The following is a 72,089-nucleotide window of genomic DNA, read 5'->3' as shown; positions in this document are numbered from 1 at the left end:
TCCAAAAAATCTGGCTCCATCTGGTCAAAAAACTACACATATATAAGATCTCCATTTTTTAGTCCTCCAGCTTCTATTTTCTGTCAATTGCCTCCTAGGTAATCCTAGACCCCAGATTTTAGATTCCATCTGGACACTGGTGACTCTCAAATGTATATTTATAGTCTGGAAATTCCACTAAACATTCTACTAAACTTTATGCATGGATACCAAGCAACCAATTCAACATTTCAAATTTAATATCTCCAAAGCTAAACTTTTGATTTCATATCCAGCCCTAGTCCTCTGACAGTTTGCTCCATCATGGCAAGTAAGTGAAATTTTCAATTTTCAATATCTCAGGTCAAAAACTTTGGAATTATCAATAACTGATCTCTCTTTTATCCATCAATAATCCATCAATAGGCATCAATACATTCTGTCAGTTCTAGGGTCAAAATCCATCTTGAATCTTCTAATTCTTAGGCTTCTCTCCTACCACTATAATCAGACTTCCTTCAGTTAACACCTAGATTATTGAAATCACTTCCTGACTGATCCTTTTCCCTCCTCTCTTACCCAGAGTCAATTTTAAAGTTCAATTGTCAGAGCTATCCTCTCAAATCATAAATTAGATCATTCTGCACCTTGCTCTTGGCCTGTTAATAGTTTTCTGGCTTCCTTAGAGCACAATCCAAGCTCTTTACAATAGTCTACATGGTTTTACATGTCTTATTTATGCTCTTTGAGCCTGTATGTCTTTATCTTGTACCATATTTTCTGAACCTTCCTGTTGTTCCTTGAAAAATCCAGGTATCTTTGACCCAAGGCTCATACTATTTATTTTGCTTGGACATTCCTTCCTCCAGGAAAATTCATCTCTCAAAACCATGCTTTATCCTGGGTTCTGCTCAAATTCACATTATCAGAGAATTATCCCCATTGACATTTTTCTATAAGCTGGATAAAAATGTGCCCACCACTACCACTTTTACTAAAGGTTTCCCTTCCTTAACAAACTTTATTTTCTTTTTCTTTTTTTTTTTACAAACTTTATTTTCCCATGGAAATAATTCTTACCTGAAATTAGATATTTTTAAAAAATCTTTTCTTGAATCCCTCTACAAAATGCAAGTTCTATATGCACAAGTACTGAATTACATCCCCATTACGTTGTATCTAGAGTGTATTATGCATGTATATGTGTATGATTAATTAGGTTGTGGTATATTGAAAATGACAACTTAATGCAATATTATTCTAAGACTAACTGAACTTAGCTATATAAGGGCTTAGTGTGACATAATGAGAAGAAATAAACAGAGACCTGCTGAGCCTTCTATTTAATTTCAGCAAGACCTATTAAAGGACTCTATCCATGCTGTTAATTTTCAAATTATTTGACAAATATTAAAGTTTTATGCTTAGAAAATGGTCACTCTACTCTCTGACATTGGCTATTCATAAGTCAGTTGGTCTATACTATCTAGGAGTTTCCCTCACCATGAAACTAGATATATTTGTTCAAGGGGGGGAAAAAGTGTATCTTATAAACCATGTTAGTGTTCCTGAACTGTTGCTTTTGATAAATAAATAACTAGATAATAAATCTATTGATGTTAACTAATTTGGAATGATTCAGCAATCATTAGAACATCACACCTGGCTCTAGGCCTCAAGAATGAGTTAATAAAAGTCTTAGAAGCATGGAATCGTATCTAATTTTCAAAGTTTATCATTTTCCATAATGGAGAATTCCAGACTGCTGGTTATTTCCAGTTATAAAAAATAGCCTATTTTTACAAAGGTAAGTGTATTTCCAGAGATCTATTTTTTTTTTCAAAAGATAGCCAAAAGAAATTTTCAAAATGGGCTTAAATATTACTTTCCTTTAGTATTACCTTTCTCTCGGCATATGTAATACATCATACATTTTTATTTTACTTACATTTTGTAAGTAATATTTGTTATCTAAAGCTGGAATATGCCTTTTCCATGAATCACATTGTAAAGTCCTTAAATATAAATCCTGGTATTTGCTATAAAAAAAGAAACCCGTTACTGAAAAGAATATTTTAAATTTCTATGCTATTTCTGTATGTATATTATTTTTATTTTAATTCCATTTTAGTGATTAAAATAGGGTATCTACTAATATTTAAGATATTATGCTAATATGTATAACCTCTTTCCGAGATTACAATGGAGGAAATACTTCCTAATTCATTCTGAGATTAGCATTATCTAACACCAACACCAGACAAAGACATCATAAGAAAACTGCAGACCAATATCTCTCATCAACGAATAGCACTGGGATAACTGGACATCCACATAAAAAACAATAACAAAAAAAATAGATCTGACACAGACCTTACACCTTTCACAAAAATTAATTCAAAATGGATAATAGACCTAAAGCTTATATGGAAAACTGTGAAACTCCTAGAAGATAACATAGGAGAAAACCAAGATGACCTTGAATCTGACAATGGCTTTTTAGATACAGCACCGTGGTCATGGCCCATAAAAGCAATAATTGATAAGATGGACTTCAATAAAATGAAAAACTTCTGTTCTGGAAAGACAATGTGAATAAGAAGACAAGCCACAGAAAGAGCATAAATATTAAGAAAGGATATATGAGATAAAGGGTTATTATTCATAATATATAAAGTACTCTCAATTCAACAATAAAAAAACAATCTTATTAAAAATAGTCAAAAGACCTAAACAGATACCTCACTAAAGTTGATATACAGATGTCAGATAAATACATGAAAATATTTTCAGCATCATATATACTTAGGGAATTGCAAATTAAAAATTAAAATACGAATTTACTACATACCTATTAGAATGACAAAATAAAAAACACTGATGACATCAAATTCTGACAAAAGAGACATAGAACAACAGGAACTTTCATTCATTGCTGATTGGATTACATAATGGTAGTCACTTTGGAAGACAGTTTCACAATTTCTTACAAAAGTAAAGATACGGGCAGCCCGGGTGGCTCAGCGGTTTAGCACCGCCTTCAGACCAGGGCCTGATCCTGGAGACCCGGGATCGAGTCCCACGTCAGGCTCCCTGCATGGAGCCTGATTCTCCCTCTGCCTCTCTCTGTCTCTGTCTCTCTCCCCCCTGCCCCCGTGTCTCTCATGAATAAATAAATAAAATCTTTTTTTAAATCTTTTTTTTTAATATTTTATTTATTTATTCATAGAGACAGAGAGAGAGAGAGAGAGGCAGAGACACAGGCAGAGGGAGAGAGAGAGAGACAGAGACAGAGACAGAGAGAGGCAGAGACACAGGCAGAGGGAGAAGCAGGCTCCATGCAGAGAGCCCGACACGGGACTCGATCACGGGTCTCCAGATCACGCCCTGAGCTCCAGGCGGCGCTAAACCGATGCACCATCGGGGCTGCCCTAAATAAATAAAATCTTAAAAAAAAAAAAAAAGTATGGACACTCTCATCATAATATCCAGCAATCTGCCTCCTTGGTATTTACCCAAATGAATTAAAAACATGTCTACACAAAAACCTGCACATAGATTTTTTGGGGTTTTCTTTAAAACATTTTATTTATTTATTAGTGAGACACACAGGGAGAGGCAGAGACATACGCAGAGGGAGAAGCAGTTTCCCTGCATGGAGCCTGATGTAGGACTTGATCCCAGAACTCTGGGATCATGCCCTGAGCCAAAGACAGATGCTCAGCCACTGAGCCACCCAGATGTCCCTGAAAACAGATGTTTATAGCAATTTTATTCGTAATTACCAAAACTTAGAAGCAATCAAGATGTCCTTCAGTAAATGAAAGGATAAATAAGCTACAGTACATCCAGATGATGGAATATTATCAAGTGCTAAAAAGAAATAAGCTATCAAGCCATGAGGAAACAGAGGAAACTTAAATTAATATTGCTAAATGAAAGAAACCAATCTGAAAAGACTACATACATACTAAGTGATCTCAATTATAAAGCATTATAGAAAAAACTATGAAAACAGTAAAAAGATCAGTGACTGCCAGGGATTGGGTAGAGGGTGAAGGATGAATATAGCTGGAACACAGAGAGTTTAAAGGAGAAAAACTCTTATGTAGATAATATTTCAATGGTGGATACATGTCATTATATATTTGTCTAAACCTAAAGAATGTACACAACGTCAGCAGTGACTTCTAATGTAAACTATGGATTTTGGATGACAATAATGTGTCAATCTAGGTTGGTGTGGTATTATAAGAAACTTACCTTTCTGGTGCAGATGTTAATAGACAGGCTATATGTGTATGGAGGGGGTGGATGGGAAGTAGGACAAATATGGGAACTCTTTTTACATTCTGTTCTATTTTCTTGCGAACCTGAAATAGCTCTTAAAGTGTCTATTTAAAAGAGAAAGAGCAACATCAGAAGTGGAGATTCCCTGATGCCCAGTCACTTTCCATTCCTTTGTGCTAAACAACTTACTGTAAGGTTGGAGTTACTATTTCCTTTGTTAGTTTTGTTTTCATTTATGGATTTGGTCTGTTGCTTTCTATGACACTTATGGTGATGAAAAATGACTGTTTCTAATTTGCACATGGAAAGCTGTGTGTGGAACCTGAATGCTAGTATTATGAAAATTAGTGTATTCATTTTCTAGGGCTGCCACAATACATTAACACCAACCTGATAACTTAAAACAACAGAAATTTATTTTCACACAGTTCTGGAGACCAGAAGTCCAAAATCAAGGCATCAGCAGGGTTGATTCCTTCTGGAAGTGCTGAAGGAGAATTTGTTTTCTTGTCTCCCTCCTATCTTCTGGGAACTGTTAGCAATCTTGAGCATTCCTTAGTATGCAGATGCCTTGATCCCATCTCTGCCTTCAGCTTCACATGGCCTACTGTTCTGTCTCCAATTTTCTCCTCTTCTTTGATGGATACTTGCCATTTCATTCAGGGGCCACTCCATTGGTCCAGGATAATCTCATTTTGAGATCCTTAATTTAATTACATCTGCAAAGATTTTTTTCTTTTCAAATAAGGCCACATTCACAGTTACTAGGTGTTAGGACGTGAACGTATCTTTTTTAAGAAGTCACCACTCAAGCCATCACAATAGTATTAATATGTTGTACCAAAATTTGATGCCAACATAATATTGTTGCTGACTGCAACCAATCAGCTTGCTCATATATCCATACTTAACAAGTAGAAAAAAAATAGTCAAATTTAAATTTTTTTCAAGAGTTTTTCTTCCTGGCTTCCATCTCTTTCTTTTAAATTGAAAGAGTCCATATTTTATAAAAAGAAATATCTAACAACATATTTACATTTTTTAAAATAGACAAAAATATCCTAAAAATTCATATAGAATCTTAGATTTTTTTTTCTGTGCTATAGCCCAATGTATATAGTTTACCAAAGGTTGTAGAGCTTTTTAGGACTCTAAATTAACAGTATTTCAGGTTTATATCAATAATAAACTTTAGAACTAATCACTCAGAAAAGATCATCTACTTTTATTTACCTCTTTGTTTTGTCTTTTTATAGTTTATGCATTTTTAACAATTGTATTTTGGGGACCCTAATCCAATTATATCTAATTGTATTACACTAGAGTCCTAGGAGACTCCATAAAGGATTTCTGAAAAAATAATAATGAACAGAAAAATAAAAGGAAAGACTATCAAATATTCTTTGGTTCTAGTCGTGCTTTTAAAGGTTACATTGGTAGGTAAAGATTCCAGCACAGTTGTCATATAAGAAAGGGTTACAATGCGATTTTAAGTTTTAAAGATCCATTCCTATTTTTTTCTTTTTTTCACTTTTTTCTTATACTACTTTTCAGCACTGTCACCATAATATAGAGCAAGAAAAGTATTAAATTCACTGTAGGAAACAAGCCTTCATTTTTTTTTAAATAATGGGCTTATAACTATGCAGGACAAACCCTTCCTGACAGTGACAACTTTAAAGCATCTCCCTCTCCATCTTCAGCTGAAGGAAGTAAAAGCCATTGTTATTGATGTATGTGAAATTCTGGGAAAGAAGCAGAACTGGGGAAAACATGTATGTTCCCTAATCCCAGTTAGGGGACCAATTTGCAGTTTACCAATTTCCATACAGATGGTTGTATTCATTTCTCTGCTTTGATTATTTGCCCAGTTGCAAACCACCTTCCCTCCCCAAACACACACGTTGCTTGGATTTAGCTGATGATGAGGTCTGAATATTGCTGGAATGAAGAATAGAAGGGTGTTTGAATGTCATTATATTTGTCAGTGGGCTATTCAGGAGGACTAAGTTAGCAATGATTCCTCCTCCTTGTCATAAAAACAAACAAACAAACAAACAAACCCACTCTGAATATATTACCATGGGTGGATTGGGATACAAAATTAGAGAAGTTTTATTATTAGTGAATGAAAAATAATCTATTCCAAAAGAAGCAGCCACATGTTTTCATCTGTTTTAGAATATTTTCTGATAATGCTGTGGTTATTCTTTGCTTTTAAGGGTTTGGGGAAATCTAGAGGATCCAATAGAGAATGAGTCAGATTGAAGAAAGAGTATGATAGGGGCTATGGAAAAAAGAGGATTGAAATCCCAAACAGAATAACCTTAGACTAAGTTTAAGATGAATCTCTCATAGTAAATGCAGAGTTCTACAACTACATTTAATAAGACTTTCAAAACATATATAAGATACTTCCTCAAATTAAAAATGAATTACCTGGGACTTCTGTAGACTGGATCTAGGTCTAGTCTGTCATGACTCAAAAGTTTAGTCACTACAAAAATGTGAGCACAAGATCCTTGCTTGATAGTGATTGATTGTCTAATATATACACTAGCTAGTAGGACAAATACAGCCTTTATTTTATAATGTAGCAAGAAAAATATAAAAACCACAGTGCAGTCTTCTACATACTAAAATTTGTTTGTTTCAGTCCTTACATTATTCAGTCCTAAAAAAAAAATCTTTTTTCTTTCTTAAGGAGAAGTTCCCCTAACTTCTTTTCTGTGTGCATTAAATCAAGTCTCTGCTTTTATTATTATTATTATTATTCATCCAATAGACTATCTCATAGTTATAATGAAACATGGTTCTTTACTTGTCATTTTCCACTACTGACTTATAAGTTACTTTAGGATCAAGATTAGGTCCTAATATATCACTCCAAATCCAACACTTCCTCTGAACATAGGATACATATTAAAATGGATAGATAGATGATAGATAGATGATGATAGATAGATAGATAGATAGATAGATAGATAGATAGATGATAGATGACAGATAGATATGGTAGATGAAGGATGAGAGAAAGAGAAAGAGAAAGGAAGGTTTTGAAAGCCATTTTTTAAGAGAATAGTTGACAAACTAGAGAACATGCAGAAGAGAAGGACAGAGAGGGGTCTTGAGACCATATCTTACAGTAAAAACCATGCAAGGATGCTACAGAGTAGAGTAATGGGTTCCCTATTGGGTATTTTCAAGCAAAAGCTTAATAACTCTCTATCCAAAAAGCTGGAGTCTATAAATGTCTCATTTGGAAGGTGGACAGAAAACTTTCAAGATCCTTCTTACTTTCCGGGGCACCCGGGTGGCTCAGTTGGCTAAGTACCAGATTTTGGTTCAGGTCATAATCTCAGGGTCATGATGTCCAACACCACTCCCTGCTGCCAGGAGCCCCATGCTTAGTCCAGAGTCTGCTTGTCCCTCTCCCTTCCCTTGCTTGCTCCTTCTCTCTCTCTCTAAAATAAATATATAAAATCTTTTTTAAAATAGAAAGTTCCTTCTAACTTTCTAATTTATGAACTGTATATTCATATGTCAATTACCTTGTCTATCAAAACTTTTGTTTACTGACTTTCATTCCAAAGTAGGTGATTCAAAACAATTCATTGATTTGTTGATGTTAAGTTCTCCATGGTAAAAATTATCAGCTCTTGGAAAAATTTTTATAGTATCCAAAATATTAAAGATGAGGAATTTTGTTTTCATTATGTGTAACACTTGAATTATGAAAATTAGGAAAGACTAGAGATTACTTCAAGGTGGTAGGAAAAATAAGAGTAGAGTTGTAGTGTGGGGCATTAACATGAAAAGATTAGGATTTGACATTTATCTCTGTAAACTAAACTGGAAGACAATTCCCTTAAGAGTTTTTTTGGGGGAAAAGGGACCAGCAATTCTTTTGTGTGGCTAATTTACTCAAGGCTCCTTATATTTAAAATCTTCTAGGATACAGATAAGTGGATATGTCTTTAAGATTCACACATTCAGGGGTGCCTGGGTAGTGCAGGCTGTTAAGCAGTTGACTCCTGGTTTCTCTGAGGTTGTGATCTCAGTGTCTTTGGGATCAAGCCCCGCCATTGGACTTGTCCCTGAACGCAGAGTCTGCTTGAGATTCTCTCTCCCTGTCCCTCTGCTCCTCCTACTTATGCTCTCTCTCTCTAAAATAAATAAATAATTTTTTTAAAAAGACTCACACGTTTATCACATGATTTTTAAAATATTTCATCATAAATGATCCAGAATCCAAGGATCCAAATGACTCAGAATCAGGATAATAATAGAATCACTTTACATTTATTTTATTTACCATTATTTAAATATGACATGACATTAATATGAGCAATTTGTGTTGGGTTTTAATGAGAAGCAAACTGAAACAACTAAAACATACTTTCTTAAATACATAGACCTCTGCCCAACAGGTGAATCCCAGGTAAATTTGGAAGAAATTTAATGAACCCATTTTTGCAAAATTAGCAAATTCAACAACTCTTTAGACAAAACCTAACTAATTTATCTGAAATGTCTTTATAAACTGTTTCAAAAACTTGGGGGGAATGGGAAATGACATCAATCTGTTGCCCCTTAAAAAAATCACATATTTCTTATGAACCCAGTCAAGGATAAAGGTTTAAATCAGTCTCCCTTTTGTGTCATTTTCCCGAAAGTAGCAGGTCTTACATTTGGTATGTTTTGGGTGGTCAACACCCATTAATGGCCCAGTGTCCCATAATAAATTTAGTTCTCCATAGCCCTGTAGTCTCTTAGAGTCAATTCTATGAGGATGACATGGGATTTAACAACAGTTGGGAAATCCTCTCTGTGACTTAAAGTCTTCATTCTCTCCTAACTAGACACATGCCCCTAATGGGGACCTGGATGCTTCTCAAGGAAGAACAAATTGGGACTTTTTCCGATGTTTGAGTCACAAAGTCTTTGTCTAATGGGGTCACTTCTTCAGGAATATATATATATATATATTTCCATTCTTTTAAGATGAACAGATAATCATCTCTAAAAAGAGTGCATGTACAGATAAGTTGATTTAAAATTTTGATAGTATCTATCTGGGCTACCTCAACAGGGAGGTAAAATCAAATTAGGCTGTATGCATTTGTATAAAGGTCAGATGGTGAAAACAATGCTGAGAAATTATTAGGACAAATCTAGTTTCGTCAGGGCTGCATTTAATTGGGTAGCATTAATGGTATTATGTTTTTAAGCAAGGGCTAATGTGCAATTTTATTTTTTTAAATTACCTAGAGACATATTGTTTCTGGACTATTAACTTTTTTTTTCCTCAGTATTTAGATCACAACTCCTAAAGGCTTAGCTATATTTTGACAGGTACTGACAAAGAGTGCCATGGAATTGTGACTCGATTGTCACCTTCAGAGTGTTCGAGCTGAAAAACTCAGGATGAGTGCTAGCTACTAATTAGAACTGTTATATTAGGAAAGCAAATACAATGGTGTCTAACATTAAACAAAGCACAGTTCTCATCAAAAATGGTTTCTTTTGTGTGTGGGTTAGTCTATAAAACCATTTTGCATGTTAATGAAGCACAAACAATTATTGCCAGAGTAACTAGTTTCATGCAATTACAAAAATCACATAAAAGCCCTATTGTTTGTTGTCTTATGATTTTTTAATGCTAATTTTGCACTTGATAATTTCGGATTTCATTTGTACCACAGTGCACAATTAGGTTTTTATATCTGCGAAGGTGAAGGCTAGTAATGGGAGAAATAACTCCTCATGTAAAAAAGTAAAAGAAATAGTCATTTCCAGAATGAGGCGATCAGACACCCTGAAAACATGGAGAAAGGCGATGAGGCGAATTTCCATCAAGTGAAAAGGTGACATTTATGTAGCTGAAAGAAGAGGATAACCTAGACTCTTTCCTGTAGAATTTGGAGAGGGAGAGAGACAGAAACAGAGAGGGGGGAGGGAGGAAAAGATGGGTGAAAAAAGAGGAACAGAGAAACAGTGGAAGATAAGGTATGGGAAGGAAACCAGGATGAAGACATCGTTGTGATCGTTGCAGAACCGCCACGTGCTGCGTGGTAAACCATCGTTACAGCTGTTAAACTAGTGGGACTCAGTGGGATGGGTTTACAAATAAGAGTCTCTGGAGACCATTAAGTGCCAAAACTATTTAAGCAAAGAGATATCACTATCAGAAAGTCAGCGTGAACCCTAGCTGAAATTTTAGCAAAATCTGAATAATGGCTTCATTGATGAGGAATTCTTTGCCTTGGCATCAGGTGAAATGGCAGATTTGTCTCTTGCAAAACCAGACTTTCATTTTTGACCCAATGAGTACAAGGGAACTTACTCCTCAGGTTTCATCCTCAGATTACAATTTCATCTTTTACCCTAGTAATGCAGATATTAAAGTGATTAAACAGCTTTTCCCCAGGGGAAAAAATAATTTGGCATGGTGTATTTAATTCATTTATATTTTAAAAGAAATTTTTAAGAAACTACAAGCCATTTGGAATGACTCCAGTCACACTGTTTGCCTCCTGCAATGTACAGATCTCTGGATTTTCTGGTTGCTGTTACTTCCTAGACAGTGCAACAAATATCAGGTACAAGCTTAGATTTCACACTACCTTAGATGTCGTTGAACAGAGCACAATGTTTGAAAGGTCAGAATTCATTTTTCTGTTAGGATTCTGGTTCTTGTTTTTATTTACTGCAATTTAAAGCATGTAAAATGTGTGTAGCTCTCTTTCATTCTAATAAAATATTGGAAATATTCTTAAAATGAATATGCTTACGCTGTGAGAATAAAAGCTCCAAGATCCCAAACAGTTCACTTTTCATATAACTGGCTGAGTTTAACCTTCGTTCTTCTGCTTTTTTGCATCCCCATAGCCTCACTTTTTTTTTTCCTTCGGCCTACTATTAAAAGTATTCCTCAGAACATTGGCATTTTCCAAGGGTGAATTTTCCTATCGCTGATTTTACAGTTAATCTATATCCCTGTTACTCAATGACTATGACTGTGCCTGTATATACAAAATATATCTTAATATATGGAAATATTAACACAAACTTGCAACTATGTAGCATTTAGGAAATATTCACATTCCTGGGTAAATAATTGTTTTGTGGTCATCCCAGTTTGAAGGTGTTACTGTATATTCCTGTCTAACCTTTGTTGTCCATTACTACTATCTAGTTAATGGAAGGAAGGAAGGAAGGAAGGAAGGAAGGAAGGAAGGAAGGAAGGAAGAAAGAGATGGAGTAGGGAGGGAGGGAGGGAGACAGGGAGGGAAAGGAAGTCTGAGCAATGTCTAAATTGTGTATACTACTTAAAGCAAAGAAAATCGGGATCCCTGGGTGGCGCAGCGGTTTGGCGCCTGCCTTTGGCCCAGGGCGCGATCCTGGAGACTCGGGATCGAATCCCACATCAGGCTCCCGGTGCATGGAGCCTGCTTCTCCCTCTGCCTGTGTCTCTGCCTCTCTCTCTCTCTCTGTATGACTATCGTAAATAAATAAAAAAAAAATTAAAAAAAAAAGCAAAGAAAATCCCCAGAGTTTTTCTTTTAAATTTTGTTATCACTGTTGCCTACCTTTGTGCCAACATGATAATACATTTTCCTGAATGATGTGGAAGTCTATCACAAACATTTCGTGCATTAATCGTGTACATTTTCAACATAAGGAATTTTGAAACTCTCTATACAAATAATTAAATCTGTTTTATATACACGTTTCAGGCAAAAGTAAGAATACATGTGTGTGTTTAAATGCCTAGCAAAAGGCATTATGTAAAACGTAAATGTAAAATGTCTGTTAATGTAAAAAGTTAATGTAACTGTTAATGTAAAAAGTCATTTTTATATCAGAGAATAATTGGCGACCAGGTATAGCATGATAATCTTGAGTGTACGTTCATGACTTCTTTTGGTGTTTTATGGACCTGCAAAAAATATATTTTAAAAAATCTACCTCATGTCTATTCACCCTTGGATTCAAGTCTATATCCCAAAACCTTAGTTCCTAGATGTAAAGAAAACTTTACATCGTCCGAAATAATCATTCAGAACAGAGAACCCAGAAGTGGACCCTGAACTTTATGCTCAACTAATATACGATAAAGGAGGAAAGACGATCCACTAGAAGAAAGACAGTCTCTTCAATAAATGGTGCTGGGAAAATTGGACATCCACATGCAGAAGAATGAAACTGGACCACTCTCATGCACCATACACAAAGATAAACTCAAAATGGATGAAAGATCTAAATGTGAGACAAGATTCCATCAAAATCCCAGAGAAGAACTCAGGCAACACCCTTTTTTGAACTTGGCCACAGTAACCGGAGAAGGACAAACAGTGTATGTTCTCATTCATTTGGGGAATATGAATAATAGCGAAAGGGAATATAAGGGAAGGGAGAAGAAATATCTGAGAAATATCAGAAAGGGAGACAGAACATAAAGACTTCTAACTCTGGGAAATGAACTAGGGGTGGTGGAGGGGGAGGAGGGTGGGGGGTGGGGGTGAATGGGTGACGGGCACTGAGGGGTACACTTGACGGGATGAGCACTGGGTGTTATTCTGTATGTTGGTAAATTGAACACCAATAAAATTAATTTATAAAAAAAAATGAAATAATCATTCAGCAGATCAGCAGTGTTACTAACGAGTCTAAAATAGAACTGAGTATGAGGGGTTAATGGTTTAGGCCATCAATAGACATTCTGGAGAATGCATACTTTAATGGGCATTACATAAAATCATCATTCTCAAAAAGGATTAGATATATTAAGCACTTCAACATCATTTTTTCTTGTCAGTTAAAGCAGGTGATGCATTGTCTCCGTAACATTTCCTAAGCCTTTAGACAAAACAGAGGTGGTCCAAAGGGCCCCCGAACGAATTCTTATTTATTAGTCGTAAACCATAAAGTGACTCGGCTGTCTCACATCTTTAAAATGATCACATATCTGAAAGTAGAGATGCCACTTAATAAAAAGAATGCCGCCTGTGCTGTTTCCCCTCCAAACTTCCTCTCCTGCTTTTAAGTTGGTCATTTAATGTAGGCTAAGGAAGCCACTGGCAGCCTGGCCAGGAAAGGGGGACTGAGCATTGCCTCAGCATCTTGAGATCTCTGTGGCTAAGCCTTCCCTTCCCCTGTTGCTTCGCCTTCCTGAATAGGGGTGGTGGGGGGGGAGGGTGTTGGGGCAGGAAACTTCTTTCAAACAATACCTCAGTCACTAAGTTTCCAGGGAAGGAAATGCCACGTATAAGCTATCATCTCTCCTTCCTTCTGGGTTCCCTCCACCTCTTGTTCCTTCCCAGATGGGCAGTGACACCTCCAGTCTAGGCCAGCCCAGATCCTGGGAAGAAAAACTCCCTCTCCTTCACTGATGCCTTTTGGCGGCTTTCCGGATGCATCCATCCCACAGCTGGGATGACTGGCCCTACTGTTTTATTTATGATGCAATCAGCTGCTGTAAGAAGGTGAACAGTAACTGCTATTCCATTGCATAAAAAAGCCTTTTTAGCCCTATGTTATAAACATTTAAAAGTCTCTCTCTTACCCTTTTAGAAAAAGCACAGCAGGAGGTAGATAGAGGTCACTGGGAGTCTCTAATTCATCTACATTTATAGTAGGTGTTGCAAGCTCTATTAGCAGAAAATGTATGACAGTCAGACCTAAGTTTAATGTTTTACTTAAAATATCTGCCTCTCCAGCTAATGCCAGAAGCTGTGCCCATGATTGGTGGCATGTAGACACTTACTAGCAAAAGCTTCCCCTTTGGCAGAAACTATCAGTGGGAAAACTGCTGTTACGATAATATATTTGAGTATCATCCCAGAAAATCCTGCTTAAGAGAGATTCCCTACCCCCCCCCCACACACAAGCCAGCACTCACAGTACACAATGCTTTCTCCCAACACAGACATTGACGTGCACTAAAATATTGAATGGTAACCAGACGTGTGTATATTATCTTGCAGTTCACTGGTGGAAATTATTTTGAACTGGGAAAATAATGCTCTTTCTCATCGTACTAGCAAGAGTGTCCTAAAAGAGCTTCGGCACCAACACACCAACCTGGCTCCCTGGCTGACTTCACCCTGTAATTATAATGGCTTCCTTAGTGGGCCCATTTCTTCTTTGGACACTGCCATCTTGTGAGTACTAAATACATCATCAGTGAGGCTCGTTCTCATGTATTACACTAATACATCATTGGAATGACAACTGCTTCTGATGATCTATTAACGCAATACATCAGAGTGAGGTGTTTGAATGGGGTATTACTCAGAAACCAGTGCCGTCTTCATAAAGCCAGGTCCAAAATCCAATTCCATTTAATTACGCAGAATTCAGAGCATGCTAGCAGCGACGAATACTACCAAAATTCCAGCATCATCAAAGAAATTATTTGCATTCTCATTTAATTATCAACGAAATCTGTTCCTTTCCTGGAAACAGATCTGTCTGGTAAGTCGGTGATTCAGACTCCATGAGCTCACCATCCCCTACGACACACGAGAATCATTCTGCAATGGCCCATGAATAAAACAAATACTCTTTTCCCTATCCTTACTACTTCACATTCTACAGTCGTTAAAAAGAGCATCAGACTTTCCCATCTAAAACACAATTTCTTTGGTAAACACACACACTGCATTGAACACTCTTTGTTTGTAGTCACTAGACACCGTCTAAACATTTGTACTTCTGTACATATTATACAGAAAAAAGAAGAGACAAGAAAAAAGCAGCTGAATTTGCTTTAGAGTCAGTTACACTGCACTCTATGTATGTGTCATTTGTCACAAAGCTATCATAAAGCACACCCAATCCCTCTGTTCTTCATTTCTGTAGAGAACACATCTATTTGTGTTTGGATAGCTTACCGTGAAATTTAAATTGTGTCATCTATTGCTCTTTGGTGAGTGCTATGAAGATTTTTGAATTGTCTTTAATAATCAGATTTCAAAAACTGTGTCCAGCCATAATTAACATGAATTCCTTTCAGAAATTCGCAGTGTTACCTGCATTTTTTAATCCCTTGAGTGTTTTCCATTGTGTCTCATAACAATAATCCAGCATAATCTCCATGAATCAAGATTGTGCCGCATTAACCTGTGAATCTTACGTTGTTTTGCTCTCCATTAAAGTTAAGACCACAATAAAGTGCCACCACAGATTGGGGCCATCGTTTATGACAGAATTGAAGTCCAATTGTATAACACCCTCCTTCCTTTGTAACAGATTTTTCAAATAGACTATTTTGTTTAAAAAGCATTTATCTATCATTAATGTCTTTGGAGAATTCATCTTGGGGTTTATTCTGAAGATAAATGCAGGCGTGTGAAGGTTTATGAAAAATGCCTCTGCGAGTGACATGCAGCCTGATATGAGTTACCACAGTCCGTTTCACATGTGGGGCAATCCGCTACTTGCCTTGCATTCATTATGTTTGCTTGCCAGGTATTTTTTTCTTCCTGTTATTGAGATCTTTTGATATTATATACTCTTAACTCCAAAGTGCTGGCAGTAAATCTGCAAAGAATGATCTATATCTACATATCTCTCCCAATATATAATATCACGTTTTATATTACATATAATGCTATAAACCTAAAATAAAAGTCACCTCAGTATCAACTGCATTCCTTAATAGTGATTGCACACCTCAAATATGCATTCCATTTAAACTCAGGATAAGAACAACAACAAATCGTCATTAAAAACTACCTTAAAAAGAAAAGAAAGCTGCCTTAGATAGATGCTTCTTACTTTTGGGGCAGGAAAGCGCGTGTGTGTGTGTGTGTGTGTGTGTGTGTGTGTGTGACACAAGGAACAAGAACAATGGTAAATAGTGCATGTCTTCTGGAAATATAGATTAATCAATCTAGTTTGAATCTGTGATAAAGCTTCCTGTCACCCAAAAAAAAAATGAATATAGATGCTTTTAAACATGCGACTCCTTTATTGAGTTTATAATTCCTCAAAAGTTACAATCCTGCCCTCCGTTTCTTTTTCTCTCCTTACTTTGAGTAAAGTTTTCTGAATCTCGAGGTTTCCTTTATGCGTGTTTCTCGTAATCGTACCCACTATTAATTGTCAGCTTTCGCTGCTTAAAAGAATCACCTTGGGGCTTGAATGCACACAGTATGTGAATAGTATGTAGTTGTTAAAAAGAAGCATGCTCACGATGAGCTCAGTTATAGATCTTTTTGTTCTTCTTTCCTTTGCATGGTCTCCTAGGCCACTTGCTAATAATCTCCACTCTTGCACCTTTTAGGTTATCTGTCCTACAACTACCATCCCATACCGACTTAGGCAGTAGGGATGAAAAGCAGTGTCCCAGGCTGCTGACTGCACCAGGTTAAGGCAGGGAAAATGCCCTCTGTGCTCCAAAGCGACTCTGCAGAGAAGTTCATGGTGATAGAGTTACCCCCCTGCCCCCCAGTGTAGTTCAGGATGTCACGAGCAAGGGGAAAGATGGCCGGACTCCATCATTCTGGATGCACTCAGGGGCTTGAATGAATTTGAAATATAACCAAGTCTGAATGGAAGAGTGGTCAGAAAGCCAAGAGCAATTACTTCAGCTTGCAAAATGTTTAAACGATTTACTTCACGGGACAAATGCAGAGTCTTTCTTTATGTGCTGGGAACTCTTAAAACTGCATTTGGACAAAATTTGGTGAGGCTCTTTTCCCAAGCTGTTGGAGAAGGGGAAGGGAAATGATTTGAGATGCCAGCAGCATTTAGTCAGATATTTCTGAAACCCAAACCCCTATCCTGTCACCTTTGTTTCAGAAAGTCTGACTCGTTCACATTTTCCATCACCTCGGGAAGAAAGCGCAGGTAAGTAGCTTAATTTATAGATTGATGGGACAAACTTATTTAAAAATTCTCAGTATGTTATCATGAATCATGTAGGCCTATTAAACTAATTGCTAAGTAAATTTAAGCAGTATTACAGTAGAATTCAGTCGAATTTATCATCAATCTGGAGAGATCTTTGGTGGTCTCATGCTGCCCCCCACAGATATGTCTCAGAACATTCATTATGCCATAATTACAAAGTCTCTTTGAAGAGGCTAAAAATCCCTAGACTCCTCTCATCAATTATTTTCACCTGTTAATTCATTTTGTGTGAGGTAATAACCTCGGCATAATAACAAATGTGCAAGTACTCCGATTTTGCAATTAAAAGCAGCAGGGCTTCTATTTTGATCATACAGACTGTGACATCCATCATAGAAAACAATTTGGGCCTAGCAGGATGACAGATGCCGTACTGATGGCTCTACTAACTAACTGCCTGTCCTAGGGAAAAAAAAAAATGGTCAGGCTTCAGCCTGCAGCTGCAAGCTATCTGATAGCTTCTGACCAGTCAGCAGGAGAAAGCCTGCAGTGACTAAATTACTGAAAGGTAATTTTACTTCACAAAATGAGGATTTCTGAGCCATAAACGTATGCATTCCAGTGGCTGCTGTAATTTGGAAACAAATAGCCCTTTTCATTTGAAAATGACTGGAATCACTGCCAGTGTTCAGGACGTTTTGTTTCTCAGGCTTTTACATGAAAAATACAATGTAATACTCATTATTTCTGCCCCCTTTCACATCTTATTAGACACAGAAGGCAAGGTGGTTATCTGTCCTCTCTTAGGCTAAATCCACATGAGGACTCCCCCCGCCCCCCCAACCTCCAGACAGGTGCCTACTTGATGGAAGAGATCTCCTTTTTTTGTTCACTCCGGACCCAGGCCGAGTGAGCTCAGAACAGGATCCCACCACCCCAGCTCATCGGAAAGACGCCCACACCTGACGTGATCACACCACAGGATGCAGCCCGTTCCCTGCACATCCTGGCTGCGAGAAAGGGGAATCGGATAACTAACTAGATGCAGACGAAACGTTTCTGCCTTATTTTTGAAATCGTAATATTTTACAAGATTTCATAAAACACAACGTGCCTTCCCTTTTCACTTCAACATTAAAGTATTTGGCATCTCACCCCACACTTCATTAGAAAGACTGTCTTTTGAGACATATGCTATTATTATACTCTTGCCAATTTTGAAGAGAAAACCATACAAATGTGCAAATAAGTTTTGGCTAATTGAAAACATAAATATTTTCATTATTACCTTCAATAGGGAAAGATCCCCATAGAAATTGAGAGGCTTTGTGCATCTGTTTCTCTTGCAAAACGACATTCAGGGAATAGATTACGGAACACAGGCCACTCCGTACAATAAAAGCAGATACGAAATGCAAACAAAAACCATATTATTGTGGATTGTTATGTTTTGGGGATTATGTGTTCCGATTTCTTGAGTGAAGCAGGACAACAAAGGATGAGGCAAAGACAAAAGGTTAAGCACAGTATGAACTTTCTCAGCTGCCGGGCACTGTAAGAAGATAATGCAGATTATGATGTTAACAGACAATAATGCCTACATTTTACACTCTGCTCCCACATTCCTTGCAGACTGTTTCTTGGGGAAAATCTACAGTTCCTTAGTCCATGGTGTCTGACTCATAAACCCTGTCATCAAGGACAAACAGATGATAGAAGCAGGGATGTGCTCCTGGAGACACATGGACCAGTAAGGGAAATGCTTCTTTTTTTCAATGCTCCAATCAGGCTCCTTCCTAAACCTTTGAAGGCAATCCAGGGCTGGACACGGGTCTCCCTTGACTTTTAGTAGGGTGATCCTTTCACACGCTCCACTAATAAAATCTTTAAACTTGTGCCGAATACCTGTGCATAAGGGCAAAAGCTTCCGTGAGCAGCCTGAGTTTCATACACAAGTTCTTTTCATCAGGTAGGTCAGTGAAAAACCCAATGAAAGAGACGCATTAGAACAACGAAATTGCAATTACCCATCCGAGATCTCCTTTAATGGGATGCCAGGAGGACTTGCCCTTTATGCACACGCTCTGACTGTAACTAATGCTCAGTAGCCATCAACAAATTATGACTCGTGACACTTTTGCTGCCGCAGTATTAAGCCCAAAGTCCAATGGAGAAAATATATGGTTTTTATTACAAAATTGTTCTTGTTTACAATTCTAATATCCTCTTCATTATCTACTTTTCCAGACATTTTAGGCAGTTCTGAAGACCTGGGGCAGCACTAGTCCTGTCATAAAGAGAAATTAATGTTGTTAAAGTTGGCCTAGCTGCCCTCTGGGACAGCTGAAGATGTGGAAATACAGGGCTCTGTTTTTAAAATGAAAATGATTAAAGGCACAGACACCTTGCTCTTGGAAGCAGCCACTGAAACTTTTAATAAAATATGTGGGCACATACTCACAAAAGCTCCTTCTCTTGTTCTTCGTATAAGTCATCATCTTCCCTCTCTCCCTCTCAAATCCAACTTTGTTCTCTAAGAAACAGCTCGCTTTAAAGACTAATAAGCGTAGAAATGACCTCATCATTATAAAGAACACATTTGTTTCATTCAGCAGTAGCTTACTCAATAATGACCAGGCACAGAGAGACCATGAGAGCTTTCTCCAGATAGTCAGTTAGCTAATTAGGAGCGCTCTTTAACAGGTAGTCTTTATGACAACCGACAGTCTCCATCTGGCCTCTCGGAAGCACTTTAAGAACAGCCTGGCTGTTCACCACTGCCGGAGGGGTGCACCCCTGCTTGCCTCTTCCCAGATTTCAAGAAGGGGTTTCCTCCGGGGGAAGCAAGGGAGAGACCACAAGCCAGTGGAGGTTACTAGAAATCCTTTTAGAGGGAGCCTACAGAAAGTGTCTTGAACAAAATGGCTCATATATCAGGAGAAAAATGGCAGGAAATAACTCAAAGGAAGAGAGCATAACCTTTGCCATCCAAGGGCCAAAGAACTGCAGTCAAGACTTCCCCTCCCTGATCCTCCCAACCTTAGTCATTTTGTCAGGTTAAGTGAACGCTCTCCACATAGAGCTGGGGAGTGATGTAACACCCCCATTCTGCTAATGTTTTAATTGTAGCATTTTATTCCAAGAGGTTTTGTTTTTCCACCATTTTTCTCTTCTTCTCTTTTCTCTTTAGTTTTCTCTTTTTCTTTTTCCTTCCTTCCTTCCTTCCTTCCTTCCTTCCTTCCTTCCTTCCTTCTTTCTTCTTGACTTCTGACTTCTTTCTGATTTCTTTTTAACTTGCACTACTTGCCAGCAGCCAGCTCAGACACAAATTCATTATTATAGCCATGAGATGAATAAAAGTCTCATCATATTCTTTCATTGTTTTCACTGTTGGCTTGGTTGCTATTCACAAGAGTTCGTGTAGCTTCCTTACATATATAAAATTACTGGAGGATAGTCAGAGGTCACTGAGGTTCGTCGTCTGCATGCACACGTCTCTCGTTTAGATCATTTCATCGAATGTCTGCTCTGTAACCAGGCTTAGCAGACTGGAGTCACTCCTTCCCAGATTTTCAAGTAGGCTCACAGAGAAGCCACGTGAAACCACAAATCAAGACCGTTTCAACAGCAAAGGAAGAATGTCACAACTCCATTACAGTAAGCCCCTTGAGTATCCAAAAAGATGGTCATACTGTCATGAAACTCCCCCTACCTCCCCATCCCCAGGCTGTTGCCTCAGTCTGTGTCCACTTCCTCCCTGGAGTTTAGGTTTTGTTTTCTCTCTTGATTCCTCGTTCTGGAGCTCTATTACACACAGATGGAGAAAACATTTGCCCACACACAGTCGTTTGAGGGGTGCCAGGCACTGCACGCTGCTGCAATAGCCATGCTTCCTCTCCTGGGGCCCGATACAAAGTGTCTGAAATTCCACAATTAGATGTCCTGTCCAGTAGACTTTGAAGGTTTTCTAACCTTCAGGAGTCACCTAATTAAGTTTTAATACCCTTAAGTATAAACACCTTAACTGAAACAGCTAATACCTTGTTGGAGATTAGTTGGCAAGTAGCGTTGAAGAAATTTAGCTTTGGGATAATCGTAGCAATAACATTAACATGACTGTGACCCCACTCTGTACCAGGCGCTACTCTGACTTCTTCACATGGTTGAACTTATTTCAGCACCACGGCAGCCCTTGCTAAGAGAGACAACTGAAGCACAGAGAGGTAAGTCACACGGCTGCTAAGGATGGCCCTGCTAGTCACACCCATACACTCTGGCCCCAGATTTGACGTTTACAAATGAAACAATTCAACGCCACAGTTCAATGCAAATCCAGAATTAAAGAGGATGGGGGATGCCATTTGAAGGAAAGAACACTTAAAAGTGATGCTCCAACATCATGCTGCTTTCTTCAACCTCTGCTAAAGGCTCACAGCATGACTACAACACCTCTTAAACAACAATCACGTATCAACAAGCACTATCTATTCCTGTCACTAGACATTTCCCCAGCAACTCATACAGCATTTTGCTTATTTGACCCTATTTTACTGTAGTCTTTTCCTGGGAAGTTATGTATCTACACTCATTAAAATGCAAACACATGTTTGGGAAGGGGGGGAAGGGGTTGGCCAAGGATGAAAAAGGCATCTGCTGCTGAGTCTGTGGTTTCCTCACATGAAATATTTGTCTCCTTCACCCCAAGCTATAGTTGATGTCCAAACTTTCATATGCCTGTGCTCAATTATCAGGTAAACTGCATAAACCAAAAGGTGGAAAGCAGGGCACATCCTTACTGGACATAGTGTTCCTATTTTTCACCTTGAAAAATAGCAGAAAAAAATAGCAGAAAAAAGATCTTCAATTGAACATCTTCATCTTCCCTAAGTTAGAAAAAAAAGAGAAAACATTTACTTTTCACTGATACCAAAATACTTTTTTTTTTTAAGATTTTATTTATCCATTCATGAGAGAGACAGAGACACAGGCAGAAGGAGAAGCAGGCTCCATGCAGGGAGCCCGATGTGGGACTTGATCCCAGCACTCCGGGATCATGCCCCAAGCCAAAGGCAGACGCTCAACTGCAGAGCCACCCAGGTGTCCCCCAAAATACTTCTATGATAAAAGTTCATAATTATGTATAATCAGGAATATATGCAGATATTCCTAGTAAAACCTGTCAACTTGCTGAATTATTCATTTTACATGCATATATATAAACATATATATATACATATGTATGTACAATCTTATTTTTTATCAATGACCAAATATATAAAATGCTATGTATACGAATATTTATTTATTTATTTATTTATTTATTTATTTATTTATTTATCTATTTTTTCGAATATTTAAATATTGGGTAAGAATCACAAATGTATTTACCAAATATAGCAAAGCAAGAGCAGTGGAGAAAGACATCTATGGATTAAAGTCCTGGCATTGCTTCATTCCAGCTTTCTGACCAATTATTCTTTAATCTCTCTGCATTTTCATTTTCCTTTTTTTTTTTTTTAACTATAGTCACCATACCATTGACCGGATTCCCAGAACTTACTAAATCTTGTAAAATCTTACTAAATCTTTGTCTTCTTTGACAATATCTGCCCATTTCCCTCATGCCTTAGCCCATGGAAACCACTGTCTGTTTGTATAAGTTGCCTTTTAAGATTCTATGTATAATCTGTTTTTTCATTGGAAAATAGAATTTTGTCAAAAATAACAAAAATAATTTCTACTTTGTAAGGTTATTGTGAATAATAAATGAGATGTAGATTGGCTTATTTTTGATATACAAGGTAGGTACTTGTCATATGGTACAAATACAATACATATTTATTGATATATCTCAGTGGTTATTTCATTGATTTTACCTGGTATAGATAATCACATTAAATTTGCAATTTCATTTATTCTTTATGTCAGTACTTTTTTATGTCCTCTTTTTTTGAGAAACCAAATAATTAAGTATACATGTTATATAATTTCCTCTGTTTTCATATCATTAAACTTAACCATCTTGTGAGTTTCTTTTGCCTCCTTCTGTACTGAGGGTAAGATTTTAAACTTTACCTTTGTATCATTAACTCATTTCTCTTCTAGACTGATCAAGGAAAGGGGCATCTGGGTGACTCAATAGATTGAATGACTCGATCTCAGCTCCAGTCTCGATCTTAGGGTCCCAAGATCAAGCCAATGTTGGACTCCATGATGCGCATAGGGCCTACAAAAAAAAAATGCACAAGGGAAAATGAAAGAAGATCCCAACCAACTAGAAAAATGAGTGATAAAAATTGAGACATTACTACTGACCTTATAGAAATAAATACAGTATAAGGGAATATCATGAACAAATGTTTGCTAACATATTAGATTATCCACATGAAATGACAAACTCCTTAAAAGATATGACTACTGAAACTGGCCTAAGAAGAAATAGGAAATCTGAATAGGCCTATAACAGATAAGCAGAATAGTAATAATAAAACAAAATCCAACAATGAAAAATCCAGAACCAAATGTATTTTACTAATAAATTCCATCATATGCTTCAAAATAATTAAGCATATACCTCACATCTTCTTTTAAAAAAATAAAGAGAAAGCACTTCTCAACTTATTTTATGAGACCAGTATTACCCTGGTAATATTGACAAAGTTATCACAAGAAAAGAAAACTGGACACTACTATTCCTTATGAATACGTTTACAGAGAACTTCAACAATATACTACCAAATTGAATCTAGCAATATATAAAAAGGATTTATATACCATGACCAAGTAGGATTTGTTTTAAGAATGCAAGTTTTATTCAACTTCTGAAAATCAATCTATACACCATGTTACTAGAAAAAAAGGACAAAACCTCAATGATTAGATCATTACAATAGATGTAGAAAAAAATTAAACAGAATCCAATACACTTTCATGATAGGAAAAAAAATTCAACAAACTAAGAATAGATGTGAATTCTTCACATTGATAAGGGACATCTACAAAAAATCCACACCTGATACCAAACTTAATGGAGAAAGACTGAAAATACTTCCTGTAAGATTAGGAACAAGACAGAGATCTCTACATTCGTCTCTTCTGTTCAGCACTGTACTAAAGGTTCTAGCCAGGGCAATTAGGAAAGAAGAAATAGAAGACATCCAGATTGAAAATGGCACTTGCAAATGGCATGATTGTGTAATGTGGAAAATTCTGAGTAATCTAATACAAAAAATGCCACACTCGAAAAAATTACTAGTAGAATTAATAAACGAGTTCAGCAAGTTTGTGAGATACAGCCCCAATATAGAAAATATAGTTCTATTTTTACATGAATAATAAGCAACATAATATGGAATTAAGAATAGAATTTTATTTATAATAGCACCAAAAAATTCTTATGAATAAGGGTGTAAAAAGAAATATAAAACTTGCACACTGAAAAAAAACACAAAACATCATTGAAACTATTTAAGATGAAAATAAATGGAAATACATTCAGAGATTGAAAGAAAGCAATTGTTAAGAAGGCAATACTCCCCAAATTTATATATACATTTAACACAATTCCTATCCAAATTCCAGTTGCCTTTTCTGCGGAAATTGATGAACTGGTCCTTAAATTCTTATGGAAACTTAAGAGATTCAAAATAATCAAACAGCCCTGCAAAAGAAGAAAGTTGGAAGACTCTTACTTTCTGATTTCAGATTTTACCAAAAAGCAACCATAATCATTAACTGTGCAATACTAGCATAAAGATAAAAATATAGGCTGATGGAATTCAATGAAGAGTTTAGATATAAACTCACACATCTAAGGACACTTGATCTTCTACAAGGATGCCAAGATGCCAAGATAACGTAATGGGGAAAGAACTGTATTTTCAACAGACAGTGGTGAGCCACCTTAATATCCACATGCCAAAGGATAATTAACTGTGTAACTGTTAGTTCTTAGCTTTGGATGGTTTTCCTTCCACCAGAAATTAATAGCAAACTTCATCTCATCAAGAGGACATTCTTTGGTCATAAACAAAAGGGAAAACATTTTCATTCTCTCTCCATGGTACAGTGTTTCCATGGAAGGAAGGAGACCTATAGTGTACATCTTATATAGATGTATGACAAAGTTTCAGGGTGATACTAGTAATGTGGTCATCAGGCACACATAACCCTCTGAAATAACTACTTTGGCAAAATTATCCACCAAGATACCATTCTTCCTTTCTTTATAATTAATGAAACTGTGATTTCCTGCAGACATCCAGAAACACATATGTTTAATCTTCCTTGTGGGCAAGTGTAGTCATGAGATCCAGTTCTGGCCAATAAGATGTAAGTGGAGATCCCCTGAGAATTTCACAATAAATGTGATTTCTTTACCCTTATTCCTGACTAGAATGTGAAAGTGAAGACCAGAATGTGAAAGTGAAGACCAGAGCTTCAACATCCACATTTTGACCACAAAATCACCATAAGAAAAAGCCCAAGGGAATCCTAGATCTGGTCCCTAACATCCATGAGCCCCTGACCCAACGTCAACAGGCAAATGATTTTCTGCTATGTGAGAAAAACAAAACCCCAATCTCATTATGCTATTATACTGGGGTCTCCTTTACCTGCAGCTAAATTCAATTTCCAACTGATAAACCTAACAAAATCTAACTGGTAAATGCCATTATTTCCATTATACGTCGTTCTTTTTTCTAGTATTAATTGAATAATTTTCCCATATACCACATTTTAAAAATTCTGATGTAAGATTTGTTTTCACATTATTATAATGCAGCAACTTTATTTTTTTAAATAAGAGCTAATGGGAAGATGCCATCCTATTTCACGAGAAATAAATTAATAAAGGGAAAGTTCATAACAATGTTATTGAAATAAATTATACTGATTGGTTTAGCACACAATTAAATAACAAGTGAAATAAGCAGAGTGATTCAAACTTCCTTGATAGTGGACATAATGTATACACATAAAAATGCTTGAAAGAAATCAGGATACATAACGCCAACATGATAAGGCCTCACTGATTTGACAAGAGTAGTCATTTTCAGGAGGAAAACACTATGGGATAGGAATTAAATTTCTTCACTTAAGCATCAGATTCAATCCTTGTTATCCTGAGGTCTGATTCTCCAAGGGGCTAAACTATTTAAATCACTATTGTCCATACATATTCTTTGAAGAACCAACCAGTAGCCCTATGCATCTATCCACTCATCAAGTATTTATCAAGAACCTGCCATGTGCTAGAGATTCCCCGGGTTGGAGCCAGATATCAGAGGTAATTAATGCACACTTGATACTGGCCTTACTGGGATTATGTATGTTGAGGCAGCATTTCTGAGAAGAGACAGAAAAAAAGTGCATAAAGGAGCATAAAGGAAAGTGATGGGAAATGTGGTCTTCAGGGTCCTGTCATGAGAGATCTTATATCCATGTAAAGGGTTATTCTAATTAGTGGGAAGCTATGTATATCAATTAAGGATGCTTTTGATTAAAAGGAACAGAAAACCTTGATATATCAATGGCCTAACCATTTCTGTCAACAGAAATCTGGAGGTCAGCTGTTCCAGGATTAATTCAGTGGTTCAAAGACATCATCAGGGCTCTAGTTCTGTCCAGTCTTCCATCTGGCGTCTCTGGAGAGTTGGCATTATGTCTTTACCCTTCTTGCCTCAAGGTCACGATAGATAAGCAGTTGTCCTCATTAAGATAAGCAGTTGTCATCTTATTAGGTGATCCTACGAGGAAGGAAAGGGCTAGATCAAAAGGCCTTCTCCCTTATGTTTTTCTTCTATAATAGAAATAGCACATCTCTAGTGCTGGTGCCGTTAATTATTCCAGAGCAAAATTTAGGCTTAAATTTAGGTTAGGGCCGGTGCTGATAGAAGAGCCAAGTACAAGAATGTCTGTAGCTTAGTCAAAGTTTTTCATCACATTTTTCTCTGCAGTAAGACACAGAAGACTTCACGGATTAGGATAATTTTAGGAAAAACAAGTGAAGCTGCTAAAAGCCAGGAGAACAGATCAAAAATAGGATCACAGCAATTGCTCGTTCTTTACAAGTTTACTGAAATTTCAGCGATATCTCCTAGTCTTTTGTTAATGGAAATATACTAGGGATCCAAATGACTTCTTTCCTTGATACTTCTCTTCCATTTTTAATCTCAGTTCTACTTAGATATAAACTACATAGTTCAGAATACTGTCTGGATTCTTTGGATTACTGATGCCGACGTATTGCTTTGAAATCCTTAAAACCTCTAATAACATTTCTGGCACTTTGTTTTTCACAAATAGCAAGATTCTTTTTTTTAACTAACAATTTATCTTGAGGTATTGAGTTCATCAAACTTATTTCTCCAAAGTTTTGATTAATTTTTAATCTGTGAAAATCCCTGTGCATGAAAGAAACAGGATTCATTTGACTTGAATTCATTTTCCCATCTAATAGAGCATCCCTATTAAAGACATTTTGAGTTATCTACTTTACTTTAATCTACTGTATTTTTGGTACATGGAATTATAGTCTTAGTTTTCAAAAATGCAATTCCATATATGGCCATTTATTCTCAAAACTACCACTTCAGAATATTCAGTGATCTCCTTGAGGATTCTTATATAGCTGGGTTATGATTCCTAGGTATATCAAAGTATATCAAAAGAAAGCTTCCTTCTGTGTCATTTTTTCCTTTCTTTTTAAAATATGCAAGAATAGTTTGTACCATATATTCCAGGATTTCCTGAATAAATCAGAGTTGCATCTGGAATGATACTTGGAGTACATGATTCAGGGGTAGATCTACCCCCTCATTATTCAAATCATTGGAAATGGCTCATATGATGTCATCAGCTGTCAAGAGAACTTAGTATAAAGAGACCTTCCATCTGCAGACATCTATCTGGCCTCATTTTAATTGTAGTGTCAACTCATTTGTAACATACTGTAGAGGTACAATAGGCATTTAAACCTGGAATCTAGCATTCTGAAGGGCAAGCTCCTGATCAAGATGCATTGGAAAAGGAGGATTACAAGCTTAAAGAAAAGATAAATATGAGCTTGAACCAAACCTATTGTCTAAAGAGAAACCAAGAGTTTGCCATCAGGAATAAAATATTTCCATTAAGACTTTGTGAAGAGTAAAGGGCAAAGGACAGGAAAATTTTAATCTTCCTGTGGCTTTCACTAAATATAACCCCAAGTAAGCCATCCTAGCTAAACAGAGTGAATTGTCTCATGACTTTGAAATGTCAATAACTCTTTACAAACAACGATTTTTGCATATGGGTTAACATCTGTCTAATTCCCCAGCCTGAGAGCTGCTTCCATTTCTAAAATGAAATATAAGAACGAACAATATCTCATAACCCTGAAAAAGTCAAGGTATTCTAAAAAACATAGGGATACAGGATAAAAATTGTTCATTTATCCTTGTACTGGCTGGATTTGGAGTTGATTTCCATTAGCCTGGCTTTGATAGAATCCATGTGGATGTGGGTGCTTAATAGATTCTGTTTGGTGATGGGGGTGGTGGCGGTGGTTATTTCTGCAGCTGGTTTTGTGCTGAAGCCAAGAGTATAAAATCCTTTTAACTAGACTCCCAGCCCCCATTTGTGATAAACATAGTAGGCTGCCTCACTAGCACCAGCAACACGTAAAGTTCAGTTTCCGTCTGCAGGGAGATAAGAGGATCTTAACGGGTGGCTCTGAGCGCTGCATTTCCTATTTCACGCTCAGTGCATACGACTTAGGTTAACTCTCTTCATATGTCATGGATTCTTTAGCAAGCCCACACTGCCCTTCCCAAGACACAACACTTTCCATTTCCCCCAAATGTGCAAAGCTAATTGCCTTAAACCATACTGAATGTTTAAACGCAGTAATCAAAGGTGTGAATATTTAACTGGTTTTATCTAAATGATTAATTTCTGGTGTCTCTATGTAAATAGTAGTATGCTCCAGCAGTCTCAGGCAATAGAATATTCATATTTGTTATTCAATCCTGAGACTCAAGATACAGTTGTCAGTTGTATCACTTGACATGTATTGATGGTCCAGATATGAACTAGTGTCCTGCGATAGAAGTGAAATTCCAAGACCTTAGTTTACGCAAGATGTTCTTCCTGCTACGGATTCATTTGTCATGCACACCAAAGGATCCCTGTCTTTTTAAAGCCTCTAACAAGTAAAGGGGATGCCTCTTATTGATCAAAATTATAGAGGAAATATAGTTCACTGCATGTCACCATATATTCTGCATATTATTGTAGAATAGTATATCTTGTTCCTAAAATTATCATCTCTGCATTTAATACTTTATGGACAGAGAATTTACTTTTTATAAACTGTTGCATTTAATAAGTATGATTAACATATATAAACTTGACTTAAAAATGAAACTGCGCAGCAGGATGTATAATAAGAGATGTAAAATTCTAACTCCTCTTCTTTGACTCTGAGAACTACTTCCTGGAAGTTATATGTGAACATTTCCTTGTGTATCTCCCATTATCTTCATACATATGTGCACACCTCACAAACACACACAGAAGTATGATTGTACACATTCATGTAGTCACATGTAGACACAAGTGTGTGTTCTGTCTTTTTGCACTTAAAAATATATCAGAATTTACAATCTTACAATCTGTATAATATATATCATTATTTTTGGTGCCTGCTTAGTATCCTGTTATAAATTCCTAATACCATATTCTAAAAGTTGAAATGATGGGTCAGTAATGCAAAAATATACAGAAGATTTTTATTTTCTACAGGCTATTTCCTTGACATTCCAAATTTGTAATATATTGTTTGCCATCTAAACTTTGGAATCCACTGAGTCAGTTTGAAAAAGACAAAAAGAAATAATACCAGCACGAGTAAAAAGTTTTTTTATTATTTCAAGTCCCATATCACAATCAAACTTAACTCATCCCATAAGCCATAAGGTGAAAATAAAGCATCTTTTATAAGTACATGATGCCCTAACCCACTATTTCTTAAGACATAAAATAATAAATTTTATTCTTGTCTTTAAATTCATGATTTATACTTTCTTGGATGTCAATGAGGCAATAGTTTTTCAAGCCTGAATCCTTTATACTTCTCTTCCTTGAGGTCTTACCTATTCAAAACTAAAACTCTATAGTAACAAAGTGCTTGCATGCCCCAACAACATCTATAGAGTGATTCTATGACTAAATTAGAGCCTTTTTTGAATCTGTGACTTCTCAGGAAGCAAGATTGAGGACAGGTTAACTATTCCTAGTATATATCAAGCCCTGCATCCTTCTTTTCAGGCCACAAAGGCTGTATATGTGTGCAAAAAAAAAAGAATTACACTAGTCTAAACAGGCAAGGAAAATTTTATTTAGGCGACTATTAAAATAGAAGATAGAGGCTATTACAATAGGAAATATTGAACTCAATTCTGCTGAAACATAGAATCAGAGGATATTTATTTAAGATTTATTTATTTATTTATTTGTTTATTTATTTATTTATTTATTTATTTTAGAGTATGTGTGTGCCTGACAAAGGGGAGCAGTGAAAGGAGGAGGAGAGGGAAAGCAGACTCTTCGCTGAGTATGAACCTCCACCGAGATCCATCCCAACACGGAGATCATGACCCAGAGATCATGAGCTGAGCTGAAACCCAGAGTCAGAATCTTAACCAACTGAGCCACCCAAGCACTGCAAGGTCAGACGATATTTAAACACTAGAGTGGGCTAATGGAAAAGTGCTGGAGGAATGCAGTGGATAAGTTTGTCATTGTTTACTAACTGTTGCTCATGCCCCCACTTTCTCAGAAACTAGGATAGAGGGGTCCTATTTGTTTTTCTTTGATGCTTATATTTCAAAAGGATGGTTCCCAGATCCTTGAGAAAGACAATCCTGGGTTGTAGAAATTTACACCTTTATCAATGGTAGGATATACCTACAGAGTACTAGGCCTTGGCAAATTATACTCTGAATTTTTCAAACTTCTGTAATTGGAAAGAATTTCTAGAAGGAAAATACTTCAAAGCAAGGTAGATGTATTTATTATCTAACTTAGGTCAGTGCAGAAAATATGTTGTGCTTTTCACCAGGATGATATATTGGTAAAAAATTACTTTCCTATAACTTAACATAAACCCCATTAGCAATCTTGTAAAGAAAAGAATTTGATTTTTGTGAAACTATATTGCTAAAAGATACACTGGTGCCAGGTTTCCCCTTGTTTAATATAATTGTAGCTTTGCAAAATAATTAATAGTTTGGGATTTCTGAAGCTTGACATTTAAAAATATTCTTGAATTATTTAGTCCATTTCCAGCAAAACTTAAATTTCTAAGGAAAAGAAGATAGTATTTAAAGCTTTCATTATGGGAAACAAAAGTCCCATGGAAATGTCTGTCTTGCTACTAATAAATGATCTATTGTATCACTGGTTGAACTAGATGATTGCATTTCTTCAAAACCTTAAAACTCTTCCCAAATCCAGCTGCCTAAACAGGTGCACAAAAAAATCATTTTATTAATAAGCTCCTATTGCCTCTGAGAACTTTGATATCAAGAAGGTTGGACCATGCAGTGTCATTGAAAATAAAAGCATTAATTGGCCAAGAGTGTAGAAAGTAAATATACACCCTCTGCAATAGCTCTTTTTTTTTTAACATTTTATTCATTTATTTATGAGAGACACAGAGAGAGACAGAGAGAGAGAGAGAGGCAGAGACACAGGCAAAGGAAGCAGGCTCCACGCAGGGATTCCCAACGCGGGACTGGATCCCAAGTCTCCAGGATCAGCCCTGGGCTGAAGGCGGTGCTAACCCGCTGAGCCACCCACCCAGGCTGCCCTGCAATAGCTCTTAATGACTATGCCACTCTTCTCTTCTGTTTTAGCATGTGATTTTACATTTTATTTTTTTTTCTTTTTTTTTAATTTTTATTTATTTATTAATGATAGTCAGAGAGAGAGAGAGGCAGAGACACAGGCAGAGGGAGAAGCAGGCTCCATGCACCGGGAGCCCGATGTGGGACTCGATCCCGGGTCTCCAGGATCGCGCCCCGGGCCAAAGGCAGGCGCCAAACCACTGCGCCACCCAGGGATCCCTGATTTCACATTTTATAAAGTAATTCAGTCAATTATTAATCTTGCAAATTGGTTTTGAAATCTCCAGTCTTTCACTGGAATCTGACAATATGACTTGTAATAGATGCTTGAAGTATTTGGAGAAAAAGAACCACTTTGACAGTTGGCTATGAGGATAGTATTTAACATTTCTTTAGTATGAGGATGCTTGATCGTATTCACTCTTTTTCCCCAGGATGAATACATCTATTTGGGAGAATTTAGCAGCATAGTAGAGCCATTTTGTGTTTTATTATTACATGAAAATGTATACATTATATGTAGAGGTTATAAATTGCACATGCAGGGTAGATCACCTTGTGTGAAACAGGTTAATCCATCTAAATCATGCCAAAACTTAAAGCGAAGGCCTCTAATGCAATGGATTTGACATATATTTTTCAATTTGCTTATTCAACATAATTTTTTTAAAATATTCATCAAGTCATCAAGAGCAAATACTAGTCATGTGAATTGTGATTGGCCACGTCAGTTAATGCATTTTGCGAAGAAAAAAATGTATTTGCAGTAAGACTCCATGGCTTCAATAATTCTTGGTCATATTAATGGTAACCCCCCTATTTCCCACACTGGTTTTAGGAAAGGAAGTGTTTTGGTGTACATCAAAACTATGTACCCTGAAATGTAATAGTAACTGATTGACAAATTGAAATATGCATTAGCCTCAAAGGTAACTTGTATGAACTTATGACTTCATATTTGAAAAATGTGAAAAATCCTTTTGAATCTCACTCATAATTTTCAAATCAAGTTTCTTTATTTCAACTGCATAGCACCCAAGTTCCTTTGGAAAATGCAAGTTCTGATCATTCAAAAACTACTTGGAAGGATGTGTGTATAGCTTCCATTGAAAAACCAGTTAGTTCTTTGAAGGTTCTAAACTGGTTTTAAATTCAAGGATGTAATACTTTGTATTCATCTTTTAAATAGTTGCAGGGTTTTGTAGTTTTATTTCTAATTTCATTTTAGCCATAATTTCCGTGGTTAATGTTTAGTTCTAAGTCTGAATTAAGCTCTAAACTATGACAAATCTCATTACATCTGGTGATAGCATTTATTTACAAGAATAGTAACAACAACAACAATAATTTTACTAAGGTCTACATCATGCTGCTCTGATTTGCATGTCATTTTTTTTCTATTTTGGGATTAATAGCATGGTCTTCTACCTCTGCTACTTCATGATCATTATATCTAATTAAAATGTCCCTTTTTAAAATTCAGATTCATACCTAATACTTGTAAAATAACAAATCAGTTGTAAAATATGGGATTTGTTTTCCTTCATAATATGACAAATGTTATGGAAAAGTTCCTAAATGTTTAGTGTTACAATTTTTAGTCAGATATCAAGTTTCATATTCTGATTTTTTTTTTATTTTTTAGTTATTTTTAAATTCCAATTATGGAAAAGAGAATGGAATTGATATTCCCTAAAGATCTTTTGAATTCCATTCATTTATATATTTCACAAATAATCATTAAGCACATATTACGTGCAAGTCAGTGAACTAAGAACTAGACATAGAGATGAATAAGAAATAAATAAGTTAGCCATTTTAACAATGTGATAAATTATATAGTAGAGTTATGGAGCAAAGTATTGTGAAATCACAGTGTGAGGATTGTTATAAGTACCATATAAATATCAACTGTCTACTTTATCATCAAGACATTTTCTAGTGAAGAATGTTAATTGACCTTCTCAATCCTCAACTGACAGCAAGTACCTCTCAGTGTGAGTTTTGAGTTCATTAACAGAGACAAACATATTGGTGGAAAATAAAAAAAGAAGTACCTTTATTACTAAATTTGAGGGTATATTCTAAGTGTTCAATAACAATGGGCTTTTTAATCCTGATCTGAAGAATTGAACTGATGTGTTCACTTAGTCCCAGAAAGAGAAAGCCTGCCAGACCATGTGGTAGTCTCACCTACAGAAACTTATGGCATGGATGAGCTCCCAGAAAAAAATGGGAGCAAATACCTGAGCCACACATACTAATTCCTCTCCCAAACTCATCAATCCCGGTCATTTATCCACCTCCTTGGAAGGACTAGGAATGTAGCTGATGACCAGGAAAATTAGAGAACAGCCTTCTTCATGGAAACTATAGGAGTTGGGAAAACAATGTACCCCATTAAAAACAAGACAACAGGCCCAAAATGGAGTCACTTATGCTAAGTCACTAAACTGAGACTTAGTGTTAGTGTTGGCTCTCCCAGAAATGGAATCTTATGCCAGTCAACCAGGAATCCCCTGGTTAACATTAGTTAGGTCCTCTGCCTGAAGAGACCCCTAAGGAAAGTGATCTTGCCATAACCAATCTCCTTTTTGTCTAGTATAATTTCCTTGTTCCCACTCCTTTCTGCCATTATAAGTCTTTCATTTTGTACAGCTGCCCGGAGCTTCTTTCTGTCTGCTATCCTGGATCCTGCGTGATTCATGAATTATTGAATAATGCCAAAAAGATCTTTAACATTTACTCAGCTGATTTTTGTTTCTTAACAACCCCAAGCATGTACGTTGAAAATCCTAAAATGGTAGTGTAATTACTTTAATTTAGAAAGTCCAGAATGTCCCTACCAGCCTTTAAACACTGCCAGATAGAAGCACAGTCCCATTACAGTCTTAAATATCCCTCTCTATTTCAGCACAGCAGTGTTCTCTCCACCAAATCTGCACTATCAAATGCATACAAAGCCCTTGGCAACCTTCTACTGCCTTCAAGTAAAACTTGGAGAAAACATGTTTTCTGCTCAAGTAAATGAAAATTAACCAGTTTTTTCTCAAAAGAGGAGAATTTGAAACTTTTCCTGACAGCTAAAATTTTTTATTCTTGCTGAGCCCTGTTTAACTCTTCTCCAACAAAAATAACCATCCATAATTTCGTTATCTGTGCTACTGTTTATAAAATAATAAAATGGGGACTTAAATAAACAAAGATAAATAAAAAGCAGATGTTTGACTAAAGCCTTACATAATTCTTCGGAGCATAGAGATTTTCAAGGGCAAAGGCTGTGGCAATACAGAAATAAAGGCTTTTGTTTTGTTCTGTATCAAAGATAAAGATAGATTAAAGAAAAGGAGAAAAGAAAAAAAGAAAAGGAGGCCATTATACACTTGCACAGTAGTTGCTGAGCATGACACTTGTATATTGGGTCATTTTGGGGGGGAGGAGTCATTTTTTAAGTGACCTAGAGAAATCTCTGAGCCTTCAAGGCTACTCAACAACTATCGCCCCCAAACCAGATGTCCTGCTCCGCTCCTCCCTCCTTCACACCTTTTCTGTTTCCTGTCGATGTCAGATCCATGTATTTTTCCTTCTTTCTCTTGCAATGCCACTTTCTTTTTCCTAGTTATTCCTATTATTGTGATGTCCAGATTTTCCTGATCCTCAAAATCCTTTATCTTTTACCAAACATTTGGTATTCTTGATAATATCTTCTTTGGAAATCTCCCTCAACTTCTATGACGCTATGCAATCAGGGTTCTCTTAAATGTTCCCTTTTCTGTCCTTCATCAGCTCCTTTTCCTCCCGGTCCTATTATTAAGGTCCAGGAAAGCATTTCTGAGTGCCTGCTAAACACCTCCACTTCTATGGATACTTACAAATGAACAAACTCTGAGGACGGAGGCATATGTTTATTCACCCACCATTCCTATGTTCAAATGGAGAAACATCCATTAGCATAATATATTCCCTGGAAAGAAAAAAATCTTAATTAATTGGTGATTTTGATATAAATTCTGTGCCTTCAGCTCTTATTTCTCTCTGATAGCTGGCTGCCAGCAGAAAGTATGTGTTCAGATCAGCAGCTCAGTATTAAGTTTTACAGGGGAAGACATTATGCAATGAGAGCTTCACCTAACGTGGTCTGGGAACACGTATCTAAAATCAAAAAAATAAAAAATAAAATAAAATCATGCCTAGTACAAAGTGGAAGTTATGGAACACTAAAAAGAATTAGTAAATTTGGAGGACTAAATAGACATATTCTAATACCAAGTTGGAGTCTCAGATCTTTTAAATATAAGAAACACCATACAAAAGCGAGACTACTCAGCAGAAGAAATTACGTTCATAAAAGATAAGTTCTGTGAGGTGAAGTGTGTTACTAAAGGATAGTTTGGAAAGGATATCTGGAGATTTGGGGATGAGCCGTAGATGAGGTCTGTTGGGAACACTAGAGATAGATTTTATGAAAACCTTCTGATGCCTGGTTAGGGATTTAGATCTTAATGTGTAGTAGGCACCATGAAGACAGAAGAGGTCTTTATTCATTACGTAACAAAATTAATTTTGATTTTTAAAACAATAACTGCTATTATCGGTATGGAAGATTAATTGGAAGCACCGCTTCTCTATACCCAGAGTCTAAAGCAGCATTGGATTCCCTGCAGGGCTTGCAAAACACAACTGTTGAGTGAATCAATTGTGTAAATGGGGAGAGGAGGCCAAGATACCCTTCAGAATGATTCAAGTGGTCGCAATATGAAGAGAGGAGAAGAGCAGTGGTAGAGTCTATTGGAAGAATAATAGAATAATAATAGGAAAGGGCGCACTAACACTTTAGCATTTGCTACATGTTAGGGAGTATTTTAACATGTTCATTTACTTGGTCCTCACAATAATCCTGTGAAGTGACAGCGACTCAGGGATTCAATTTGCTGAAGTCACACTGCGGGGAAATGGCAAAGGACTATTTAAATGGTATGGTGACTTTGAATCATATACTATTCACTGCAGCATGACTTCAAAAGTGTCAATGCAGCTTTGTCCCTTAACAAAAGTTCCCGTGATCTCTGTAGCTTGCTAAGATATTCTTCAGAAAAATATCTCTACAGAGTAGCAAATTGCAGAGTGTGTGTGTTTCCTTACCTGTTAGACATTCAAAAAGTCCTGACCCAAAAAGTCAACACATCTCAGCCAAAATCATGAACTCTCCTTACCACCCTTCCCCTTAACACCTTCTCTGCCTACTTTATGCATCAATAACCCTGAGTTATACTCCTGGAAGTAATGTTAGTCTCCCTAATTACTCACACCCTCTGCATTCAATTAAATATGAAGTTATGCCAAAGTTTTCCTAAAAATTCCTCAATTGGCCTTTGCTTTTCCAACTGTCCAACTATAGCCCTGGTTCAGACTCACCATCTGTCACATGTACTATCATCAGTGCTTATACTCACCTTCAGACTTGCTCTACTCCAATACATTTTCTGTTCCACATGTGTAAAAATGTAGGGATCTCACTTATTTCAATATCATTTCTTTTAAATATTTTAAAAATAAGTGGAGATTTATGTCAAAATTTTTTTTGTACAGGTTATTCTTATGGGAAAAAAGTGCTCACCAATTTCCTTTACATGGAAAGAAGTAGATGCAAATGAACATCAATTAGAATCTTTTATTTAAATCCACCTAAATCCAAATATCAATTTCTGCTAGTTTTCTTTTTTATTTATCTAATTCTTCTACAATCTTATCTACACTTAATCTGAAAGTGAAAGAAATAAAGGTCTCCATTACTCATCAAAGTCTGCAATATTTGACCATCACCTCTATTGGAACTGTGGTGGAAACTTGGCCAATTTCCTTGGGTACTGAAGTGATACTGTGTGTCAAATGGAAGAGTTTGGAGGAGGAAACTGGGATGGGTAAGGAGAGAGAAGGAGTTTACAAAGGTGTTTAGAAATAGCATTTCTCAGGTACCTGGGTGGTTCAGCCAGTTGAGTGCTTGATTTCCATTCAGGTCATGATCTCAGGGTTGTAAGATCAAGCCCCATTCAGGGCTCTGTGCTGAGCCTGCTTAAGATTTTTTCCCTCTGCCTCTCCCTATTTATTATCTCTCCTTTTCCCTAAAAAAATTCCAAAATATTTTAAAATAAAATAAAAACAACACTTCTGCTCAAAGTTTTTTGATCTCAGTTCTGCTTTGTCAGAAGTTATATATATTCTTTTTCATGAGGACTCAACAGGTCTTAAGGAAGTGCTTATTTCTATTTCTTCTAAATTGAATATGTAAAGTTTAAGGTAACTGAAAAATTTGTTTATTAAAGGAGATAGTTTTAGAGGAAAACTTCAAGATACATAATTTAAATTTAAATTTATTTGATCAAATCCTAGTATTTCAGTCTGATTAAAGTATAACCAAATCTCTTTCTTATGGCATTCAAAAGATAATTACCAGAAAATTTGACCTTTGTGGTAACTCATTCACAAAATCATGGAAAGAATCATTAAAAATATTTTATAACTCAACCTACACTATTTTTGACTGCAACCATAAATGCAATTCCATAAAGTTATTATGCTGAATATATATTGCCATTTATTTTTTTTCCAAATATAACAGTAATTGAAAACACAGAATAGTTATGCTATGTATGGATATAGAAATAGTAACATTTTGCTTTCATGTGAAAGCTTCCGATCCCATTTTAAGCCAAAGTTCTGTAGAGTATCAACACAATTGTGTCTTTATTTAGGTTTCCATAAACTTCGGACATTTTTGCCACATAGGTTTCAAATCACAGTTTCTTCTTGTTATGAACATCCACAGTTCTTTGGGTCTGAGTGGCTATATTACATGGTGAGAGACTCAAGAAGACTTGTTTTCTCTCTGGGATACATTATACAATACCAAGAATGACAGCTAAAAAAAATTACAAAAACTTCAAATGAAGAAAATATATAAAATGGTTATAAAAAGAGCTGCCGTCAGTGACACAATAATATTATGGAAAGCAAAGAGGTTCATTTCGTTGGATTTAGTAAGGAGCACTTGATGTAGAGAACTTCATGGTTCTTATCATGAATAGGATATATTTATGGGAGAAAAGCACTGAGCCTATCAGAGCAATGCTGGATGAATTTCAGAAAAATAATAGAATGACTCATTCGGGATTTCCAGAGCATATTCCTTCCTGCATTTTCATACCTCTCATTTCCTTACAAGGATGCTTATAAAGAAGCATTCTCTCAACTGTAGTTATTTCTTTCTTTGTGAGAAGAAAATCAAATCTCAGGCTAGAGAACCAATGCTTATCATCTGTAGAAATAGTTTTTTTTTCTTGTAGACAAACATGTAATTAGGAAATTGAGTAACACATTCTGTATATTTACTAAATATCTCATGAGTTTTGTTCCAATAGCACAGTGTACATACTGAGAAATGCATTAAATCCAATACTGCAAATCTGGTCAAAATGTCTAATATTGGCATTCTTCAGGCAAACCTGAGTCTTTTAACTATTATAACCTATAACTTAAAATTGAAGAGAACCTTAATAACATAAGCATATCTCTACTAGAAATTCATATGCAAAAATAATTAATACAGAGCCATGAGATTTTGTTTTCTATTGCATTAGTAAGAAACAAATATAATATTCCCTGCTCAAATACAATTTTGAGTGTCGTATAAAGGTTTCACATTAGTGGATGGAGGAAAAGCATATATGGATAAATATTATAAATGAGTAAATCATATAGTGTCTTCCTTTTTTAATAGATAGAAATTGTATAATTAAGGTTTTTTTTATACTATTTTAACATTTTCCTATATGTATCAGCCAGTATCACAAACTATAAAACAAGTTCCTCATCATGCATCCTATTTCAATTTAGTGTTTGGGATCATTGAACTCATTGACAATAATCAGGATTCAAACATAACTTAAGTCTGAGTGAAAGTTTGATTTAAAATTGTTTATGTTCCTGTATTCCCTTTTGCTTGCCAAAAAATCTAAACAATTACTTAACTGAAGAAATGTTCTATTGTTTTGAAATGAAGTATACCTTCTTGTACTTTCATTATCCTTCTAATACTCAGAAAATACTTTTTATCACAAGAGTCTATCTAAACTGGTTTCACAGATATTACTTCCCTCATGCCCACAGCATCTTGGGAGATACTGGAGATTTATTTCTACCTAGTTAGATATATTGGGTCAAGAAGCATTCACCTCCATAGTGAAGATTGACTAGTTACAACCACAAATCTTGATTTATTTATAGAGATATAGTAGAGATAATTTTAAAAGACAAATATTTTTATTGCAAGTAATTTGGGATGAGTAATTTAATGATTGTATGAGTATTACCATCAAAATGGTAAATCTATATATTTAAATAAATATATATATATATATTTATTTATTTAAATATATAGATATATATATATTTCTGATTATGAGTCTTTGATCAGTCTATTGGCTAGTTCTTATTTGTAAGCCAGTTTTCTCAACAGCCATGAAGTTCAGTGCACAGAAGATACCTAGCCAAACTATGGATAATAGTTACTAATATCTATACAGAGATTTACAGTTTGCAAAATGGATGTGCACAATTATTTTACTTGTCCTTCACATCTACTATATGACAAACAGCACACAGCATTATTATCTCCAGTTGGAAATGAGATAGTTGAGGACAAAAATGTAGCCTTCCCCAGGTCAACCTGGTTTGGTTAGAACTTTGAGCCACAATCTTTGGATTATAATCTTCCTAATTAAACAGGTTGCCACTGCTAATGTTACCTAATGGCCAATCATTCAAACATATGACAATGTGAGTTTGGAACACTAGAGCTTTAAACATAAACTAAAGCAAACAAACAAAAATTAGGTTTCACAAAGTTAATGTACTATTTGCCCATTATACATGCTATATCTTAATTTTTAATTTAATTTTTAATTTCTAAAAGCTTAATGTCTCTCAGTTTTATAATCTTATGCTTTTAAGAAAAAAAAAATTTCACAGTAGGTCATGATAGAAATGGATCCAAATATACATGAAACAGATTAATATAGACAATAAAAATATTTGAAAGATAATAAGGTATTTTTAAAATCTGTGTTGATTGAAATAAACATGAAGAAATCTCTTAATAGAATTAGTTTTTTTTAAGATTTTATTTATTTATTAATGAGAGACACACACAGAGAGGCAGAGACATAGGGAGAGAGAGAGGCAAGCTCCCCATGGGCAGCCTGATGCAGGACTCAATCCCAGAATTCTAGAATCACTACCTGAGCCAAAGGCAGACGCTCAACCACTGAGCCACCCTGGTGCCCCAGAATTCATTTCTTTTAATTCAACAATGGTATAGTGATCTGTTCCCCATATTCTCTTTGTTTTAATTGGTTTGGGGTTTGTTTTATTTTTCTTGTCATCCTGTATTTCAAGTATTTCACATCAGTTATATTACAAGTTGCAGACAATGTTCAAAATTCCAGATTTCAAAAAAATTAAATAATTTACTTCAAAATAATACAAAATGATGTCAAATACAAAGCATCAATTTAACGCAATTCTAAACCAAACTACAAACCCAAAATAGACAGCAGTTAATGGGGTCTACTGAATCTACAAAGTAGACATTCATTGAAACCAAAGAAAACTCCCAAAGTCTAAATGTACCTAATACAACTAAATATACCTAATACAGAAGATGCAGGTACAAACCCAAATCCAAAATTTAAATGTGGTTCAAAATAATAATAATAATAATATTTAAGATGGGCAGCCTGGGTGGCTCAGCGGTTTAGCGCCGCCTTCAGCCGAGGGCCTGATCCTGGAGTCCCAGGATTGAGTCCCACGTCGGGCTCCCTGCATGGAGCCTGCTTCTCCCTCTGCCTGTATCTCTGCCTCTCTCTTTCTCTCTGTGTCTCTCATGAATAAATAAATAAAATCTTTAATAATAATAATAATAATATTTAAGATATCTACTGAATGAACCAACTTAACCAAAAAATGGGAAGATAGCAACTACAAATACATTGATTGGTATATGAGAAAAATCAAATCATGAAAGGACTTGAAAAAATCACAACTGAGAAAGAAATACACCATTCCTCTGTGAAACAGATCAGACCTTAAGAAAGAAACATAGATAAGATGACCATATTCTCTCTTATGTAAATAAATACACAGGTCCAAGGAAGCCATTTACAGATCCAAGTGTATTCCTTCCTACATCCTGCCCCCACCTGTACACCCACCCTCACCTTAGGATATATGGCCAGCTTCTTGGAGCTTAGTGATTTAAGACCTTCATTTACAGACAATATGCTCCCTATTCTAATTTATTTGTCCTCTTCAATATGGATTATATATACTACCTTAGAGTTCATGGAAAATATCATTTTCCTTATACTGAAAAAGTCACTTTTATTTTCATCCAGTTTAGGAGTTAAAAAATATTTTTTGTAAAAAAATGTTTTTTGTTATTTCCTCTCATATTATCCATGAACATATAAAAGGTAAAACAGGGGTTCCTGGGTGGCCCAGTCAGTTAAACATCTGACTCTTGGTTTCAGCTTAGGTCCTGATCTAGGGTTGTGAAATCAAGCCCATGTCAGGTTCTGCTCTGAGCACCATGTCTGCTTGAGATTCTCTTTCTCTCTCTCTCTCTGTCTTCCTCACTCATGCTCTCTCCCTTTCTCTAAAATAAATAAATCTTTTTTAAAAAAGGAAAAACAATTGATATTTACCACCAGTTGTGAAGCTTTATACTACCTGGAGCATTTTGTATGTATTACTTTATCCAACAAATATCACTATAAAGCACAAGTATTGCTATAATATATATATATGTATATATATATATATTATATAATATATATTATATGTAATATATATTATATCCTACAAATATCACTACAAATAAACTATATTATTATTTTTATTTGAAAGATGAGAAATTTAAAGATGACAGAAGTTAAGAACTTTTCAGATACCAGAGCATCAGTGAGGAATGAAGAGCCAAAATTCAAGCTATGTTTGTTGTGGTGTTTTTTTTTTAATTATTTAATGTATTTATTCATGAGAGATGGGGGGGTGGGGTACAGAGACACAAGCAGAGAAAGAAGCAGGATCCATGCAGGGAACCTGATGTGGGACTCGATCTCGGATCTCCAGGATCAGGCCCTGGGCTGAAGGCGGTGCTAAACCGCTGAGCAACCCAGGGATCCCACGTTGTGGTGTTTTTAACATTAAAATATTTTTTACTACTACTAGACAATTCATATAACAGATATTATACTTAAGTATTTCCTGTACGTAATTGGAAAGTAGTTCTGATTATTTTCAATCCCACCAAACTTTGTTTGAAAAATCTCCTAATATTTGATAATTTTTAGAAAATTTTGTAAAATTTTCTCATAAAAGTTTAAGTCCACCATTGAAAAAAAGAGACTGGGATAATACAGCATATTTCTGAACCACCTTCTTTATTTTGTAAGCAAAGTAAAAGACACTGAGACTTGCAACAAAATCACATGCTTGACTTTATCTGTGGTATTCCCAGAATGGTGGTATAATGAAATGTCACCACACTGTAATAGTGGACCTATAAACATGTCTGTATGTGTATATATTTATAATATTTTTTTATGCCAAAGGGACTTTCAGGCTTGCTGATGGCTCTTAGAAATATACAATTAAGAAATCATACAAAACAATTTGAAACTTAAATGAACTCTAAATTCATGTTGACATTACCATAAATAGCTCTCAAAACATGTACTTCAATATATGCATGTGAATATGTTGCACAAAAAGAAAAAGGCCACATTAACATAAAAGGAAAGAACTTCTGGAGTTCAGTAACTTTATTCTTTCTTTCGGAAGAAAGAAATCTACATCCTAATGTTTCATATGCTCAGTGTGTTGTTTGAGCATTTTTAACCCAGTAATTGACTCTGAAAGTCAACCTGATTGGAATGATTGGACAAAAGGGCATAAAGAGAGTCTTCAGATCTTATGAGAAGATTTTACATTTTGGCTTTCCAATCTGCCTTAGTCAGCTTTGGCTGCTATAACAAAAATACTGGATGGATTAAACAATAAATATTTATCCCTCATAGTTCTAAAGGCTGGAACATCCTAGTTCTTACTTTTGCCTCACATGGCAGAGAGAAAGATTACCACTCTTATGCCTCTATTTACAAGGGCTCTAATCCCACTCATGAAGGCGCCAATTTCATGACGTAATTGCCTTCCAAAGCCTACTGCCAAATACCAGAACACTAGGGATTAGGGCCTCAGTATATGATTTTTGAGGGAGGGGGGTATAAACGTCAAGTACATAGTACAACCTACTCAAACATTTTAATTTTACTTTAAAGGATATGTATTGAACTGTAAAATGTTACTGGCCTTTGGGGAAGAATCCTTTATATATTAAAAAATATATATCCTTTAGTCATCTCTGACTAAAAAATTAATAAATTATCACACTTTTTTCTTAAATGAGTTCTTGTCTGACAGTTCATGTACTTCTCTGTGGAACACAGAAATTTAAGATGGCGCTCATGACTTTCATCCCATGGTGTTACTCCTATGAAAATGAGCTATAAGGTAAATTATTCATCTGAGCTTGATCCAAACACATGAGACCTTTAAAAGCATAGCGTTTTCTCCAGTTGGTGGTAAAAGAGGGAAGTCAGGGGGATTTAAACTGCAAGAAAGACTCAATGCTCTGCTGTAGCTTTGAAGATGGAAGGGTCATGTAGAAAGACTGTGGGTGGCAAGAATGTTGATGGTATCTAGGAGCAGAGCGTGTTCCTATCTGATGATGGAACTGGAGACCTGTGGCCATGAGGAAGTGGTTCTGTCAGCATCCTGAATGGGTTTGCAAGTAGATTCTTCCCTAAGCCTCTAGCTACAAACCTACTCAGGGTGACACCTTGATTGGAGCCTTGCTAGACTCTAAGCAGAATTCTGCTGAGCTCACTTAGACCTCTCGCCTACAGAACTGAGCTAACAAATGGGTATTGCTTGAGTCTGCTAAGTTTTGGTAATTCACCTTTGCAGTGATGAAAAAGTAATACACTAAGATTTGTTTAAAAAATATTATCTCCTAAAAAAATTATCTCCTAATGGCTGAGTAATATTCCATTGTATCCATATGGATATGGAATATAAGAAATAGTGAAAGGGATTATAAGGGAAAGGAGGGAAAATGAGTGGGAAAAATTAGAGAGGGTAACAAAACATGAGAGACTCCTAACTATGGGAAACGAACAAGGGGTAGTGGAAGGGGAGGTGGGTGGGGGGTTGGGGTGACTGGGTGACGGGCACTCAGGGGGGTGCTTGATGGGATGAGCACAGGGTGTTATGCTATATGTTGGCAAATTGAACTTCAATAAAAAATAAAATAAAATAAATATTATCTCCTTTGTAAGTCCATGAACTTTTACATCTCATCCAAGCTATAATCCCAATATTACTAAACAACCAGCAACATGATCTACTGGTCTAAGATGTGACAAAAACCAAAACATTCTTTATTTCATATTGAAAACCATTAGCGAGCTCTCACTGTGTGTCAGGGACTGGGCTAGACAATGGTTATATGGAGGTGTATGTAAGAGTCACTACCTTAAGAACCTCAAGGCAGACAGAAAAGTAAAACCATAAGTTGATACATACAATGATGAATACAAAATGTGAAACACTTCAAAATATGAAGATAGCACCAGGAAGGACATACACATGACTGGGGACATATGAAGAGATGCTTCTGAAATTATTTATTATTAAAATGTTTCTTTTTTCATTACCTGACATATATTACTGAATATTTCCATTTCTTTGTCTCTTTGAATTATACATTTTATGATGAGTATGTTCCCAACAGTGTTCTAGACAAAGTTAATTTATTATATAACATATTGGCTTTTATTTTCAATCATTTAATCTTTATCAAAGTAATCCACTCAAAGTATTTGCAGTCCAGAACAGGGTTTATGTATCTTTTTGTTCTATGGAGTGCCTAGCACAGGTATTCAACTGAATCCAGAAAAGTGCTCAATAAATTTTGAGAACAGAACTTTGAATCAGACCAGGGATATTTGCCCCATGAAATCGAAATGAAAAGGCATTTGAACATTTAAACATTGAGAAGAATAACATTAAAGAAAAAAATTAACAAAATATTACTTTTTAAAAAGGTTGTTTCAAATATCAATATGCGGATACTCTGCTTATTAAGGCAGCTAATTATGTGCTCCGAATAACAAGTTTATCACTCACCATAAATAAAATATGTAGAGTGTTTTTATTCTTTCTCAGAAAGGATCTTTTTATATAATTGCTTGATATATCATTAAAATCATTTCTGTAGAATAGGAAACAAAAAAGGTTCAGACTATCTATACTTTAGAGATTTCTCTGTGGTATGTCACAAGTTACTGACACAGAGATTGCTTGTAAATATTAACCAAAAAAGGATCCTTTGTGAAATTAATAGCCTTTTTTATTCTATACATGTAAGCAAAGCCTGTTATTTTACTGTCAGTCTACTTGGTATATTTAACAATTAGTTTAATACTCAAAATCCTTAAGGACGAAAAACAGAAGGGCTGCCAATTTCCAGTATGGCCAAGAGATCACTCACAGCCCCAGGCTAATGAGTTATAGTTTATTTCTTTGACCTCTGCTTGAAATGACTGTAAGATCATTTGAAGTAAAGTTTGAGCATTGCCATCATCCTTTTTGATTTCACATTTCTAATTAAGCCAAATATAGTCTAATCAAACCATTATAAACGAATATTAAAATATTCTAAAACAAGATTTCAAGATAATAGTACACTAACAACATGATCAAAATAATGCATTAAAGAAAGTGCCTCACACAAATGACTCAGTTCATATATAAAGAAAACTGTAAAGAACAAAAGCAAAGAAAGTGCTAGTAACCCTGTGATGGCCAGGTAATACAAAACAGTCCAATGTCTCTTGCAAATAAAGTTAATATATTAAAAAAAAAGAAAGAAGGAAGGATATAATATTAAAATCATCTCTTATTGGTTGTTCAGTGAGAAAACACAAAGTTTATCTTCTTAATAAATTTTTAAAAACTAGAAAATTGGCAAAGAGAAAATGAACTATGATTCAATTGGATGAACTGGCGTAATATTTCATAGGGATGATTTCTATTTACTATTATTAAAGAATTTTTGTTTTATTAAAGAATTTTTTTAAAGTAAATGCATACAGGGCAGCCCCGGTGGCGCAGCAGTTTAGCGCCACCTGCAGCCCAGGGCGTGATCCTGGGGACTCGGGATCGAGTCCCACGTCGGGCTCTCTGTATGGAGCCTGCCTCTCCCTCTGCCTGTGTCTCTGCCTTTCTCTCTCTCTGCATTTCTATGAATAAATAAATAAAAATCTAATAAAATAAAATAAAAGTAAATGCATACAGCTATAAAATAAAAATATTTCAAATTTTTAACTCATTAATAGGTGAAAAAGTAAGATGCAAAATAAATCTGAAGATATGCACACAATCAAGTAAGTTTAAAATAATTCACAGATAGATACATAATTGCTTAATATCCAATGAGCAATGAAATGCAATGTCTGAAATCCTGTCTTAGGGCAGGGAGTATGGGATCAAAGCATTTTTGCATTTCTACCATAAAAAATTCACTTGCATCTTTATGAACAGGAACATCTGTATCACTATCAGCCCCACACAAGTAAACTTCTACCTCTAAAAACTTCTAAACAGATCAGTTAAAAATAATAATAATAAAACAGTCCTTATAAAACCAGGTAACCTCAAGGGCCTGCTAAACATCAATTATTCCCTTGTAAAGATAACCTGTAAGCTTTTAGCCTATTTTAAAGATTTCACATTTTTCCTCTAGAACTATATACTTTTTATGCCCTGAAATGTATCCTTTCAATAAAAAAATATTTATTGATTATTTACATTTAGTTAGTTCTGGTACAAGTTATTGATAATGCAGAGTTAAATAAAATATGAATCCATCCATCAAGGATATTTTGTTAAAGATTGATAGAATCAAGTGAATTATCACTTTCAGTCCAATGAGATAATAATATGAAAAAAGAATGAGTGAAGTCCAATATGAAATGATTCAGTAGCAAATAAGGTAAGCATATAAATAAACTGGGATTTGAGAAAAATATTCCCGCAAAAAACAGTATTTGAGCCCAAGCCTAAAGAACACATAGAATAACTAGTTAAGTTTGTATTTCTCCCAATTCTGGAGGCTAAAAGCCTGAGATCAAGGGTCAGCAGAGTTGATTTCTTCCAGGTCTCTCTCTTTGGCTTGTAGATGAACATCTTCTCCCTTTGTCTTCACAAGGTTTTTCCTTTGTTCATATTCTGTCCTCATCTCCTCTTATTATAAGGACAATAGTCACAGTGGATTGGGATCCACACTGATGATCTTATTTTATTTTAATTAGCTCTCTAAAGGCACATTCTGAGCTACTAAGGTTCTGACTTTCAGGACTCCAACATATAAATTTGGGGAAGGAAGGGGAAGGGAGAAGACAGTTCAGACCATAACAGCGCTCAACCTAAAACTACATAAATGAAGAAGACATTTACTAAAGATAAAAGACTAGAATGCTGTTACCACAGAGAAAATGGCCCATAGGATGGTTAAACTTAAAAAGGCACACCACGGGGACACCCAGGTGGCTCAGTGGTTGAGTGCCTGCCCTGGCTTAGGGTGTGATCCCAGGGTCCTGGGATCAAATTGGGCTTGGCACAGGGAGCCTGCTTCTCCCTCTACCTATGTCTCTGCCACTCTCTCTGTGTCTCTCATGAGTAAATAAAATTTAAAAGATTCTTTTAAAACAAGGCACACCATCTAGTGAAAAAATAATTATAGCGACATAATTTTTTGACATGTCACTCAACTTATTTTGTATGTATGCATGTACAAAGATACACCTATACTTTCTTTCCTCCTATAATCTTTTAACCAGCAAGAATAAGACCCATGACTGATACTCATTAACTCAGGAAAAGGAGTACCAAAATGATTTAGAACAGTGAAGGTCATTGCTTCATTCCTAAGCTCTTAGTCTCAAAATGAACTTTTATAATTATATCCTTAAAAATATATAACAACTATAAATTTGTCTCAAAACTTGATTTTGCAGACAAGAATGAGAAAATACTCAGCCTGTTGGAATGGAGGGGGGGGGGCATTCAGAAGAGAAAGAGAGAAGATTGAGAAGTTGGATGTGTGTTGGGGAGAGATAGATGGTACAAAAGCCTAAATGAGGAAGCATAGCTTTCTGCTTCTGAGAGTAATATGGTGCTCATGTGATGGCAGAATGGAATTGATTGAGAGAAAGCGTAGTCTAGTCAAGATGGGTTTGGGAAGCACCTGAGGTCCCCTGCTTATACGTGGTATTTAGAATAGAGGTTCTCTTGATTCTTTGATTTCATGACAACTTTATACTTTTACAAATTATTGAGAAACCCACAGAGTTATAACATTTACTCTATCAAAAATTTAAAATCTACTGCTTACTATACTATAAATTCAAACAAAATTTTAATGTTAACAGGAAACACCAATACTTTTCAAAAAGTAATAAGAAAGACTGATTTACATTTTCCTAAATTTTCCTAATTTCTGGCATAATTGAAGACAGCTGGTTTCCCATATCTGCTTTTGCAGTCAACAGTATCTCTCATGATATGTTAATGGCATTAAAGAATACCCAGCCACATCCAGACATTTATATGGAAATGACAGGATTATGTAAATTACTTTTTTTAGATAATTATGAATATCTTTCTATGGTACTATGCCAACACTCTACAAGTGGTAGTTTCTTAACCATACACTATTCCATCAAAATCCATTGGTCTATCTTGTACTTTGGTGGTTTTACCCATGCATATGTAACCAGTCATTTGCAAAATACTGGTTCACTGTGGTAAGAATAAAATAACTACTGTTACAAATTGGTACCACTGTCTTGATTTGTGCTGAGAAATTTTATTCCCAATTGCTTTCACACCATCGAAAACACTGATCTAGGCAACCCAAGGAGTCCCATATGCCCCAGGAGAGATACAGAAACAGTGAAAGAAAACTTGCCTTTTAGGAGAGAAGGTAGGAAAAATCGGGGCCTCATGATTTGAGACTGTGGACTGCAAGTGTGTGTGCGCCAGTCTCATGTTCAAAAATCAGGTGGATCTAGTCATATTTTAATGGATACCAGTAAAAAAATTTCAGGGGTCAGACTACTTAAGAATAACCTCAGAATAAATCAGCATAAGAACTAGACATCTCTTCTTTATACCAACGTGGTATTTAAACTCACTAAAAATTTCAGTAGCTGTCAGACAAAAGGGAAGGAGAAGCTTGAAGGTAAGAATCAATAAATGCCTGAGCAGAAATTCATGATGGGCTGAGATAATGATAGCTGAAAGAGATGGCTGTAAGTCTAGAAGAAATAGAGTCATTTTCAATGAGCAACATAGGCTTTGATGTTTTTTTGGTTGGTTTGTTGTTTGTTTGTTTGCTGTTGTTTGTGTTCTCCTCAGGGTATAAATAGTGGTTGAAGAGCAGGGTGAAATGAGTTCTAAAAAGTAGAAACAAAGTGTGTTTTTTAAATATTTCTAATAAATGAGTGATTTAAGGTTTATAACAAATATAGCCAATCCTTCTTACATATATAACATAAGAAAATAAGAGATAGAAAAAGTATGATATATCCATGGACTGCCTTAGCTAAACTTTTGTTAAATAGGTTATGAACTGTTAAATATATAAAAATAGGCATCCCTGCCTACAGAAACTGCTCCAAAAAAGCCAAATCTGCAAAATGAAATGTTTTACAGGCTACACATAAAATACTTCTTCATATCTCTAAAAAAACAATGACCTTCCCCCACGCTTTCTCTGGCATTCGTGTTTCCACTTCGATAATTTATTAATTAGGGAACTAGGAAACCAGTGTGCTGATTAAGAGATTTGTTCATATAACTTTTTTTAATGAAAAGTTTTAAAATATAAAGAACAAATTATTTTATCTTCAAATAAAGCTTCTTTGTGATTTGCTTCTCAGTTATCTAGAATAAACATGTTTTCTATATTAAAAAAAAATTAAAAAACATGTATTCCCTGCTTAATCAGATTCCACTTAATGTGAGAAACTCCATTCTTTGCCAACACTAAAACCTGTCTAAAATGAATGTTTTGTGAATGCATGACCCTTTAAACACACACACACTTATCTCTATGTCTATTCCTATGTCGATATCTATTTAAGCTTAGGCTATAAGAAAAGCTCAAATTAAAACACTAATAAGTACTAACTCAATTTATTTTTACTGTGGGTCATTCAAACTTTTTTAATATTCCTAATATATACACTAGATATACAAAATAGAATGAAAAGTAACAGATCCAGTTATTATTTTAATTGATTTTGGAATCATCTTCAGAATACATATATAATTACTGTCTTTGAACATGAATGTTAAATTTTAATAAATTTACTTATTTAAATGAAGCCTTATTAAAATTCCAGTAAATGATCTGGAATTCAGTAAACTCTTTGTCCAAAGGGTAACAGGTATCAGAAATGCTTAAGGCAGCTAGCTATTCAGAAGCCTCTACGAGAAAGTTAACTTTAAAAATACAAATCAGATAGATGAAAAAGTATGTAATATGCTGAGTATTATGAAACACTGATAAGACTGTAGAGTCTTGAAGAATCTCTAACTAGAAAGTAATACTGTCAGTGAATGACTTCTAAGAAGGTCAGAAAATCTGAGACTAGTTACAGAAAAGATGAGGTTAGAAGATACGTAGGATTTAAAATGTGAAGATTTGAATATACAATACCAAGAGGTAAATCATTTCAGACTTTGGAACAGCAGTGTACCATAAGCATTTGGGCTCAGAACCATTTTTAAGGCAGCATAGTGAAGGATGGACTGGAGTGAATGGAAGCTAAAGGAAGGGAAATAAGTTAGAAAGTTATCAATAAAATGCAGATAAGAAGCAAAGAAGCTCACACAAAGGTAGTGGGAACTAAAAGAAGAAGATATACTCAAGGGATACTTGGAAGAAGATTAATATGACTTTATGATTATCATATTCACCAATGTTAAGATGCACAAACTTACATTTTAAAATTTCTGAAATCTTACAATGGATGGTGTCTTATAATCACTGAGGCACAGGTGGGTATCATGACTTGATTATGTGAAGGTATAATCTTAAAACGTTGGAATGTCATGACTTACATGCAAGTTTAAAATAAATACATGTCTAAGATTTATTTAATTAATTAGCTAATGAAGAAATCAAAACAAAATACAAAACCAGTTCTGAGAAGTTTGTGAAGACAAAAACATATATATGTAAGCAATCTAGAATGCTGAAATAAATTTGCTAATAGGTGCAAAATTGGTTTGCTTTAAAAGACTTTAAAGCAATAAAATATAATGAGTAAGCTCATCTTTTCAACTAGGTAGAAATTTTATCTCTATTGGACAAAATGCATTTTTATTTATATGGATACAAATCACTTGCTTTTTATTCTTTTTAAACTACTAAACATCTACCCCAGAAGAGTTGTATAATAGCCTAAATAACAGAAAGAAAAACACAGAGTGCATCTCCATATAATCAGATAATCTATAGAGAATCTACTAGATGATTCTCAGTACTGCACTAGCAAGAATACTTAGTCCACTCTGTTGGCATTTGCAAGCCTGTACAGTTTTTAAACAGTTGTCATTGCCTGATCATAATCAACTATAAAAATTACCAAATGAAATCTGTAATGAATAGGTGTCAGAGTCTTGAAATGAGATCCCAGAGACCACCTCACACCAGTGAGAATGGGGAAAATTAACAAGGCAGGAAACCACAAATGTTGGAGAGGATGCGGAGAAAAGGGAACCCTCTTGCACTGTTGGTGGGAATGTGAACTGGTGCAGCCACTCTGGAAAACTGTGTGGAGGATCCTCAAAGAATTAAAAATAGACCTGCCCTATGACCCAGCAATTGCACTGTTGGGGATTTACCCCAAAGATACAGATGCAATGAAACGCCGGGACACCTGCACCCCGATGTTTCTAGCAGCCATGTCCACAATAGCCAAACTGTGGAAGGAGCCTCGGTGTCCATCGAAAGATGAATCGATAAAGATGTGGTTTTTGTACACAATGGAATATTACTCAGCCATTAGAAATGACAAATACCCACCATTTGCTTCAACGTGGATGGAACTAGAAGGTATTATGCTGAGTGAAGTAAGTCAATCAGAGAAGGACAATCATTATATGGTCTCATTCATTTGGGGAATATAAATAATAGTGAAAGGGAATAGAAGGGAAGGGAGAAGAAATGGGTGGGAAATATCAGAAAGGGAGACAGAACATAAAGACTCCTAATTCTGGGAAACGAAGTAGGGGTGGTGGAAGGGGAGGAGGGCGGGGGTGGGGGTGAATGGGTGACGGGCACTGAGGGGGGCACTTGACGGGATGAGCACCGGGTGTCATTCTGTATGTTGGGAAATTGAACACCAATAAAAAATAAATTTATTATAAAAAAAAGAGAGAGAGAGAGATCCCAGAGACCAAAGAACTCATGTAAACCCTAGGAATCAAATGGTTGCGTGGTAAGTTGGTAGATCCGGTATGTTAGGACTATTTCTGAGCTTCAGTTCATAACTGAATAGCTGGTTCAAGAACTCCACAGCACCACCAATTAACAGCATATAATTGACATCAGTAGACTACTTCATCAACAATAGCACATGACACAGTCTTCTGAAGCTCACTTGGGACATTCCCCAAGATAGACCACAATGTGGGCCATAAAATGCACCTTACCTTTAAAAGCATAGAAGTTACATGATGTATGCTCTCAACCACAATGGAATAAAACTAGAAATCAATAAGAAAAAAACAGCTGGAAAATTCCTAAATGCTTAGAGATCAATAAGAAACCTTCAAAATACCATATAGATCAAAAGAGAAATCTCAAGAGAAATTAACAAATACTCTGAACTAAAGGAAAAAAAATTATCAAAATTTATAAGATTCAGCAAAGCAGTTCATAAAGAGAAATCCATGATATTAAATGCACATATTAGAAAAGAAGAGAGATCTAACATCACCAAGAAGATATAAAGATGGTAAATAAACATGCAAATATTCTCAGCATCAAATGTCATCAAGGAATTGCAAGTTAAAACAGTAATAAGATTCCACTACTCATCCAGTGGAATTCTAGTCTGAAATCCAAAACAGTAGAACACCACATGCTGCCAAGGATGTAGAACAATAGAAACTCTCATTCATTGCTGGTAGAAATGCAAAATGGTACAGCTACTTTGTAAGACAGTTTGACAGTGTCTTATAAAACTAAACATACACTTGCCAGACCATCCACCAATCACACTCTTTGGTATTTGCCTCAAGAGTTAAAATGAATGAGTTGAAAAGTTATGTTCACACAAAAACCTGCATGCATATTTTATAGCAGCTTTATTCATAATTGTCAAAACGTGAAAGTAACCAAGGTGTCCTCCAGGAGGTGAATGGATAGATAAACTGTGAAACATCCAGACAATAGAATACTATTCAGGGCTAAAAAGAAATGGAGCTATCAATGCATGAGAACACATAAAGGAAACTAAAATGCATGTTATTAACTGAAAGAAGCCAATTTGAAAAGGCTACATAAGTATGATTCCAGCTATATGACATTTTGCAAAAGGCAATAATGAAGACAGTAAAAGATCAGTGAGTGCCACAAGTTAGTAGGGAGACAAGAATAATAGGTAGAGCACAGCGAATTTTTAGGGCAGTGAAAATACTCTGTACGTTACTATAATGATGGGGAATATGTAGCTAATTTGTCAATATCCATAGAAAGTACAACACCATTATCAAACCCTAATGTTAACTATGAACTTTGGAGAATCATGATATGTCAATATAGGTTCACAGATGGTAATAAATGTACCACTGTGGTGTGGAATATCAACAGTCAGAGAGCTTGTGTATGTGTGGGGCCTGGGAACCCTCTGAACTCTCCATTTCAGTTTCCTGTGAATATAAAACTTCTCTAAAAAATAAAGTTTATTATTTTTTTAAAAGCTGGCTTAAAAGCTCAGCACCAATGACCCAACTGAGTGTTAAAACACAGACATTAACAATTCTTGGTTCCAAAGCAGATCAAAAAAAAGTAGTACTTTGAAGGTTAAATAGCTTTAAAAGTATCTTGAACAAATTAGTTTCTTCACATTTTAAGTGCAAAATGAATTGATAAAATCCATACCTATGTAAGTATGAAAAAAATAAGTATAAAAGTATTCTAAGTAAGAAGAAAACATTGCATTATTGCTAATTGTATGGTTTTTTTGTTCAATATAAAATTAAAAAAAAAACACATCGTTACTTACTAGCATCTTAGAATCATATGGAATATGGTAGAGTAAGAAATAGTCGTTGCTGGATGGGGATTTGGCTACTTATGGTGTCATCAACTAGTTTTATGACTATAGAGAAAGGAATTTATGGGAAAAGTAAATGAATTCCATTGGTTCATGGACTTCAAGAGAAGTAAGTGGCTACAGATAAATTTGGGAGACAACAGTGTGTATGTAGATAAGATTGTTTAGAAAAAGAAGGTAATGAGAAATGAATAGAACCAAGGGTGAGATTTTTATTAACTGAGACATAGAAAATTAAGAAAAAGAGAACTATCTAGCACTTAATTGATTAGCAGCTAGGATTGTCATGTTGTATCCACATCCCAAACAAAACCAGTCTTTGTGAACGTTAGATCAGCAGGCAATGAAATAATCCACTTGGGTGTTGGATTTAGCTGATTTTTTTTCAAACCATAGTGATATATTAATCAAACTCACCATGCCCAATTAATATCTCAGTCAAAAAAGTGAAAACACACTGTAACATTTGATTCTGTTATTCATTCTTTTTACTGTATACCCAGAATATATAATTTATACATTTTTTATGCATAATGCCTTGTTTTGAAATCATTCTGATTGTGCCCCTAACACAAAGCATGTGTTTCCATATCAACCCTTATCATGACACAGTCTTATTTCCTGCTTGTCAGTTTTTTCCCCTTAGAATCCTTGATTCTCAGTGGTTCTAACTTCCTTACTTCCACCATCAGAAATGTAGCACAGTGTCTGGCATATAGCAAGTGCTCAATAAATCCTTTTAACAAAGTTAACTGAACCATTTCTTAGGACTACGCTTAGATAGATAAGGGCCAATTGCATAGGTTAGAGGAAAGACTGAGAACTTTGACACTACTTACAAGTTGTGTGATCTACAGAAAGTCACATATTCTTTCCCAATTTCCCCATCAATAAAATAGAGATGATAATATCACTTGTCTGGCAAGGTCATTGAAAAGGATTGATTAGGTTTTATATGGAAATAGAGTGCCTAGCCCTGGCACATAGTTACTCAATAGATGGTAACTATTATTATTGTTATAATTAATATGTCCCTTTTGCAAGGACCAAATTTTAACCACAGGGCTCTCTGTGGATTCCATGTCCTCTTTTTATTTGACATTAAGTAACACTCCTAAAGAGATGGTGATGTGAAAAACAGTGCGATCTCTGTCTGCAAAGGACTTCACTGATTAAAAAGTCCTTCATCACTCTCAGGCATGGTCTACCTCCTCAGCAGTAATAATGGAGAAGAAATCATTTGGTAATAAAAATGCTGTCATTCTCTTGCAACTCCTCATTCTTATTCCACATTCTCAAACAATAATCATTCTGTTCCTGCATAAATCCTAAACTACAGGTAGAACTTTTATCCAATATGGGTACAAAGCTCTGAGTTTCTCTCTTCCTTCAGGAAACACTTCTAGCTGATTCCCAAACCTGAACTCCAGATAGTCCACTACATTTTTGCTTCAGTCTTGCTTACTGTTTAATGTTTGAATTCTAATCCTGAAGCTTCCAAATTCACGTAGTAAATTGGACAAGAAATCTCCCTTTGTCTATGTCCCTACATGACCTCTAGAGGATTCCCAGAGACAAAGAAAAGTTTGTGCTCACTTAGCACCTATATTGACATCAACCAATGCATTCTATTGGTACAAAGATGGAGGTGTGAGGTCAAAAATAGGAAGGAAATGAAAGCTGTGTGACTAGTAGTGCATGGGAAAAATACTGTCCTATATCATTGGGCATAACTATATCAAGTGCTGAGACAGTACTATAAGAGATAAATGATTCAAGCAGAGTTAGGTGTAGAATTAGAGATAGAAAGTTCAGATCAAAACTCCAAGAAAGACTGGAAAATAATACATGATCTTCTGAAGTAATACTGAGTATCTGAAAACTATTTTTATTATTATTTTAAATGAATAATATTCAGCCACAATAAAAATGCAGTGCTTATTTTTCATAATGGTGCTAAATTAGTTAATTCTGAAAAAATATTGAGAAATCTTTAGGTAAATAATAAGTAAAATATGCAAGGTCAGATTTATCAATTTTAACTTAAAAATTCACCTAGAATGATTTTTTTTAAAGATTTTATTTATTTATTCACGAGAGACACAACACAGAGAGGCAGAGACACAGGCAGAGGGAGAAGCAGGCTCCATGCTGGGAGCCTGACATGGGACTTGATCCCAGGTCTCCAGGATCATGCTGTGGGCCAAAGGCAGGTGCTAAACCGCTGAGTCACCCAGGCTGCCCTAGAATGATCTTCCCATAAGTTTGACATTTATTCATAGTCATTAACACTAGACACCAATATGAAGCAGAGTTCACATGAGAATTTTAATTCTACAGAAAAGGGTTATTTTCAAGTTTTTACCTCTTTGGACATAATTGAAAGTGTTGGTCTATCCCAACTATCTATAAAGTAAAAGGAACCTGATACTTTGCCCTTGATACTCCCTTTGCTCTGCAACTGATGTTTCTTTCTTTTATTTACTCAGTGATGTCTTAGAGGAAGAGTTCCATCTGCTTAACCTTATTTATCTACAAAGATCTAAAAATATGTAAGAGTGAAGCCAGAAAAAGACCACAGATCAAAAATTCAATAAAAGACCAAAATTTACAAAACCCCAAAAATAATGAAACTAAACTGGAAATCAGAGGTCTGGTGAAAGGCAAAGCATATAGACGAAAATGAAAAGGTCCCATAGTGAGCTGCATCTCACCAATTTCGTTAATTCCCATCCAAGGAGCAAAGGAAGATACTGTGCCCATTACTTGAAGTTGAGGGAGCAAGATCTCTAAGAAAAAATGCCCTCCTTTAATAAAGCAAGATTACTGAGAAATCCACTGATGTCTACTTCGTTGCTAATTCAGAACAGTAATAACATGTTAGTAACAAAGTCATGGACGTTGCCTCAGCTTTTCAAGGGAAGACTAACTTAGCTCCAAGAACTTCAAAAACTGTCATTGAACTACGGCTGTTCTGCATTCCTCCAGAATGATAATCAGTCTCCAAGGCATTCTTAATGGAAAAGTCTCGAATATGATACACATTTCTCTCTCACAAGACAGAAGAGACTCTTTTGCTGGCACAGCAGCCTCACTGTTGCATCTTCATCTGTATACTGGGAATAGTAATACTTGTCACATAGGATTAATGGGTATAATATTCATAAAACAATTTGACTTCTTAGATAGTGGACCCTATAAATATGACATATTAGCATTACTATGATAATATGTAAAGATACAGTTACTATATACCTAAAAATTGATCTTTTTCACTGATCCGTGGATTGCAGTTATATTTAATTACTATAAAATGGATAGACTGTCTTATTGAAATAAAAGCTGAAAAGACATTTTGTGTGTGCAGGTGTCAGTGGAATATTTTTTATTCCAAGCCAAGAATAAAAAATTATAGAAAAAAAAAAGTAAAAATGGGTTGAGCTTCACGGGCTTACCACTCATTAGGTATTAACATAGGGGATAGGTTTGTAAGAACCTAAAAACTCCTCTTTCAAAAATTTCTTTTTTTTTTAATAAAAAGATAGCCCAGTGGCTCTCCTTGACTTTTTTCTGTCAAGAACTATTTTCCCTTTTGCATTTATACTTTGAAGTGTTTCATCTACTAGATGAATTGATTACATAATAATGTCATATTTTTATTAATATGTGCTGACGGGTTCCTTATTAGTCAGAGCTAAATAACATGCTTTTAAGTGGAAATGTATTACAACAATAACAACAACTTCAGAAGCAAAAGAAACTTAATATCCTTGTCAGTGCATCCCATGGTGAGTCAGTATGCTTTTTACCTCACTCATAGAAAAATGGAAAGAGGGGCACCTGGGTGGCTCAGTCAGTTAATTGTCTGCCTTCAGCTCAAGTCATGTTCCAGTGGTCCTGGGATAGAGCCCCTGTCTGGCAGCCTGCTCAGTGGGGAGCCTGAAACTCTGCCCTTCCTCCTGCTTGTGCTCTCTCTCATTGTGTCTCTCTCATAAATGGATGAGTGAATGAATGAATGAATGAATGAAGTCTTTTTGAAAAATGGAAATATTTTTTATTAGCCTGGATGACCCCAGTGTTGAAATTAATGTATTTGAAGTCAAGACAACAGTTCTCATAAGGAGTTCTTTTCTTGAGACTGTGTGTAGGACAGATAGGGCTTTATTTTTTTTTTAATTTTTATTTACTTATGATAGTCACAGAGAGAGAGAGAGAGGCAGAGACACAGGCAGAGGGAGAAGCAGGCTCCATGCACTGGGAGCCGGATGTGGGATTCGATCCTGGGTCTCCAGGATCGCGCCCTAGGCCAAAGGCAGGCGCCAAACCGCTGCGCCACCCAGGGATCCCAGGGCTTTATTTTAAGTGAATTAAACGTTATCAATGATTCTTTTAATCTTCACAAAAGTCCCTGAGATAAACTGTGATTATTCTTGTTTTCACAGATGAGGAAACTGGGACACCCAAAGGTGAACTCATCCAAGTCACCAAATTAGAAAGAAAAAGAGCCAAACTTACTCGTATTCAAAAAGAATCCTTGAAAACAGGCCACACAGTATGCACTATTAAGCACTGTGCATGCAGCCCTCAGAAACATGTGCAAAACTGAGGTAATATCTAGCTAAATATAAATTTAATTAGTGGTTGTCTCAAGGTTACAATTTCACATATGTAATAGGTATTCTGATATAAGTCAGAAACTTGGATCTACATAAACATGGAAGAGCATTAAAGAAAGGATAAATAAAACACTTTCTGCATGATATTTTAAAAAGCAATTCAGGTTTTTTAAAGTGAATGACCCCAACATATAGATATCTAATAGTATTCATTAAACATTCAAGTTGACTTAGCTTCCATGTTCTCTTCATGTGTATCCAAGTGAAGAGGAAGATGCATAAACTCTTCTTGAGGAATTTCAATGCCTCCCTTCAATGCCTCACTCCCCAACTTTTTCTCCATCTATTCCCAGTAATTATCAATAATAATTCAACCACTTCCCTCTTCCACCTACAAAAACTGCACTGTCAGTAGTGGAAAACTCACCTTGAGGAGATGTCAAGATCAGTCAAAAAGAATATTTATTATTCTGATTGAGTGAAGGCCATCCTTTTAGAAAGTACTGGAAGTATGATGCTTTTGGAAAAGTGTATTCTTTATACTTTCACCTATATATAAGTTACTGGTACATGGCAGCCACAGTAGAAAGAGCTGTAAGAGGTGGTGGGAAGGAGATAAATAGGATACATTCCTCAGCTCAAGTATTCATGAGCAGTAACAAAAAGTATAAAAAGAATGTATAAATATGCATGTATATATACACATAAGTATAAATATGTATATGTATACATACATATAAAATAAATATATATATGTTTTGTTTTGTTTTTTTTACTTCAACTTGTCCTTAGGTCAAGTTCCAGTCCAATGACTCACCCACAACAGCAACAAATAGCTCACCATTAAGGTTAGTTGAATTATCTGTGCTCAATGAATCATAACTTAAAGCAGTTATTTAAAAATATTTTAATTAATTTATTTATTTGACAGAGATAAAGCGCACATCAGCTTGGGGAGGGGCAGAGAGAAATGGAGACAAGCTGACTCCCCCCTGACTGGGGAGTCCGCCTTGGGGCTGGATCCCAGAATTCTAAGATCATGACCTGAACTGAAACCACAAGTCCAATACTTCACCAACTGAGCCACCCTAGTGCCTCTAAAAGTATTTTAATAGAGACTCAACTTTTCAGTTCTAGGTATCAGAATGTCTGGGGAGGGCGTCAGATTTGGAAAGTTTCATGGTTTTCTTTCCTTCCCTAGCTCCCTCTTTTTTTCCTTCTTTCTTTCCTGTCTTCTTTCCCCCTACTCCCTCTGTCCCTTTCTCCCTCTTTCCCTTCCTCAATCCCCCCTATCCTTTCTTTTATTTTTTTTATTTATTGGAAAAGATTAGATTCACCACAGGAAATGTCTGAAAATTACTGTTTTTTAACAAAATAAAATAATTCTATATATTGCAAATGCCATATCTCCTAAGTTCAAGTAACAGAATTTTTTTCTCTTTTGTAATATATAGGTAAGAAAAAGTAAGAAACATTGGTTATTTTTCAAAATAAAAGGGAAGTGTAAATTAAATATGAAAATCTAGAAACATTTTCCTTTTAATCTCTTGAACATCTGGTCGAAATCATCAAGGGAAACAATTCATTGCCTTTTATAGAAACACCCAAACTCCTACAACCCTGTTAAAAACACATATTAACTAATTGTTAGAAAATATATTTGAGTCTTGGAATTTACTACGTAATATTTTATATGTATTGAAATAATTTTAGAAATAAAATCCTACAAGATTTTGACTAAGTTAATAGTACACAGATTGCAATGTTACTGGACATACAATGGCCTTATGAAAAAGAATAATAAACATCCTAGCATGAAGTACATGCGTAACCCTATTTTGCCATTAATTACTTGCTGAACTCACTGTATTATAAGACAAGTCTCATGACTATCTTTCATAAATGTGGAAAAGCAATTTGTTATTCCCTCCTACATTCTCTGGGTTTTTATAGGCCGGTTCATTTTGTCTCCACTGTGAAATATCTTAAAAGGTACCATGGTATTCTGACTCTGGTAGTAATTTATTATTCCCGTTAATCTTGTAAAATTGCCCTTTGCATGTAATAATTTGTTATTCTTTTATTAGACCTTCTTCTGCATACTGTGTTTATCATAAAGATGTCACCATTGTGATGCCTAGCAACCATTACAATGTTCTGGATGTGTTTGCATATATTTTCCTGGGGGAGAGATCTGCGTGGTCCCTGCATGGGAGAGCTGTCAGTGGATTCTGATGTATGAGGATAAAAGGAGCCCCTGCTGCAGACTCCAATAAGCTCAAGTCACGGCCTGAAAGCAGTGACTTGGGCATCACTATACCGTGTTAGAAAATGTGTCAATTATCACATGGACCGCCTAAGGGTATTGCCTGGGTCTAGGTCATAAAACCATCAAGACTGAAGGGGGAAAAAATTGATGAAGAAGTAAGTTGAGTTAATTGATAACAAGGAAGCCTGGATATGGAATGTTCATTGTAACTTGAGACCCAAATTTTTGTCTGAGAAGCTTTCCTGTGGATGATCCCAGGAGTAAAACTAAACCTGTCTATCTTCTCCGACATAAAGTATGTATAACTGGCATTTTAGGCATTTCCTAAAAGCCAGCAGGTAGTTGTCAAACTAGTCAAGAAGCCATAAAAATAAAAATAAGATCATGCTAATAATGTTATAGTTGTTTTGCTATTATTGTGATTCTTAATATATGGTGCCACTGTTTATATGTGAATACAGTGGGGACCACTTAAATATGTAGCCTAGGGCTGAAGTCATGAAAGCTTTATGCACCATTTATGTAGGTTTCTGTGCAGTTTACTCAGGGAAAGGGGAAAATACATATTTTTCATACATTTACAGTGATTCCTAAGCTGCTTCAATTACCCTCTTTTTAAACTTCCTTCCGTTCCCTGGAATTACTGATAATATTTAAGGCATTTGTGTCAGATGAGTTCCTTCAAGAAATCACTATTCACTAGGCATGGGAATAATCACGAAAGAAAAAGAAACCAGTTCTCTACATAAGGTGGCTACGCTAGCAGAGGATGAGGCAGTTCTGTTAAAAACTTAAATTTTAATGAAAAACAGCAAAAAAATCATTATTAAAATAATACCGAGTAGGCTCTCTGCTAAAAATATTTAAGCATCCAGCCACATGTAGATCCTGAGGTACCAGGATGACTGCCTCAGACTTTTCAAAAGCACATGATTTTCAAAATACATTGTTAGGACACAGGCCAGAAAATTATCCCTCGTTTTATTGGTGTTCTACAAAAAGATTCTTCTACACTAAATTTTCAGTTTTATAAAAAAACATATAAAAAGACATGGCCTCTCTCACTTAAAATCTAATAGGTGAAACATTTTTTTGTGGTCATAATGTTAACAGTGCTGACAATTATAAGCAATATTTCCCAGTATAGATTTATCTTCTGGCACTGGATGTTTTCTTTGAAGGTAAAGCCAAATTTTGAATTAGAAGAAGCCATATTGGAAAAAAAACAAAAACGAAAACGAGCTTCATTAAAACATTTAACTAAAACCTTTCATCTCTTCAATAAGAAGCATGTTTTTACTACCAGCCTGTATTCCAGTGAAGCAGACAGACGTTTTATTAACCCTTGTCTCTCATCTATTTTATTTTTGCATGAATTGGCACAATTTTTTTATGTGTGTACGGACAGCAATGCAATCTTCCAAGTAGATATTTTAAATATTTTTTATTTATGAACTATATGGCAAGTAGGAAGATGATAGGCTCTGGAATCTGTAGCCTTACCTTTGCTATATGCTTTCTGTACAATTGCTAAAGTTATAGAAGCCTTAGGTCACATAGCTAAAAAAAAAAAAAAAGGAAAAAAAAATGTCTAATATGGTAATACCTGTTCACCCTGCTGCATAAAACTATGAAAACCAAATGAAATAATTGCTGTTAAAGTGTTTCAGAAAATTAAGTGCCACAAACTATTAGTTCTAATTATTCACATTAAGCTTAAATTATTTTAGCACATCAGTATTATCAATTATTACTATTTTCAAAATACACTCAATTATTAATTGTCTCAGATATTACCACTATTTTCAAAATACATTCAATTATTAATTGTCTCAGACTTTTGCAATAGGCCACAACTTTCTTTTGATAACTTAAAAAAAAAAAAAAGAAAGAAAGAAAGAAAAGAAGGGCTATTCCAGATAGATATCAGGCCATCAATTTGCAGTTTTTTCTTCCTTTCTTTATAATAGCTATAGGAATTTGTTCTGAAATGGGATGGATTGAAAGGCAGTTCCTTAATAAAAATTCCAGGTTTTGGCCTGAAACTATAGAACATGAATTTGGAGACTATTCAGTTTCAGTATCTTCAGAGGGATTCCACATAAAGGCAGTAAAGGCAGAGTGGAGTAGAGAGGATAGCAATTTAAACAGAAACTTTTTCAAAGATAATATTATACTGCATTCTATTAGAAAATAATAGCAGGAATGGTCCCTGAGGACTAAAATTTAATTGGACCTGCTGTAATAATGTGGGGGTGTAGAAAATATACTTTAAAACTGACCTGAGTTGTTTGCTGTGGTTTTCAATGAAGAGTTTCCTTTATCTTATTGCAACAAATTTATCTTCTAGGGATATCACAGGAAAGAAATAGGCAACTCTTCAAACAAGATAAATGGAAACTTTGTAATGAAAACTCCTGTATCTCAGGTTTATAACAATACCCACTCATTTGTACATGTGACATAATAGCTCATGAAGAAGGACTGCCTGTAGAAGAACCATGTTCTCTTAGATAATAAAGAATGTACTGATATCCAGACTGGAAGCAACCGTCTTGACCACAGCAGAATTGCTTCTGAACTAGTTCTATACTAATTGACAGAATGCAAATAATTCAGTTAGTAGGGATTACAACCCGGTAATTAATTAGAATTACATTTAGCTCAGGGCACCTGGGTAGCTCTGTGGGTGAGCATCTACCTTTAGCTCAGGTGGTGATCCTGGGGTTCTGGGATCATGTTCCACATGAGGCTCCCTGCAGGGAGCCTGCCTCTCCCTCTGCCTGTGTCTCTGCCTCTCTGTGTGTGTCTCTCATGAATAAATAAATAAAATGTTTAAAAAAAAGTTACACTTAGCTCAAATGATGGAAATCCAAAATTGAAGTTGATAAAATAAAGCCACTGTTTCACTCTTTCACATAAACAAAATGAACAAAGTCTGAGCATAAGCAGTTCAGGGCTCTTATGTGTTCCAAGAGTAAAAGGAATCTGGATATTATGTCATCAACATGCAGCTTTTATCTCATTGTCCAAGGTGACTTTTCAAGCTCCAACCTTCCAAGTTCACATTCTAACTGGAAGGAAGATTTAATAAGAAAATGTGCATGATTTAGGATAAAAATCTAAGCCACTGTTATATCCCAAATACACAAGAATAAGGATTTGGGTTTCCCTCACATACATCATTCCAAGTTAGTTTAGCTGGCTGTTCTTCAATTCTGTAGTCGCTAAAGGACACAGATTCCTTCTATGTTTTTCCTCATCATTCGTAGTCTTAGGTTATACAGCTCCACCTGGAACATAGAGATGTCCACCTTGAAGCTCACACAAAGGGGAAACAGTAGAACACATGAGCAATTTTTCAAGTACTAGACCTAGAAATGACACATATTAGTCATTTCACTCATCTTTTATTGGCAAGAATATCATTACATGGGTACATTTGGAAGTGATTAAGGCTGGGCAAGGCAGTGTCTGCCTGGGGCATCTCCCTCCTGGCTACAAATGTATTACTATGGAAAAATAAAAAACAAATTTTCGTTTTTATTTAGAAGTCTGCTCCACAAATGGTCTATACATTTCTTTTAAAGTCACATATGACAGACACACACAACACTTTCATTCACTGGCACGTAGTCATCTGGCCCTGTCTACTTACAAGGGAGACTGGGATTTACAGCCTTTCTGGCAGACAGCAGTGGGCCCCATGAAATAAAATAACATATTCTAGTAACAATAAGGAGTAGGAAAATTGAATCTCTTTTACTTCATGCACTCAGAGTAAATATACTAAGCAAAGGACATCATCAAATTTTAATTTAGAGCATAATATATAAGGACAAACTTTTTGAATGGAGCCAAGAGGTAAATGAGTATGAAACAAAGAGTGAGTGTGCCTGCGAACACAAACATGTACAAACTGAAACAGATGAGATAAATTTTAATAACAACTCAAATTGTCTTAATAGTTAAAATCATGATCCTTTAACGTAATATTAACTACTTTTCTAGTAAATTCTTTAAAAAAAAGATTTTATTTATTTATTTGAGAGAGATGAGAGAGAGAGCAAGCAGGGAGAGAGGCAGAGGGAGAAGCAGACTCCCTACTGAGTAGGGAGCCTGATGTGGGACTTCTGGAATCATGACCTGAGCCAAAGACAGATAATTACCCCACAAAGTCACCCAGGCACCCTTGTTAATACATTCTTAACATGCCAGTTCCTTTGCCTATCCAAGTTTGTTGGCTCCTCCAGAGAATTTACCATCCTAACTATACTTTGGTATATCTCCATAGAAATAATAGCTAGTAGGTTTGGGGGAACCTGGGTGTGTCAGTGGGTTAATTGCCCAACTCTTGATTTTGGCTCAGGTCATGATCTCAGCATCATGAGATCCAGCTCTACATTGGGCTCCGTACTGGGCATGGAGCCTGCTTGTGATTCTCTCTCTCCCTCTCCTTCTGCCCCTCCCTCAACCCCACTCCCACTTTCACTCTCTCTCAAATAATAATAATAATAATAATAATAATAATAATAATAATAATAAAACTAGTAGGTTTGGGACTATTCTCAGAACTATTTTATCTTTAATTTAACCACCTAATATTTATTGATACTTAATTAGTGTTAAACACAGCTTGGACATCCAGAGTTCAATAATAGAAAAGGTAAAAAGTCATAGTCCTAGAATTTGTGTCATAATAGGGAAAGAGGACTATAAAGAAATACTAAGGAGCACATTATTTGAAATTAGGGCTTATAAAAAAAGAACATAGAGTGATGGGATGAAGTAGTCATCACTATGGTTAGTGCATGAGGAAAAACGACTTTGAGATCCAAAGAAATGATGTAGAGGAGGGTAAAGTGAGTTATGGCAGAGTCAGAGATGTCACATGGGACAAAATTGTGAGGATCTTTTAGGAGGGACTGAGGATGTCACATTTTATTCTGAGATGAGAAGCCCTAAGATGACACTGAGCATAAAAGTCACTGATTTTTCTTTTATTGCAATAGGATTATTCTGGCTGCAAAGTGACTAGTTAGGAGGATATTACAATAGTCCAGATGAAGAATGATGATGTTAGCCTTGAGATGTGGTCAGAACAAAGTTTGCTGATGATTTGGATGAGGTGGGCAAAAGAGTAAGAAAAATCTAGATTTATCCAAGTACTTTGAAGCAATTGGCAGAATGGATGGACGTGCCGTGTACTGGGAGGGCAACTGGCAAAGAATAAGTAGTGGAGAGAAGAAATCAGGAGTTATATTTGGGGCATGTTAAATTCGAGTTATATATTTCTAACTGTGTAAATCTGAGCAAATAACTACATCCCAGATTTCCTACCTATGATTTGAAAATAATAATATCGCTAACTTCATGAAGTTATTATGAGGATTAAGTTAGTTAAGACATTCTTATCTAAACTTTAGAACAGGGACAAAAACATAATGATGGTGCAACAGTTACATGACAGGGAAATATAAATGCCAAAGAGAAACAATTAAGAAGGAAGTTGAGTATATGATTCTAGGTTTGGAGGGGGGGGGGTGGCTGGGGCTAGGGGTAGAAACATATGGGCTTTTGCATCTGGGTAATAATTAAAGCTGTAGGAGTAAGGGAGATGACCTGGGGATTGATTGCAGATAGAAAACTAAAGAGCTCAGATGCTTATCATCTGAGAAATCCAGTGTTTGGAGGTGAGGAAAAATGAGGAAGATCTGGATAAGGAAACTGAAAAGAAGTAACCAGTGAGGGAAGAGGCGATCCCAGTGAAGGAAAAGTAAAACTTCCTGTTTCCTCCTTGACACCCAATGGGCCAAAAAAGAGCAGGATTAAATTAATTAATGGAGAAAAATGGTATTTTCTTATTGTAGCACTCAAAGGAATTGAGATTGCACAGACATAATTGGCTCTAACTGAACCCTTATTGACAAAATGTGATTCTCACCACTTATTTCACATCATCTCAGAAGAATTTATTTAAAAATGTACTTTAAAATTTTGTCAGAGATCTATGTCAAGATCTCCAAAAGTCATCATGACGTATGTTCATATTCAGTACTCTAGCACTGTCATATTCTATATCATGTCAAAGATCACCAGTGGTATTTCTCCATGACATATTCTACTATACTTCATTATCTTTATTTTATTGTATTCAACATTATTCGGAGCTCATTCCAATAATGGAGAAGGTAGAAGCAAGAAATTATATATATATTTGTTTGGTCTTCTTACATAGCGATTCTTACAATCATTCTAGCATTCGAATTACTTGGATATTTAGTTCATGGGAAAGATGAAAGCTGTTATTTTTCAAAATAAAAAATAGTTTTGCTTTTGATTGCAGGTGGAGTGTGCATGTTAAGTGGTATTCTATCAAACTGGTTTTCTAAGTATTGAACATTGTGTTTTAGAGGTGACAGCCTCTAAAAAACAATTTTCCATTTTCCTGACAAAACATTTATGTCTGATCATGGTAGCTCAAAGGGCCAGAGTCCAAAATGGAATGGACCAGAATTAACTATTAACTTAGCAATGACTGGAAAATGTTATTTTACTCCAGAAGGGCAAGAATTCAATTTAATTTTCTAGGAAAGGTAATTTAGAAGTAATACTGTTGTCTCTATGTTCATGTACATGTAAGCAAACCAAACATATGTGTGATCATGTGTGTGCACACACACATACACACACACATTTAACATATTTCTAAAGGGTGAACTAGGACAGGAAAGGACACTGTCAGAAACAGTACGATCAGACTGGCAATAGTTAGTACCCAAAAGAAGATAAGGAAGAATATTTAAGTTAAATATAATGTTATAGACCAAGAACTCTGTTTCTCTAATCAACAACAACTAGTTCAGAGATCTGCCAGTTGCTCAACCTCATGACCTAAGGTGATAGAAGACTCATAGCAAACTAAAACCAGCTGGATATATGTGTAGAGTACACACTAACTGACTCTGAGTCCTGGAGTGGATGTACAAACACAAATACGTGTGTGCACGCTGTGCGTCTGCTTCCTCTCAACTGCCCTCATTAGGTGGGATAAAGGCTCAGGCACACATTTAATGTAATTGCTAGTAAATATGGTAACTATTTTCTTCTACTAAAGTTACAAAAATTCTTTGAATTTTATATCAGGGACTAAATTTGTAATGGAAAATGATGTTCGATGGTGTTTAAATGCAGAGTATGTCACTTTATAAAGCATAGGACTCTTTTAAGTTATTTTTTTTTAACTTCTTGACATGTGTCACAATTTGGAATTCTGCTCTCATGGGATAAATGCCAGATTACATGGTGTAGTATTTTTATCCTCTGTACTTTCGCTGTAGAAGCATACAACATCAAAGGAGAAGCAGATCACTCACATCAGCAGAAAATGGAATAGGACTATAATATGCTGGCTTTGATCTTGCCTTCTCATAATTATCTTGGCTGCATGCATGCATTGAGAGTAAGATTTGAATTAATAAGGCCAAGAAATCCTAGAAAATGTAAGAGGTATCCCTTAATATAAGCCTCACCTATCTTCAACATGATAGATTGCAATGCAGTCTACCAAGTTGTGAGTTGTTAATTTAAAGCATTAATCCTGAAATGTCATTCTCTCTTAAACTCGTCACTGCTATATTTTAAGACAGCAGTGTTGGCAATTAAGACATCATCACTTTTTAGTTCAACTCTCCTCTGGTAAAGAGTGTTTACCGAACATTTATCTGGTTTCATGTAGGTTTTCACATAACAGACCTCAGGTAAAAATCATTAAATTTCTTTTTTTTTTTTTTAAGTCATCATCTTAGCTCAGTCCACTCATTAAAGACTCAAATACTGTTTTAGGAATGATACTGCTTTTGATATGGGAAGTAAATCAAGCCATCAACATCTATATAGGATTTATACACAGAGTGTGGGGCTATTATATTCTGAGCCAATCTTTTCATTTTCCTATCTGCTTGTTTACCAGTGTTGATTACTATATTGGCTGAAAGGATCCTATTTTCCCCTACCTGAGTAAAAATTACCCTGTCTATTGGAGGTTAATAGGTCACTATGTTTCAGGAGTATCAAGGGCCAGTAGACTCTAGAGATTAGGAAGTTTTCTGCAGCAAAATATTTCTGCAATGTATGAGGATTCAATTCACTTTGTAATAACTGATTACCCACCACATAAGAGAGCCGTAGCACTCAGTAGACACCAAATAGAGGTGTTCTGCTTATATAAAAGTGTCTCACGAGACATCGTGTACATCCTAATTGAAGACTGCTTCACCTAACAGTAGGATCAAGACTGCTCTTTTATAAACTTGTTAACTAATTTGTACCTGAAATAAATTAGAACCAATGTGTTCCATTTTTATCTGCTAAATGCAAGTTAAATGCACATGAATAGAGCCATCAGACTGAATAATAGGGAAGCGAACCTCTGTTTTCTTCAAAACATCATACAAAAAGAGAAAAAAAAAGATGTTTTAAATCTTACAAAGCAGGGTTAGAAGTCATTTGTGTAGCAAACAGACAAAAGAACAAACTTCTTTTAAGAAATGTTTCCTCTCGGGATTTAAAATAATTCCTGGTTCTCTCTAACGATCCAAACTCATTTTGTAATAAATTAAGGTTGAGAAATAAAGAATTTCCTTCCAAAGAAAACAGCAGCCACAGCTTTCATATTTTTTCACTGTTGTGAATTTTAGTTTGTGGTGTAAATAATTATGAGAGTACTTACTTTACTAAAAGTGGTGTTCAATTCTATCTAGTGACTTTTCAAGAGAGCTAAATACACAGGATACTCTTTAACCGGTGCTTATATATACTCAGCCAGGAAAGCTGAAAATAACGAGCATTCCAGAGTTGTGATAGGGAACGCTACGTATCCTTGCCTCCTATTGCAGACCTCCCATATCCAGATTTGTGCTGGGATGTGGTGTGCTTGCCTCTATTTGGTTATCTGTAGAGTGGGCCAGAAGCCAAACAAGAATTCAATTCCAGTGAAAGGGAAAGCTTTGTTTGCACCCCACCCGCTAAAGTGCTGACAAGCAAGAAACCAATCATTCTCCTAAGTATGTGCTAGCTTCCCATGGAGGTTTTATTTTTCACTACGGGTAAAATGAGAAATGTTGGAAGTTTACAGACCAACAATTAGCTAACCAAAAGTAAGCATCCAGTCTTCAGTAACACGAAGGCATCTTAAAGGGGAGTTAGGTCTTGTCTCTACTGGAGTTGAAGTGCTGGAGGAACTTGTTAATTTAGGGGAGAAAAAGGCATGTGAACAGGTGTACCACCGTGATCAGAAATATCCTTTTTTAAAAAAAAAAAAGTATCATCATGTAGGCTCTCTATGCAGAAACAAGGAGTAAGCCTCAGCAATCAGAGTTGGCCTCTTGTTGCAAAATTCATATGGTCTCAGTAGCTTGCAGCCCTGCCAACCAAAATTCTAAAAACTGTTTTTCCCCCCTCTCCCACATCGCTCAAGTTCCTTGCAGTCTTAAGTGTTGGAGAAAAGGTCACTGGAGTTAAAGCAGCGGCTGGGAGGACTTCCCATATAAGCAAAGCCCATCCCCAGTGGCTGTTACATGTTCGTTTTTGCAGCTGAATGGAATCCAACAGGGGCAGACTTGGATTCAGGCTCACATCAGCCCAGTCCCTT

The sequence above is a fragment of the Nyctereutes procyonoides genome, unplaced genomic scaffold (assembly GCF_905146905.1).
Source record: "Nyctereutes procyonoides isolate TBG_1078 unplaced genomic scaffold, NYPRO_anot_genome, whole genome shotgun sequence".
In the NCBI taxonomy this organism is placed as follows: Eukaryota; Metazoa; Chordata; class Mammalia; order Carnivora; family Canidae; genus Nyctereutes; species Nyctereutes procyonoides.
Note: the sequence above shows the minus strand (reverse complement) of the source record.